A 66,574-nucleotide genomic window follows, 5' to 3' on the forward strand; every position below is an offset into this window, starting at 1 on the left:
GGTTTAGGTTCAAATGACGACAAACTTTAAAAGAAAAAAACTAAAATGCAACAAAAGTACGTGGTTCACCAGAAACACAAACAGCGGTGGAACACCCACCCGATCTGCCACGCCAACCCCGTCCACAAACGCATTTGAAATGTAAAAATGTAATCCCTGACAAGATAGCTTTCCCTCAAAAGCTAGTTCATATTGCAGTAAGGGGGTTGTCATTTTTAGAAGAAAAGGCTAGTTATGTTTTTCTGTGAATCTCAAGAATACAGTTCATTTGAATTTGGTGCTAATGAGGAAAGTTGACGGGTCAAACTATTCCAGTCATGAATAAGTCAAAAGCTATATGGGTCACTGTTTCATTTCTTCTTTTTTTTTGTTGCTATCAGGCAGTGTACACTGAGTAAAATGCAGTGTCATTTTCTGGTTTGGTGGATGATGACTAAAATATAGGTGTGAACACACCTGTCCTCATCACTGCTTGTCTGCTTGATAAGATACAGCACCTTGTCTACCCGCAGCGACAGAAAGGGAATTCCATAACTGACCACAGCAGTGAGCCCAAGGCTGCCTCAGAGTGGGAGGAAATACATTTCCCTTGTCAAAGCTTTCTCAAAGGGAAGATGCAGCTGTGAGAGTTAATTGCATTCTGAATCTGCAGGAAAGAAATTGTAAATTCCCTCCCTAGATTTAAAAATTTTTCTGAACGTTGCAGACTGGTTAAATTGTTACTTTTTTGTGTGTCATCATATTACGCGATTTGTGATAACATGTGTACAGTATGTGGTGCCTGCAAATCCTCCGACAGACAAAAGCGGTGGAGGTATTATTGTGAATTTCTTAATGCCAATAACCAAAACAGAAAAAAGAAACAAAGAGAAAAAAAGAAAGGGACTGAAGACCAAAGATAAGAAGGACGGTCTATAATGTGTGAGAAGACAGTGTCCACACAGTATCCCCAATGAGAGTTGGTTTAATATGATCAAATTAATGCTTGAAAACTCCACTGACTCCTTTAAACCTGTGTTTGCAGACACTGTCAGTATAAATCAGTCTCTTTGAGTGCTCAACAAATCACTTATTCCTTCAACTACTTGACACTGACGGCGTCTGACGGGCAATTAAGATGACTTTTCTCCGTTTCTGTCAATCAATCTATCACTATATGTTATCCCATTCATTTTATTTTGTGCAGGTCAAAAATAATCCCAGAGGAGCGCTCTCCACCTCATACTAAGACAAAAGTCAATCAAAAAGATGAATTCTTGACATGTTTGGTCGGAAATATATTAATATTCAACTAGAAGGCATTTAACATTCAACGAGCAACTTCTCAAAGTTCAAGTGCAGCCTGACACACCAATCATTTAGGCCAGACAAGTGAAATAAAAGAATAACAATTTGGGATACAATGTGTCTTCAAGAGTATTTGACATGATTGGCTCTTAGACTATAAAAGAGGCAACAACTGTCAGTGCAAGTTATTTAGTAGAAAGAGAAGGCAATAAAGACTGATCCCTTTGTAAAAAACTAAAATTCTCATCTCAAGTATCACGTATCAAATATAACATACAAAAAATTCCGACATAATTTTTTATTTGAGGTCTAGTGCACCAGGAAAACAAGCATTTTTTGCAGTTTATTTGCATTTTGCAGTCAGGGTGAAAACAACTTAAACCCAGGATGAACGGCATGGGGCATCCAGCTGGAAATCAGTCACCTCGGCTGCCTCTGCAGAGAGCTGCTGTTATGGATAATGCTTTAAAATCTGCATTTGAGTTTTCCCACCTCACAGTTCTCTTTCAATAAGGGGGCACTAAAGAGTGATACAATTAATGTATTCGACAAATAGTGTGCATTACAGTAAAAGTGAAAGAGCTACAGTATGTTAGGTGTCTTCGGTGCTCTTTAAAATCTCATGAATGCATGCCTGAAAAAAAGGCATCTCCAGTGGACTTCCAGACATTTAAAAAAGTCATTCCTGTCCAATGTACATTTAACCTATCTGAAAGCAAAAAAAATCATCAAGATCAGATACATGGCAATGACAACACTCTGCAGGTCCCTTACTGCCAATTTCTGACTTTTTCCAATTACTTCTTTGGGCCAATCGAGTGTTATTGGTTGATTTCCTCACTTTTCCTGCCCAACTATTTGCTGCCTCACTTGACTTTTCTCCGACTTCCCACCCATTCTCTTGACCTGCCTCACACTTCTATCAAGAGTCTGATCATCCAGCCAGTCATTTGTTTCTTGCTCCCTCAACCCAACATTGTTTTCACTGCTAGTTTCCTCTCTCATCTCTCTCTCTTCACTTCCACTTCAGCTTCAAAATGCTGAAGTATTCCTCTGGTTTATTATCTGCACTTTTTTATCCTCCGACTGTTCTTACTTCTTCATCTCTTAATCGCTCGCTCACAACTCTCTGTAGACTTTGCATCATGGTTCAGGGTGAGTCTCAGAGCAACCCTCTTATCTGTTTTTCGGGGTGTGACCTAAATTGTTTTGTACAGGCACGGCATGGTTGCCGGTGCCGGAGGTCCTTTTGTTGGGCAATGCTTCAGAAAGCGGCAGTTGAAAACATTCACACAGACAGAAGGGTACAACAGAGAGACAACACAGCCAGTTAATTGTCTCCCTTTGAGCTCCATCACAGGGTCAGGCAGGTTCATACACTAGATGTCAGTCACCCAAACAGCATCAAGACCTTACCAAGGGCAGTGGAATGGTTTCATGGGTTTCACAGTCAGTGCAGAAGTTGAATCATCCTCCTGCTGTCAGTAACAAAAACATAGCAGAAAGGTAAACTAAAGATGAATATTGGAGAGATATGTGTAACCTGTTGGTTAAAGTATAAAAGACCAAAAAGTGCAATGGTATAATACAGAAAGAGAGACATAAAGAGGAGACAAATGGAATTGACCAGGTCTGTTATGCACTATGAATATCCTTAGTGGCAACAATAAACTCTACCTGGGGCACTGGCTTAGATCTTACGTATTCTTTTATCGCACTCTGAGAAATAACTTTCTTCACACGCACCAAGACACAGGGTGTGAAATCTAATCCCTACCTTCTGTTAGCACAGCAGCCACCTGTGAAGATTCCTACCTCTTGCCCTCATCTCCTTCTACAGAAAAACAAATGAATCTCTGGTGGAGAGAGAAAATGAGTGGGGGAAAAAAAGACAAACAAATGAAATACAGCCAGGGGTGCCAGGTTGGCAGCTTATCAGCATCTAGCAACTTCAAAACAACACATGAGGCCAGGTCAAGATGCAAGCTACTGGAGAAAACTGATAGTAAAGCAACTGTTAAAACATAGATAAACCAGTGAGACTGTTTGCACAATTTAAAAAAACACCATAGTAGCTACACAGCAGGTCATACAAGACTAGTAGAATGTAGAAGGCCTGTATTTACTCAAGTACTGCACCACAGTACAATCTGGAGGTACTTGTACCGACTTTAGTATTTACATTTCTATACTACTCCTTCCTTTCTGACAGAAATGTTGCACTTTTGAAAATATTGTAGAAAGAACATTATATGGCTATAGATTAGTGGAACAGGATCAGGTTAAAATATCAAGGGATGAAGCTGAGAAAGTTTTTGACAAGAAGTTTGTTTGTTTAAATTCTCTGCAGTGGTGGAGGAACTTACCATTAATATATCCTTTAGCATTGTGTTTTCGGCCTTGTCAATAGTTTCAGACACAGAGAGAGAACAGAGGTTTTCGAGCCGTCAAGGACACATAGAAAGTGCGTCCATTGGATGGCATTGAACAAGTCAGCACAAACTTTTTGGATAGAGGTCAGATTTATATTTGAAATACAATATGCTCCCCATAGTCCGTTCTTTATTGTCTTCGATGTGCTAGACTGTGTGAGGATGAAGCTGCAACATTGAATATTTAGGCCTTATAGAGCCACTCTGTATTGTCAAGTACTGTATGTGTTGTTATTTGTTTGTGTGTACCAAGTGCCCACAAGAAAAAGCTGTTGTTCAGGGCTATATAGGTTGAATATCTAACACTAGATTATGTTTAACTCACATCAATTGAGAATGACAGAGCAAGGAAAGCAATGGTCGTCCTTTTTTTTTTACAAATAAAAATCACTTGAGTGACAGCATCGACAATAATGTAAACAGAGGTGTTGTGCTTCTTATTAATCACTTGTAGGATTGTAGTTTATCTCGACATGTTGCATTATTCATAAACAGACTAGCAATGCAGCCAGCGTCGCCAGGGAATTCTAGTACTAAAAAGCCAATTGGCCACTGACCACACAATGTACAGTCCTCTGTGGCACTAGGTTCCCAGCCAGCGATGAGTACATGGTGGTAGTACTCTTGCTCTTATACTGGAAACCTGCATCAGGGTTTGGTTATTAGTTTAGGCTATTTGACAGAACACATATTTAGGAATATACTCAGTGTGAGAAGAATATTAAATTAATAAATGAACGTCTAACAACTACATTTTGACAGGGGCCAAAAGATGAGGTATTGGATACATCTTATTTGATATTGCACGTCGGGCATGGTACGTGGTGCCAATTCTAAAACAAATGTGATTGCAATTGACATGAAGTGCGAACAACACGAGCACGACGTTCCAGAATGCATTTGCCAGAAATTGTTGCGAAACTCAAAAATTTAAAATCAAGCAGCAATGGAATGTTATACAAACAGTATAATAGTGTGCAACCTGTTTCTGGCCCACTGTGTCTCTGGGCACAGAGTAGCAGCTGGGGGTTGTAGATACCCTCGGCTGTGTTTTCACGAACAACCCCTATCGTCACGTGCATAACATGTTACAAACCAAAGACCTTTTTTCACGGCAGACATTTTTACGTGCCAGAACAGTCAAAATGCCGGATGTGAAAAGGTCCATTGTCAGGTCTTTTGGAAAGAAGAAGCCTACTTAGGCATCTGTTGCCCTGGTAACTCACGTTTCTGGAAGAAGATATAAAAGAGAGGTTTGAGAACTGGTGGTCTCAATGGGTTTTTTTTTCAATTGTATTGGTGTAGCTCAATATTACGAAGCACAAATGTGACTCAGAGGGTTTTAAAATCTGTACAACATGAGAAAACAGTGTGTTGTTCAGAAAATAGAGAACTGTGTATCCCTTTTTATGAAACTATATGTGAATTGTTCAATGGGCCCCAAGGACAGTAACCTGATAGTTTCCAACAAGCACAATGGTTCTCATTGCATAAACATGGTAAACGGTGGATACTCAATATATCAGCTTTGTATTTGTTTGTGGGGGAAAAAAAAAAAAAAACACATCAATGACTCCAGTAAATTAGAAGCCGCCAGGGAGCCTCTGTCAATCCACAATTATGATTAAATGTAAGCAAACATCTCTCATATTCATCAAATAGGACTATGAGGAGACACTGAATATATATATGAAAAGCGTATTGTGCAGGCTAAAAGCTACTGTGTATAATTACTATTCCGCCTTTGCTTCTGTAGTTTGGCTTAGCAGATAGCTAACAGTAGATCCAGGAAATAATGACCCAGGACTCCAGGGTGGCATTTAGGGTATTTACTTTGCATATTGGATTTTGTAAAACTGTAGAAACAGAACATGAATTTAGCTTACAATCATACCATATACATACAAAGAGAATAATATTAAGCTCTGAATAAACATACATCCATTATGCTGGAAAAGGTAAGTACTCATTAACAACAGAGTCCCTTAACTAATTAGCGTATAAGCTGATTTTAACGTTGTCAACGTGTCAATGCAGAATGCACACGTCAATACAGAAATGCTAATCGCGATTAGCATCACGCATAGCATCGCGATTAGCATCTAAACAATACAACTGTGACGATAAACACACAAAGAATATATCGGGAAAGATGTTTACATGCACATACAGAAGTACTGATAGACTTAAGTCTTTAAATGCTACCAGACAGTAAGTATGACAAATAGCTTCAATATGTCTTCTCAGTTAAATCAGAACAAACTATGGTAAGAGAGGAGGGATAAACGAAGATGCAATTACACTCTGCACCAGTTGCCGTCTCGAATGAGACACAAGACATTGTGGGGCAAAACAATTACTATTCTCTAAGTAAGATATTTTGGAAAGTTCCCATACTTTCACTGGACTGAGCTCTCTGGGTATATATCAGTTCGCTGCTCCTTGTCTGTGTGTGAAACCCAAGATGGCATTGCAAAGAAACACACCTCTTTGAACAGCAAGGTAACTTTGATGAACTTCGACGTGAACAACAGAAAAGCGCCAACAGGAAGTTCTGGATCCGCACCACCAGTATAAGTGAGCTAGGAAGAAGAAATGGCTTCACATATTGTGTTTTGTGCATGTCTGACAGTAATTTTTGGAATAAGAAGGACGGCGGGATGTTTTCGTGACGTCAGGGAACGTATGCCAGCGACACTGTTAGTTACTCGTTTTCCTCCGGCACTAGTTTCATCGACGGACTCTGCAATTCGAGACAAATGGAGGGGACATCTTTTGACCATACACTCGGAGCAGGACAGGGACAAGGGCGACACGAACAACAAGTTCAGCACATGCCACGGACTCAAGGTAGGTTGTATTCAATTTGCACGTCATGGTGGGTACGTTGTGTAGGCCGCCGCGCCACGCGCGTTATTAAAAGTAGGCCGATACTTGTTGCGACTTTTTAAAACTTGTGCCACTACAACCAGGCCTGCTAGCACGAGCTTGAGCAAACCGTAATGTCTTATTATCTGGGTGAGACTACGAGAAATACGCGCCGCAGCGAACAGCTGTGCGTCGGGAGGGCGTGACTTAAGACCATTGAGTGACAGTCACGTTCAATGCGTGAGACTTGAGAGCCCCAATACCTCCGTCGCTCTGCTCCTCTCTGCCGGCGGTCCCCCAGTTGCGGACACAGTCCCGCGACTGTCTGTTTGGGGTAAACAGGAGGTCTATGCAGCGAATAGGTTTACAGATGCGCTCCTCAGCGCCATCTATCGTCGGGGAGTTTGAAAAGGAACGAACGCGCCCCAGACTTTTTTTTTGGCGTGAGATATTATTGGTTGTGTGGCGTGTGAGCGTGTGAAAACATGAAAAAGCGTGTGTCACACGGCGAAAGCGTGAGAGTTGGTGGCTCTGATTTACATTGTAGTATATTCGGTCCAAACGTTTGGGGCTCTGTGTGTAATTTTGATAAGTCAACCAGGACCAGAACTGAACTGTTGAACACTTTTCGTTTATTTGGAGATTGAGTAACATTTATTGGAAAGGAAAGCCAGGCGTGGTCCATCATGAAGCGTATACTCTTTTCATGTTTTTTGATCTAAGGATTGCTTGTAGTCGTTTGTCATGTGAGACAGCATTGTTCTCTCCTTTTATTTGCTGTTTTTTTTCAAATTATTTTTTAATACATATGTGTTTGCTTTCCCCCCAGAATAACTTTTTTTAAATGAATAAAGTGTGTATTTTACTGCAGGTTGTCAGGGCCATGTTTTGTTTGACTTAGTATCAGCTATAACTGAATGCAATATGCAATCAAGAAAATGAAATCATTCTTGCATAACAGCCAGTACGTATCTTTCATTGTTCAAGGTTTTTCCTGCATCCATTCATTCACTGTACTTCCTTTGCTCTGTCCTTAACAGAGCCTTAATACAACTTCCTATCTCCCACACATCTGTATCTCCTTGAGGTGTGTGTGTGTGTGTTTGTGTGAGTGCTCCTGTAAGATAAACACTAGTTATGAGGGTTTACAGCCTTAGGATGTACTCTCTGAATTATTTACTGGTGTTTTGCATGCTTATTGACATAATTATATTGTTGTGTGCCATTATAAGTAGTGCAACATTTTTGTTTAAACACATTATTAAAAAAAAAACAATACAAAACCCATTGTTAAATAATGATGGTGCATTGTGTGATGAACTACAGCTTGTAGTTTTTCTTCTACTCTCCGAGACAAGCAGCTTGTCCTTGCGTATTTGTCTTGTGCTCCCACCAGAGTAAGGCAAGAAAAGCCACGTAAATAGGAGATGGGCAGAGGAGGCGGGACGTGAGATCACTGGACTGGGCAATGATGGATATCAAAGTTATTGACAGCACATAAATGGGGGAGAAAGAGTGTGAAGATAAGTGACTATAAAAGACAGTTTTGGCTTTTCTAGTCTTCTGACCACTCAAAGTGCTTTCACAATACTTGTTGCCATCATTCACCCATTCACACCCTGATGAGAGGGGTTAAGGTTCCCCCTGTCCATTAGGAGTACCTAACATCCATACACACATTTATACTCCGATGGCATAGCTACAAGAGCAATTTTGCGGTTAAGTGTCTTGCCCAAAGACACATCGACATGGGCTAGCGGAGCCGAGGATCAAACCGTTGATCCCCTGATTAAAGGCTGACCCTGCTCACCACTGAGACACAGTCACCATAAATGACCATAATGCATATGAAAAAGAAACAGACAGAAGCACATAAAAAAACACGGTCTGAACTCAGCCATGTGAAGTTTGAAAAAGAGATGGATGTGGAGATGTTGTTGTTTCTTGGAGACAAAAAGGAAATTCAGAGAATAGAAGCAGAGATGCATGTAATGCTGTTGACACAGTCCAAGATCTGGAAATAGATCTTGTTTCTCATCTACTCCAGTAACTCTCACAGCCAAGCTCTCAGCAAACCAAACACATAATTATAGTTTCTAGTGAACAAAGATGGGTAGAAATAATTAGGCAGTATCCAAGTTGGTAAAAAGTTTTCTCCATTACGCTCTGTTAGCCCCATCATTCAACGTCACACTAATGGACAGAATTAGATAAAGGGAGGGTTGTCATTAATTGGCAGCGGCGTTCCTTTTGTATTAAATGAGCTTGATGGTCATCAAGATTCCTATAAACGCTTTCTCATCAGAGAGAGAGATAAGAAAATAACCTTTAAGGCAGAATGCTAGTATTTGTGTTTGAATTTGTCCACGATATGACCGTATTAGATCAGTACAATTAAAATGTCTCTACAATCTGCGTTTACAGAGGGATTGTTAGAGGGTCTCCCAGTTGCAGTTCTATGGCTTCAGCATCTCCCCAATCACACAGCGTCGCTGCTAAATCATTAGCACCGCTGCTAAACGATTAGCACCGCTGCTAAGTGATTAGGGCCGCTGCTATATAAAAAAATCCCCAATTGTAATAAGTTTGCTATCTCTACTTAAAGCAGCCAGAGTTGGGACAAGCAAGGATTATAGATGGAACACCCCGAGACCGTGACACCATTTTTAACAGTCTGCTATTGGTTGTTTGAAAGCTTGGAAGCTCACACATGGAGCTCAGATAGGGCATGTACAGACAATATTGTTCGTACTGGTTACAGACAAACTCAGAAGTGAACGATCGGTCTTTTTAACTGAGCTAGACCAAAGGATATTTGGTTAAAACAGATCGGGATGCAGCTTTGTCCTTACTGTTGTGTGTGTTGCGTGTGCTGGAAGCAACGTAATGCAGCCCCAGTGCTTTTTACGTGGTCGGAGCACTGTGCTGGACTCAGTTTAAAGAGTTATCTGTAGCATTGTTTGTTATTGTTTAAACTGTAATGGTATTATTAAGTACTCATATCAGTACTCAAATGTGAATGCTTTCTTTTGTACTTCCGAAAAGAAAAGGTTTCTGGGCATCCCTAGTTTTTTTTATTTGAAATAATTCATTAAGTTAGATAAATAAATAAATATACCTGTTTTGCTCCAGCAGCACATCTACATTAAATCACACATATATTATTGGAGTAAGATTATTACATTTTTCAAGACATGACAAATACACCTTGAATTGTGTATCATACTGGGAAAAATTTTGATTGTGGAATGTGGATCTGGTAAAGATAAGTATTGAATTGTCTAAAAAAGGAGATGTACACATAAATATAAGATTGATAAATAGACCTCTGGGATGTTGGGAACATCCTATCAAAAGAGAATGCATATATTCATGAACTCATAAGAAACAAAAAAAAGATGAAATTATATAATTCTAGATAAAACAACATCAATTGTTCATAATCCCTACGGGGAAATTTGGCTCATTGTCTTTGCATCACTTAACATTTCAGAGGAAGGCCGAGGCAAGCATCATCAATGTGGAAAATACTTTTTCCCTTTCGTTCCTGTCTCTTTATCAAAAACACACTCAGAGGCAACTTGTTTAAATATCTTCCTTACACAGGGCTGAATTGTCTACAAATAAGCAGTGGATCTAACAAGATAATCCCTCCATGCTGATGGGTAGGTAGTGCTGTTAATTGAATATATCAGATTGTTTGTGTGTCACTGCATAGTTATTGTCTTTCTTTCTTTTGTAGTCAAGACAGGAATGTATTTCTGCTCTCTCCCCATTTTACCTCCCACACAAGTCAAGAGTCAAGTGTAAACACATGAATTCAAATTATATTAGGACACATGCCAGCACTTATCACAGATACCACACAAGTGTGAGGTCGATCACGCACACCCACAAAAAGAACAATGGAGTCTGTTGCCCCCCATGTGGGCGAGAGGAAGTCGGTAACCATAACAATCTATTCTTTCTGTGTATACTTTCTTGTGGATTGTATTTCTCTTCCAGAATCTCTCCATCCATCTACTGAAATCCTATTTTCATGACATACAATAAGACACACGCACTCACTCAGTCACTGCTCCCTGTAGCTGCCAGAGAGCCAGATGAAGGAGTGAGGAAAAAATACAACTGAGTGTAGGGGGAAATCATTTGATTCGCAAGACGTCCTGAAGGATAACCAGAGCGTGCACATGTGTATTTGTGGTTTTGCAGCTGTTAGCTTTAAACCTTTTTCTAGTGTTTTAGAGATCAGCCAGAACATCGCACGTGAAAGCAGTAAAAGTTCAACCCAGTGTCCACTGAATAATGATCTCATGCAGCTGTTCTGCATTGGTATATAACTGCATGTTTAGTGGCAACATTTAGTGCCCATCCAAAAAGTTGTTGAGATGTTAAAAGATGAACTATGTTATGGTGTACAAGTCCATTAATTTTTACTTTCAACAAACAAGTATGAATGGTTTTTGGAAACTTTTTATGTCCACAGGATGGCATTAATGAAAGGGCTGTACCATCATACCATCCATCCTTCTGGCACATTCATAAATATTATTTTAAATGGGTGGCTCATTTACATTTTAGCACTGAAGTCAGAATTTGGCTAACGTGATGGAAAATGATTAATTTACAAATATCAGATTTGCGACTGTAAGGAGAGAAATGCTAAAATTGATTCCTTTTTCATGAAACGTTAATAATACTAATACAACAGAACATTTGCAAACCACACCCGGCTTTCACATCTTGAACTGTTACAGTAATTTAACAGTATTCCTCCCCTCCTGGGTACGTGTGGGAAGGAAGAAATTCTGTGGGAAGAAATCCAATTACGAACCTCTTCCAAGAGGAAATAATGAAAATTCAAATGGGTTATGTAAATTCTGCCTGTTAAGTGGCTGGGGACAAGTGGGCAAGTATGATATTGTGCACAGATGCACACATGCACGTTACCCATTTTACTTCTCAACACTTTCATTTTCAATATTGTAATCTGAATCCATCATTTCCGCCTTGTCGCCTATTTGATAGCGCTACTAATGTTGCTTAATGAAATTTGTTGACAAAGGAACGGCACTCTGTCCTGTTCTCAATATATTGAATTAGCTGTCTGGGGAGTGAGGAGGCGAGGGAGAAAACCCAGGAGATAGATGATCTCCCCCAGTCACTGTCGGCACATGGAGAACCTCTGAGAATCTCTCAGTCTCTCCCCCTCTCTGGATTAATATGGTTTCTGTGCGCTGCTCACTGACTTAATGCAGCATGAAAATTGAAGAGTTAAAAAAGGAAGACAAAGACAGACGGTTAAAAAAATGAATGGCACTAAAGAATAGGCAGTAGATAAACAATAAAAAGACAGAGCAGAGGATGAAGTAGAGAAAGGGAGAGACGAGTGGACAAGCGATATAAGCTAATGAGAGGCAGAGTCTGGATGAAATATGAGGGCAGAATGTGAGGGATGGCAACCACAAGAGGGGGGAGAGGAGAATGAGGGTGATGCATACACTTTAAAAGAAAGCACCAAAAGAGTTGGGAAGAAATGGTTCAGAAAAACAGCCATGACGTAAAAAATATTTGACAGTAAAAAAACTGAAGTAGTATAGGGATTGGGTCTGTGAACTCTCTAGATGAGGGCACTTCCATATTAATACTACTTGGAGTATAAAGGTCAAGGTTGTGTGTGTATCTAATCAAAAATGATGGAAGAAAATCAGGATCTGTCCTCACTGTGAGCCCCGTTGTGATTTTAAGCGAGGCCAGAGGGACTCGTTAGTATGACAGTAAACTGAACCTAGACTTTGAAAATGTATCACGTGTTATCACTCACACACTACTGGTCTTATTTATTCTGTTTCTTCTCTTTCGATCATTTCCTTGAGAGAAGTGGAACAACCCTGATCCTCTTCCTGCCCCTCGCCTTCTTTTAAAGCAGTGGTTCTCAACTGGTCTGGCTCCGGGACCCACCATCACGCTTAATGACAAGCCGCGACCCAAATCGAGGATAATTCTCAACGTCTCCAATGTATTTAATGAAAACTCAAACTGGAATACGCTGCTGAAAACATGGAGGAACGAGCCTCCGAAAAAAAACACTACGCTGCATAAACGTCCCATCAAAATAAAATCACGGTATTTAAAAAAAAAGAAAAGAAAAAATTAAATTCTTTCTTTCCCCCAATTTTTTAATTTTTTTCAACCAAAGGCCCGCGACCCATTAAAAACGGGTCCACGACCCATCAGTTTAGAACCACTGTTTTAAAGCACTATGGTCCTCAGCACTTCAATCTGCCTTCCTTTTTTTGTCTTGGTTGAGGACATGACAAGATGTGTGCTCGAGATTGTTTTGGAGGCTGAGATTCATTGGTCATTTTATCATAATAAAAATGACTGAAGGGGAATGGAGGAGGAAGGGGGCGGCGTCAAGGGAGTGACAACAGGAGATAGCGAGAGTAAGCGTGAATTGAATGAAGGGTGTAAGGGAGAGGAGTATGAGAGGTTGGTTGAGGTAAAGAAAAGGTTTACCTCACAGGAAGTACAAGTAGGCAAAGTAAAGTCTACACAATAGGATGTGAACAAATGCTGATTTTTATCAGGCACAATACAGTTTCACAGACGTACAAGCATTCCAAAGGGTTAATTTACAAAAAGATTGTACTTTATGTATAAGATGTATTCCATTCAATAAGAAAGTTGAAAAGCTTTCATACGAAGACAAGGAGATGAGACGATTTGATAAGATGAATGAAATACCAACACACACACACATGCACATGTACAGTACAGTAAAGAGCTGCAGCTGGATAGCTGGACTATTGGCAGTACACATATCATCTGTAATGATTTTCACCTTTTCAGTAATGCCATCCTGGTGTGAGGTTGTCAAACCCAGCTTACACACATATGTCCCCACCCGCCCTCCGGATTTCCAAGTCTATTTAGTTCCACCACACTTTTGTAATGAACTGAAAATATTTTTACACTTCTCAACAGGGGGGCTGGCTGTACTCTCCAGGTGCATTTCCTTGGCAGTGACCACCACTAGTTCAGCTTGTGAAAGGAACGTGGCTGGTGGCTCTGGCCGTGTCCGGCTTACAGCGCCCTTTGCCCGGGCTTCGCCGCTCCTTGCCGTAATGATAGTGCTCGCTCGTCTTGAAATAACCACCCCGGTTTTGTTTATCATGCTTTGTGACCGTGACTTTGTAAAAGTACTTAAGTCCTGCATTAAAAATGTAAAAAGAAAAGTACAATTTAATTTTTTTTTTTTTTTACCAAAAGTAAATATTACAATCGGCCTATATTATTGAATTATAATTATTGAGGCACTAAATTTAGACATAATTTTATAAACCTAAGGATTAGGCTATATACTTCTTAATATTATAGGTTATTATTTGATGCATATTTTGTATTACAAATCTGAATTGGGAAAGTAGCCTGACTAGTAACTAATATTGTCAAATAAATGTAGTTAAACTTAAAATTAGAATGTTTCTCTTGAAATGTAGTGAAGCAGAAGTATACAATTACATAAAATTTAAATCTGCACTTAAGTAAAAGTATTGTTACAGATCCAGCCCCTTAAGTTTGCTCTCAAAGTACAACATCTTGATGCATTCAACTATAAAATGTATGTAAAATTGATCTGGGAGAGCATGCCCCCTAAACGCTCTCGAGGGTCTGATTTTCACCCACATAGTCTCACAAAATCCTGTGGGAAACTGTGACAACTTTAATGCTTCTCCAGCAATCGTCACAGGGGCTAAATAAACAATGTAATAGTGTTGCGTTCTCTGTTTGGTGATGTAAAAATATTTCAGCATCCATGAGCCTCAGTGGCCAGTGATGGAAGCTGTGAAATCAGAGTTTGAGCATACATTTTCTTTGTTGCATCATTGTTGCTGAATTCATACAAAACTGAACCAGAATCCAGAATTATTTTTGACCCGCTGAAGTTCAAAGAACAATTCTTAGCTTCTGCCCACCATTAGCAGTGTGTGCAACCAGCCTGCTGATTAGGCTCCATGTTTCATGCACAGTGCTCTAATGTCTGGCCCATATCGTAGTGTTTCTGCCAAATTGAATATAAATACAAATTGAATAATTTACCATTCAAGTTAAAAAAAACAAACTTTAAACAATCTTTACATCCTCTTACTCCCGGTGCTTTTGTTGACCGTCAACCTACAGTTTTGACTTATTAACTGACTTATTATAACTATGTAAACCCCATGTGTATCTCTTCCTCAAGAATCTAAATTAATAAAATATTGAAAGTTAGAGAACATTTATTATTTTACATTGAAAGAAAATCACTATCGCTACGCTTCCACAGGCAAACATGTTAGTTCAGAAACCAATTGTTTTTTGTATTTCAACAAGCTTTAAGAGGTGGAACAAATAAATGAAATGGCAGCAACAGACACAAAATTTAGAATTATTTCATACAAATGAAGTGAAGATGAGAAAGGAACGGAGCTGGGGATCCAGCTAACATCAGGCAGTGGACTTTTGATCCGTGGTCACGGTGAACTTCAGTCTCACACGCAAAGTCAGATGTGTGTGAATGAAAAAAACACTTCTCTAAAAATAACTACAGAAAGAGCCAAACTTAAAAATAAAATGCAACTAGATGATTGAAAACATATTTACAGATGCACAGACTACTTTGATTCACTCCATTATGATAACTACATCTTCAAAGTCAAATTTATGATGACTCTTGTATACATGTATCAAAAACATCTGCTGAATTATAGTTTTTCTCCCGTTATTGAATGTAACTGAATCACACAGCTGGTGTTTGTGGGCTCCAGACATCAACTAAATACCGCTCAGCCCCTCCTTTTCCAAACGTGTTGAAAGACTACGGTGGCCGCTGATAGGAATGTATCTTTAGGACTTTTCAATATCGACATATCCAACATGTCTTAATCGGAAAGGGCTTATTTAGGAATGAGCACTGCAGAGGTTGAAGGTTATGCAGCATAGGCCACACAATAGTAACACAAGAATGATATTATCGAGTATGTTCAAATGAAGTATATGGACTGAAGTGTAGACAAACCGTTCTTTGACCATGAAGCCGAATGTTACTCTACAATTGTCTGATTTATCAGTGAAGCGCATGAACTACTCTGCAGAATGAATTCTCTAGTGTGAATGGGTCCCGCTCTGTATCTGCCGTATGAAATTGCTTTAAAAATGTCGATCTTGTCTTGAGTCATATATCTGGTCCGCATCCAGCCAAGTCATTGCCTCTTCCTCTCCTCGCGGTTCTCATACTTTAAGGACTGAAGTAACATCACATAACTTTAATATTGTGTGTTTTTATTTTGAAATTTTACAGATTTTAATGCTGCGGTGAAAAGACTACTAAATAAAATAGCAATGCGCTGGAGACACAAACAAGCACTCACACCTCAAACAAACAAGTGGATCTTCCTCAAAGCATCACATCAAGGCTCCTGCAGTAATTTCATTCACCGGATAGACCGACTCTTTTTGTCGCCTACAGCCCTAATAAACCCTAATTTGTAATACACAAACGCAATATGATAGGTAGATAGATAAATATATACTCTATTCATCCCCAGGGGGGAATTTGTTTGTGGAAGCAGCAGGCAAGTTACAGAGTAAAATACTGGAATAATATTGTGCGTGTAAACGTAGTCTCTGTCTGCGACAAAACCAAGTTTGTGTTGCACACATCAATAAAAGCCCTCCAAAAGATTCAGAACAGATATTAAGATTGGAGCCAATTATATTTCATAGTCCATGTACAGCAATACACACCAGTGAAGCCCAACTCCCTGTTAGTCAACTTTGAATCACATGATTTTTCTCTTTAGCTCCTGAGCCGAAATGATAAAGTCAATTTTTATTACTTCACAGCAATTTCACCGTTCCTTCTGTTCTCCGTGCCGGTTGCCTTGACTACGCTATCACATTGGGACGGTGGGGGGCTTTAAATGAAGTAAGGTCTTCTGTTGTTGATGAATGAGAAGACGCGATGCCAAATCAACAGTCGAGTTTGTTTGCGTATTTGTTTGTGTGTTTGTGTGCACCTGTGTGTAATGAATGTGAGAATTCTTCATCGGAGGCTGTGAAAAGAGGAACAGCGTGGAAGAAGTCAATGGTGTGTGTGTGTGTGTGTGTGTGTGTGTGTGTGTGTGTGTGTGTGTGTGTGTGTCTAATCACCACATGGCACCTTGAATGGCAGCAGCAGAGGGACGGAGGTATCAAAACATGGACGCACATGAATTCCAACAATGTGTGTGACGACCGTCCATTACAGGGTTAATGAGGAGACTGACGGCCGCGGGGTGTTGTCATGGCGGAGTAGACGGACACAGATGGCAGCGAGTTGGCAGATCTGTCGAGAAAACTTCCAAGTAAACTTCTGATACAAGTACACGCACAACGGTTTTGATTAATACACAGAATTTACCTAATAGAAGGACGAGGATGTTGTAAATCCTCTCCGCTGTAATAAAGCCCTTTGGCATTGGATGGGAACGCTTCACTCGCTTTTTTAATCATTTAGGCTCGTCCCACATTTACATTTCAACATTTTAAGTACTGACAGAAGTGTAGACATGATACGTAACTCTCCATTATCATGAAGCCCAATGTTACTGTACAATTCTTTGGTTCATCAGTAAAGTGTATGAACTACACTGCAGACTGGATTCTCTACTAACGGTGACAAACACAGTGATGGCTGACTCATACCAACAGCTCCAGTGTGGCGTGAATGTGCATCAGCAGGTCTGCGTTACATCTTGTGTATGTGATTCCTCTATCCTCATTGCACTGCTTTTTTTAATAAACTACGATAATACGGTCACAGGTCACATCTCTCACTCAAGTCCAGGCGCTGACTCCCTTCCTCTTCCTCTCCGTACAGCTCTCTTACTCATAGAACTGGAGTTAACGTACATCCAGGAGATCATAGTTAGTTTTTTTTTCTCGCAAATATGTAAAATGTCATCCGTTTAAACACAAGTTGTTTTTTTGTTTTTTGCCACTTCAATGTAGAAGATTGTGATGGTTATTGTAATTTCCGTGATATCTGCTGCCTTGCTCAACACAAAACGCCAAAGTAGCACATTGTTTTTATTAATTTGTTTTATTGGGGATGAGATTAAAAACAATAACTCTTCTGATAATTGCTGAAAATCTAATTTTTTTTAAAATTCTAGATGAATTTAAAGTGATTTAACTGTTTGCAAGTAGATAATAAACCTGCCAAGGCTGGTGAACGTTAAAAATAAAATGTCATTCTTATTTCACATTTACAAGTTTAGGTTCAAGGCAAATTGTTTTTTGATTGATTTAAATATTTGTGCAAAACTACTCTTCAACCACAGTTATGATAATATGAATCTAAAATTCCTGTAGAGGCTTTTCATATTCATGTCTAGTGAAGTTCAGATTATGTTAGTAAGGTCAGTACAACACAGCTATGCAGATGTAGTTGTGTCTAGAAATGTCTGGTTCTCAAGGGAACTGTAGTCACACACTCACACTTCTCAACACACACACCTGTTTATCAGTGTATTGACATTAGAGAGAAGCAGACTGGACGTTGCACGTCTCTTTCTGTGAGAAAAGATGAGAACACGGGATTCTCCTCCTCCTGACAGGATAGAGCGAATCAGATGTTAGGACGAGGAGAGACGAACCTGTGACGATAAACTGTGTATGAAAAGGCCCCACTTCCATTTGTGGGGCAGTTGTTCTTCTGCCTACATGAAAGTTAGTTGTTCAACTGCAACGCTTGTTACTTTACCTGTGATTGAGAAAATAAATTACGGAATAGAGAGAAGTTGTCGAACTGAATTCTTCTGGAGGCTACACCAGGCTTCCAATATTGATACACGCTAACAATTAACAGTGATTCTTGATTCTTTATCCAAACAACAATCATAGACCTGAATGATGATGGATTTATCCTTTAATGATGAACAGAAGTAATGCAAGTCATTGCTGGGGGACTCTGTTAATCTGTGACAAAGTAGGAATATAAGTTAGAAAGGTTAGTGTGGGTGGGTGTGGGTTATTTGGTGTGTCATTTTTGCTTAAGTGTGTGCATTTTCCTGTGACACAGTGCGTTTTCTTAGGGTTCACTGGGTAGTTCTATGACTTTCTGACAGCTGATGTGGAAAGAGGGGCATAGGGTGTGTGCCAGTGGAGGGCTGCAGCAAATATTGTGTCGAGGGGTGACTGCATTTTGCAGCCTGCCAGGACCAGGTCAGTGGTAAACGGCGAAAGCACCGTTTTGTTTTAGCCAATTGCACGGAAATTACATTCAGAAGGGCTCCAGCGAGCTGACAGATTTAAGCCCAGGACCTTCCTGCTTTGAGATGACCACACTAACCACTGAGTCACTGTGTGCACTGAGGCAATGAATATTTCACAGTTATATAAGAGTTGGACCAGCCAACCACTTACTTCACATGGAAACTATTGTAAAAAGGCATTAATAATAATTCAATAATATTTTATAGATATATGCAATACCCCTATTTGGGCCTTTTTATAAATGGACTCAGATGGTGAGCTGACACATTATTGTCAGAGACAGCCAGCATCCTGTCAAGATTCTCCTGTTTGTACAAAATGATCTAAAATGACAACGATGGAATTAAGTTTTGCAAACTCCTCATGAGAAGGCCTGTTTCAGTTTGTAAGATGTCAATGTGAAAGATTAATCTCTCAAATTAAAATTTAATTAGTGTTTGTAGAAAAAAAGACAATCCTGGGGAACAATTTCTCTTTTTGTTTCTGGTACTGTGGGTAAAGCCATGTGCATTGTAATGCGCCTCAGGGGGCTTTTTGATTCTTTAATGTTGTTTTTTGGAAGGAACTCACACTGAACTGTGTCATCTGTGTACTGCTACACCCCGAATATCAATACATTTTCCAACAGACTGTGAATCCTGTGTTTGTTTGTTGAGCTACATTGATGATATCATTAGAAGTAAACTTGAAAGACTAATGGTAACGTCACACCGTTTGTTTTTCTCTCTGAAGTTTATCTTTCACTGTCAGCTGAAAACGTTCTCATGTTCCTATTTTGGTTTCTTCTAAGTAACCTCAGGGTGGATGAAGGTTTCAGGCTTGGATGTCAAAAGGTACAGATTGTAAAGTGAAAGGATTTCAGGCTTGGTTCAAAGATTGGATTAGTTTTGCTCATTTTCATAGCAAACATTTTAACATGTCCAACGAGCTCAACTGTTTAATCAACTGTTTGAGTTGTGACCTGTATTTTGTTACCAAAAGGGAGTCCTCTCTACAACATACAACTTTCTTTTTCAGCTGGGGATTTGTGTTACATAATAGTCATCATTGCCCTACACAATTTCATGGAGGCAGGTCTTATCCCCGACTAGCCTATCAGAGACGAACACCATGGAGGAAAGAAACACAAATGCAAGAATATTGGTGAGCTGCAGATTGGCGAGTCAGAGTTGGACAATAAGGAGGGCTAATGCCAGGATTTGAATATGGCAACCACCCGAGTCCTCACGGTATTAAGTGCGACATTCTTCTTGTGTTTGCATGGGTTTTAATCTGGATGTGCTAAACTCGTCCTACATGTAACCATCACGAAAAGCTGAAATGTCGCACAGGTTTGATGTGTTAGTTCTTTTGCTGTGAAACAAGCAGACTAACCATCAGACTAAAGAAACCTTTCTATTTTTTATTTTTATTTGCCACACCCAAATAATTTAAATGCACCATATTTATATTCAGTATTTTTTCCAACACTGAAAAGGTTGCTTAAGATTTGCTTGACAGTTAATAACTAGGATGGAAGCAGATCATTCTAATTAATGATCAAAGGAATAGTGACCGACGAGGAGAAAGGGCAACACAGTCAGAAAGAAGCAGATTAATTTTGGTTCTTCCTGTGGCTCAGACCACCCGTGGTGTTCTGATTTGTCAGTCTGAACGACTTTAATCTTTCTGTCAGCATATAAAGGTTTACATAGACTGTTTCCAAACCGTTGTCTTGTGTCGCTGACTCCGATGCATCTGCTTCAGAGGTTGTACTTATCAAAAACCACAAATGTTGACCTATTCACCTTTTGTAATCCTTGTTCTGCAATTACTGCAGAGGTCTGCGCTTACAAACCCATTAGTTTGACATGGGTGATGGAACTCAATTACATACTCCCTTAGGGGCCTTCCTTCATTCTCTCCCACGTCGTCTGTTTTGTATACCCTCTCTTTTGGTTTCCATCTGCTCCTCTTCATTCTTCATTTCCTTGTCTCCCTCTTACCTCTCTTTTTCTGTCCAGTGACTCCAAGGTCTGGGCTCATTTAACCTTTATGGGAATGACTCCATTAAATGTGAGGCTTTAACTGCAGAGTTGAATTGAAGCTAACAGAATTCAGACTGCGGTTAGCCCATTACCATTTCAACTTGTACAATGTCGTTAACATGTGTTGAAATTGAGATTTGTTAGGAGGCGGAACTCTGGGACTTGGAGACTGGAAGCCTTTGGTGGAATATGATATGAAAGAAAGATGAACTGGGAGAACAAGACTCCTGAAAGTTTCGTGCGTGATTCGCTAGAGAGAAGTCAGCACACGCACACGCACACACACAGTAGGAACTGTCGAAACTTTTAGTCCACTCGCAGTTGAACAGCAGTGTTGCAGTCGCTGGTTTGCAGCGAGCACTTCAATAAGGCAACAGACACTTTTTAAATTATAGGCCACTTATCAAGTTACTCATGAAGCTTAGAATCTCAACAAATGGATAGTAAACGTGCACATGCCCGTCCAAAATATAACTTCACAAGGTTCACTATCTTTGAATTATGTATTAGAGCAGTACTGAATAGTTCAAACATTTTTTTAGGTTTTCAGTCGTGGACCACCACAGCTGACTGATTTTAAATACAGTTGATAAACTGTCCACCACCCAATACATCCATCCGACCCAGCTTTCCTCTCACCTGCAACACTTTCCAACTCATTCTGGGGGACCATGAGGCGTTCTCAGGCCAGCCGAGAGATATAATCCCTCCAGCGTGTCGTGAGTCTTCCCAGGGTCCTCCTACTAGTTGGACGTGCCTGAAAAACCTCTAATGAGAGGCGTCCAGGAGGCATTCTGATTAGATGCCCGAACCACTTTAGCTGACTCCTTTCAACACGAAGGAGTAGCGGCTCAACCCCAAGCTCCCTCCTGATGTCCGTGCTCCTTACCCTTTCTCTAAGGCTGAGCTCGGTCACCCTAAGGAAGAAACTCATTTCGGCCGTTTGTACCCGAGACCTCATTCTTTCGTTCACGACCCAGAGTTCGTGACCGTAGGTGAGGGTTGGAACATAGGCCGAACAGTAAATGGAGAGCTTCGCCTTGCAGCTCAGATTCCTCTTCAGCAAGACGGACCGGTACATAAATCATCTTAGAATTTTCAGTGGATCATTTCTTTACTTGTCTTTAGTACCTTTTTGAAATTCAAGTGACAAAATCCACAATCCCAATCCATAATATACACTTTTCTGCCATTCACAGTATTGAATGAGTAAAATGTCATACTTATTTGACTTTACAAATCATGTTTTAATTGATTTGATTTTAATCTTTTTGTAAAAGCTACCTTTCAACCACAGTTAATAGTGATTTTTGATTCCATATCAAATTATATCCTTATAATTTAAAAATTCCTTCCTTAAGTTAGCCTTGCGTTAGCCTTTAACTTCCGTCATTATCTAAGGAGGTTTTTGCTTAAAGCAGGAGGCTAAGCTTTATAGTTTAGTATCTAGATTTGTTTCATCATACTTTATAGTACACTGTCATGACTTATGTAGTATAAAAGAGGGTAAATGACTGAGACAGTCTTAAGATTAGTTAACACCACTGCCTCAGGGAGGATTTTATTTTTCTTAACGGGATACATTGGCTCTTTCCTCTTGTTTCACTTTGTCTCAGTAATATCCAATCTGTGCAAGATGGATAAGATGTAAGAGACGGTGGGGATGAAAGATCAGATAACATAGGAACACATGTTGATGAGGGAAGATCACAGAGTATGGACTATAAACAAGAGAATGGAAAAGCATGGGGAATCATGATTGAATTTCCAAGTGGGAAGGCTAAGTCAAATTTTTACATGGGGGTTCAAGAAATTTAACAATACAGCAAGGAATCTCTGTCTGTGTGTGCTTCGCATATCTCAAGGACCACTCATCCGTTTCACACTTGGCAGCCAGTACTACTTGCGTTACATGGGTGAGTTTGGAAATAATGAATAATAATGGTGCAGTGCAGTGGTGCCATTTCGCGTTCTGTGTGAAAGACCCTTAAGTGGGAAAGTCGGTATTGGCAGTAGAAGAGGTACTCAAAAATGTTTCTAAAGTAAATCTATTAATATTGCTCACTAAAAGTCCTAAATATGAAATGTCTCTAAACTACACTATCTCATGCCTCATTCAAAGAAATTAAGGGCAAAGCTTAAGCTGGCAACCACATTGAAAATAACTTGCCCTTTTCACTTGTTAAAACAAGCACTGCCTTTACACTACCCCCCTCCCACCCCTCCCGCCGCTAGCTAATCACCTTGCCTCTGAATAAGCTGCAATCCAGACTCTGAAAGTTGGAACAGCTGGAACTGGAAAGCTGGCGTCCTTCTGGTTAGTCCGGACTTGGTGCTGATGTTGTAGCTGCTGGAAACCAAGGTGCATTATGGGAAACACTGTTGTGTCATAATCGTATCTCTGTTTCACCTTATTTCTAGTCTTTTGAAGTAGTAGCGACACAGATCTTCGCTTCCCTGGAGTCAATAAGCAAAGAGCGGTTTGCAACAACTCTGCTGCAGAAACACCGGGAGTCAAGCAAGCATCTTAACCTGCACACACATGCACTCATGTAAGACAAACAAATGGTTTGATTTGTTTGTATGCATATTTGTAACCACTGATAGGATGCTCACAATTTTGGTTTTCTGCGGTTAACATGAAGCTCTATTCAGCCAAGCAGAGGTGTGAGCAGTGCATGCATCAGTATCATATACACATGCTACCAGTGCAAACATAAAACTGATATGACTTTAATGGGAGACAGCTGCCCTCAAGGGAAATTATATTGTCAGAAGAAAATCTGTGTTGAAAGGAACTGTGAAAAGAAGAAGGGTGTTGTTCAATGTGATATTGCCGATACCAGAAGTAGCAACACAGGACAGAAAAGGAAAGATTAAGATGAAGACAGTTGGAGAAAAGACTGTGACAGAAGTTACTGTAAGTGGCAACAGAGTGGAAATGGAAGGTGATAGTTTTTATGAGAAAAGACAAGGTGTGTTGTCAGCCAGGAGATATAATAAGATGAGGAGGATATGAAGACTGAAAGACAGAGTGAGTTGCTGGCTAATGTAGTTGGCATTTCACTCAAAGCATTACTCAAATATAGGTGATAAAGGTTCCTTATCAGTATAATAATTTTGTGAAAACTACGTACTTTCAGTTTCAGTTTAGTTTTCATTTTCATTTTTTTCATGTTTAACTGACCATATAAATAGTTTAGCAAATTGAACACTTCTAATTAACTTCTATTTTTACATCTTATAGCCTAGTGCCCCTATTTCTATCGCATTTTAAGAAAGGTATTCTGCAAAGCTCACCGGGCTGAAGTTAAAATTATTTAATGTACTTTTCAGATGTTTTTTTAGCTATAATCTTGGTTAAGAACAGTATCCTATAAAAATCCATCAATACAATTTTGAATTGAAGGTCTAACTACTTCACATTCATCATCACACTTACATCTGCGAAGCCCACACAATCAGCCACATGTATTTTAATAATAGATCAAGTGAAAGATATTTAATGTGAAAGGAGATCAACACGTTGCATACAAGTACACATAAATAGAGTCAACCATGCTGACTGATGGGAACCATCATTTTATGGCAGCACCTGAAACATTTAGGGGTTTGTATACATATTTCACATGAGGGGATACAAAAATAACCATGATAGATTAGAGGCGTACAGAAAAACAACCAAGTGAGCCTTAAGCAAACAAGAAAAAAAAGAAACGGTACGTTTAAACGGCTGAGTGATTTGCTGTGTCAGCTGCTCGAGTACAAAGAATCCCAAATCAAATGAAAGCCTTCACTCTCCTGTAGTTGTCGTGTTCCCACAGCCCAAAATGTGGACAGCAAATTTGTTGGCTTCAACTTGGTTGTTTGTCTCAGCTTTTCTTTCCAGTTCTGGTCTCAAAGTTTTTTGAGCTGACAGACTTTTCTGTTTCCATCTCATCAGCACTGCACAGCTTGTGGATGTATAGAGCCCACATTATGAGCTGGTAATGGCCCACCTGTTTCTCTACTGCGGCTTTGTGGGTGTGTGAGTATCTACAGCTATTAATAACTTAGAAGCTACGAGTAGTGGAAACCTGTAGTGGGGAGAAAAATGCATCTTTTCTCCCAGTGCTGAATCTACTTTTTTTTTCTCCTCTCCTTATGCTCTCCTTCAGTTAAATAACAGGATTATCCACTTTCAAATGGTTGATTAGTGTGAAATGGTAATTAAAGCACTATTGAAATCCACGTGCGCTTGTCTTTAGCAGACCCGCACTTGCAACTCTTCCATAACAAAATGCATACTACTTTTGCGAGCGCTTGCACATCAATCCGCGCAGAATATCTCTGCTCACGTGAGAAAAAATGTTACCTGTGAGGGGAAAACCATGGTTTGAGGAGTGTCCTCTGACACACAACATAATTTTTTAACAGTAAGTGGGCAGACCCATTTACCAATGTATCACTAGATTTAACTTAACTGAAAATGATCTTTGACCAATTCTAAAATGACTATTTACGTTGTGTCTGATTATTCAACGTTTTCTTACTTGTTGATTCTACAATATCGGTGTTAGTTTGTAATGTGTAACTGCACATTTTCAGCATATTTAGAAAAAAAGAAAACATTGAAAGGAAGAAAAGCCTACAGGCTTCTCTTTATCATTCCATTGACCTGTCTAATTTAACACATATATACACACACACACACACACACACACACACACACACGTCCCACTTGCTAAGGAAGAACGCACACTCATTAATACAAAAGGGGACAGAGAAAGATTAGGCTTCGGTTAGGTCTGCAAATTGGACAACAGAAAATCAATTCAAGCACAATCAGGAGCTAATATACATTTTTCGTGTGCTTGTGTGCGTGTGTGTGTGTGTGTGTGTGTGTGTGTGTGTTTATTTTTAAGAAAATAACATGAAGAAAAGAAAGGGGGAAGCTAATGTATATGAGAAGGAAGAAAGTCAGTGAGGAACAAATACATTCAAGAGACACATCCACCCCTCCCCTGTAGACACACACACTGGGATCCATAGAGTGATCAATTACTTAATCTGTACTGACTGACAGCCTTGATTGGAACCTTGATGTAATCAATGAGAGAGAGGGAGAGAGAGAGAGGGAGGGAGGGAAGGAGGGAGGGAGGGAGGGATGTTGGAAGACAGTAACTGAATAGGTATTTTTGCATATCCAGACCTTTCTCCACAAAAGACTGGGATGAGAGACGTCACAGCAACCTGCTTTTAAAGCGTGTCCAGTTTGCTTTGGCCTGACTCTGGAGATGGTCCCTCTCTGAACAAAAAGCAAATCAATGCGGCACGGTGTGACTCGATGTGGCCAAAAGTGGCCGTGTGTCTGTGAGAATCAGAGAAACACAGAGATCAGAGCCGAGGAAAGAAACTAGTAGATAAACGCAGCAAAGCCTCTCACACTAAGATGAAATAAAACAGGTGCACATGAATAAGGTAAATTCAATATTTTATTTATTTTCTTTTAGGGAGATGCAGGGGTTACCAAATAAGCACATTTGCTCAGGGGCATTAGCGAGAGAGCAATTTTTATACATTTCTATCTCGAGAGCTGACATTTCAAGATGCCAAGCAAACATCCAAGTCCAAGTCAGTTCTCTCCCACTGACGTTGAACTTTGCAGAGCAAGCAGTCTGCATTTTGGTTCAATTCCTGCAAGTGGGTCAGATAATGTTCTTGCTGCAATTGAATCACACTTTTATTCGCTCAGAAACTCTCTGAGATCACCTTGAGCAAGCGGTCTTTGTTTGGTCAGTCAGTGCGGCTCAACTGCTTGAGCCGCACTGACTGCCCAAACAAAATGTTTGCTTGTGAAAGCGCACATAGACAGTGTTTGACCTAGTCTTAGCAGCTGATTCCTTCTGATCCAACCTTCTCAATGATCACCACCGCCTCACCTGGAGAAAATTGCCAGTGTTTCAATTTAAATGAAAGAAAGAGAGGATGACACATGCTTGGCTTTTGGTGCTTAGCTCTATATGCTGCGTCTCATTTCTTTACTTCGCTTTCACCTTTAACCCTCCCCACTTCTGATTGTGTTCATGAGTACCATAGTGGTCTGCAGATAGTGTCTGATAAATTAGTGGTGATTCAGCGAGAATAGGCCAGCTATAGATGGGTTGCTGGAAAAAATAGCTGACGTGTTCACAGCATCCTGCTGGAATTAGTCTCATAAAACCACAGACTCTTATTTCTCTCACAGGTGATCCAGATAGATAGACTGTCCCGCACACGGCAAACACACACACATAAAATGAATCTAGTCAAAAGGAGAAAGAAAGAAGGGACCGATCTTAGTTTGACCTAACAATAAGCACAAATTCTCTTTACCACGATCCACACTACCTCTTAAGGGCGAATTATACTCTTGTAACTACAACTGCGGCTGGCCATGCAGTTGGATCAATGGACTCGTTTTGGTTTATAGCTCCTGTGCATTTTTCATACGCCAGAACAGTAGGTGGCGCAACGGCCGTAGAGTCGACCTGCACACCGACGTTCACCGATATCTCCCTCCAGGAATTCACTGCCATCTGCGTGTCCTTATACTCCGCCAGACGGGTTTTATAAATGCTCATATTTGCGGACCTCTTCAGCCAACGTTCTTCAACTGGATCCATTGTTCGTGTTTCTGCTATGACTTTTAAAAACAGTGGTATTATGCTTTGAAACCGGAAATGAGAGACTCAGAAAGGATGTGGTTAGCAGACGAATCACAGCCTTGCGGGCTGCGAACGGCTCGCGTAGCTTTGACGGATAGTCAGAAATTTTGGGTCACGCATGCAAAATGGCTGATTTGACTATGCACGAGGGTCCATGCGTGTCTAGCGTCTCTGCGTAAAACCCAAGTGTAAATCAGCCTTTATCTTTCTCTTGCCTCAACTTTAACTTCAAAGGGACTTCAATGACCCTTCTAAGGTTTCTGTCAAGGAATACATCTACTCTGATTGGCTGAGGAAAGCCTAGTTTCACCTTTCAGAGGCAAGATGTTGATCTGCTTAATTTTTTGTAATGCTTTGCCGAACACCCTGCTTTAGGATTTAATGACTTTATGATGTGTGGCCTTTTAGGAGGAACAACTTCTGTACCAGCAGGAGACATTTCCAGCAAACAAGCTCTGATATACCTGCTGTGCGCTACCTGCCCTCATCTAATGGTAGACAGGAAGAATTAGCATGAGGTAGACTGAAACTGCATTATTAGTGGCCACAACACCAAATGTGAAAAGCGTAAACTTGCTCTGTCTTCTGGATATAAAATGAGGGAAATAATACATATCCTGAACATATAACTCTCCAGATAGTAACTAGAAGTGCACACTAGAAGTGTGACATCTTCAGCCGTTAGTTCTGTATGATTTGGCCTTGTTGCTTCCTTTTTTAATGGAAGCAGTTTCAGTAAAAACTTAGCATTTCTATGTTCTTGGATACTGGAGCCTGAAATCTTATAACAGCAGTGCATTTGTGAGGAGGGCTCAGGGGAGCTTTGCAGTCCTGTTAAATCCGCACTCGAAGCTTCTTGTACAATCTTTAGATTTAGATGTCAGAAACCCTCTACAGTGATTTAGTCTGTGTCACAGAAGAGCTTGATACAACTTCCAGAAGCCCTGCTGTAAATGCAGATTTGTGTTGGCTGCAGCTCTGTGAGCATCACGCCTCTCTGAGGGTTTAACGCTGGAGGTTTAGAGAGGCACTGTGAATAATCAATAACATCAACAGTATCCACTTAAACAGATAGCCTGTCAGTCAAAAGATGGACGCTTCCAGATTTGACATGCCGAGTGGGTTATTTGCCATCCCCTCAACCAGAGACTAATATAACTGCACCCATAATTTGTGATATTCTGATCTTCTGTAACAAAAACAGGTTTCATAGTCCCATGAAACTTTTCCTAAAATGAACAAAAAAATAAGTGGTGCCAAAGCAATACAGTAGATTTTTCTCAAGCTTCAGGTTGCTGACTTTTTCTCATCCATCTTGAAAGCCTCAGAACGAGGAGGATCTTTTTTCTTCTTCTTTTACTCCATTTCTGATATGACAGGAGGACAGCCATTCTGTTGTTGTGACAAGCATCACCGACAAAAAGCTAATGAGACGTGAAGAAGGAGCAGGATTCTTTGACACAAATGTTTGTAATGCAAACAATATCAATCACGGTCGTGTGTGTGTGTGTGTGTGTGTGTGTGTGTGCGTGTGTGTGTGCGTGTGTGTGTGTGCGTGTGCGTGTGAGTGTGTGTGTGTGTGTGCACGCGCGCTACACAGATGCTCCTGTTAGCTTGTATCAATATTAGAAGCCTGGTGTAGCCTCCAGAAGAATTCAGTTCGACAACTTCTCTCTTTTCCGTAATCTATTTTCTCAATCACAGGTAAAGTAACAAGCGTTGCAGTTGAACAACTAACTTTCATGTAGGCAACAACTGCCCCACAAACGGAAGTGGGGCCTTTTCATACACAGTTTATCGTCACAGGTTCGTCTCCCCTCGTCCTAACATCTGATTCGCTCTATCCTGTCAGGAGGAGGAGAATCCCGTGTTCTCATCTTTTCTCACAGAAAGAGACGTGCAACGTCCAGTCTGCTTCTCTCTAATGTCAATACACTGATAAACAGGTGTGTGTGTTGAGAAGTGCGAGCGTGTGACTACAGTTCGTTGAAAACCAGATATCTCTAGACACAACTACATCTGCATAGCTGTGTTGTACTGACCTTACTAACATAATCTGAGCTTCACTAGACATGAATATGAAAAGCCTCTACAGGAATTTTAGATTTATATTATCACTCCTATTCAGGAGAATGTCTCCCAGGGATAAATTACAGATTGACTCCTCCGACACAGAGCTGGGCCAGAAAGAGATTGGCACAGTGGAACCGAATCTACAATAACACAATGTAACTTTCCCTGGCTGGTCAGACAGTATTTTTGTTAATGCAAATTGTGCGAATTGGGGTTGCTTTTCAAAAATGTCCTCAGCTACAGTGACTGGAACTGCCTGTGTGTGTCCAACACTTTTTGTTCCTTCCTGATACAGATTCCGATACCTTAAGTAGATACCAAGTGGTGCCGATCCAAAAAGTATTGAGTCATCTCACTTCTTAAAATAAAGTACTTTTTTTTCATTCATTCATTCTTTCTCATTTCTGTCAAGATTTGCTGATGTGCATTAATGATCAGGCAGGACGTATGTCTCGTCTTGGGTAGCAAGTGACACGTGTTGTTGTTCCTATGTAGCGTAACAGAGCTGATAAATTACACAATACTGTAATATTATAGCATTGACTCACATACCCACTGTTACCCAATCCAGCATTTTAGGCCGCATCGGGGGCCTTTCTGATCCTGGTATCAGAAGAACTCTAGTAAACACATAGCGTGTATAGTAGTTTAATAGGAACTGTCATGCCTTTTGAACTCCACACTAGCTTTAAAGGGTTATAACTATGGTTATGCTTTTTGGTGACTAGCCAAGTAAATATAAAACTGTGATGAAATGAAACTGAGACTGAGCCTCAGAGAAAAAGAGAGGTACAGTTACAAATCACAGCTGCCACATTTTCAGCTGGAGAGCATAGTGTTCACAAAGGCAAAGGCAGCAAAGAAACACACACACACACACACACACACACACACACACACACACACACACACACACACACACACACACACACACACACACACACACACACAGACAGAGAAACTTTCAATTTTTAAATTGAAAGCTTTTTGAAAGTTTTTGTAAACTGATGAAAATAGCTGATGTGTTTTCTTTGTAGTTCAGACACTTTGTCAACACACAAGTAGAGTTTGCTACCAAACTAACAAAATTTAAATGACCACACTGCAGTCTTGCTTTTGTGGTGTGTTTAATCGATGTGAGTAAATTCAGATAAAAGCCATCGCAAATCAGCATTGACAGAGTTTAAGGATCCAATAAGTCCGTATCTTACTTCAGGTACTTAAATGGGATTCCTCCATCTACAGTTTCCACTATGTGTCTCTCTCTGTTAACCATGGGAAGGAACTGTAAGAGGGCAACAGAAAGTGATCCTGAGGCAATGGGAAAGAATTGGAGTGATGAAACATGGCTCTAAATTGTGAAAAAAGAGAGACCACATACACACGTGACTGGAAAGCGGTTTCTCTGTAGGGAAATGGTCCTAACTTCTCCTGACAGGATGAGGAGCTCTGCAATCAGGGAGGTTACAACTGAGTTGCTGCTCCTCTTTGAGGGGAGCTGGTTGATGTGACTCGGGCATCTGATAATCATTCCCCTGAGAGCATCTGGTTACGACCGGGCAAGGGCTGACCTGGTACATAATGGAAAGGCTAGATTTCCCAAAGTGCCTTGGTGCACCAGGGATTTTGATAACAGCTAGAAAAAGTAATGAAACACACCGACTTTACTGTAACCTACAGTAGTTGACTATTGTTCATCGCACATGGAGTACAGTCATATGAAGAAGGCTTTTTATTTATAACATCCTCACACAATTGCAGCAAATTAATTAAAAATAAAATAACAAATGTGTGATTTTTTTAAATTTTTTTTTTTTAAATGAACAGTTGTACATGCAAATATGTAATATTGTTCTATTTTCTACAGTATAAGCACATCCATGCATGCACTATACAGTATATGGGGGCATTAACTTAAATATGAGCTATTGATATTGTTTATAATCACTTTAAAAACATGTACATGCACATCCGCGTCTCTGCAGTGATCTAAATGCAAATATACCGCACAGCTGCATTCAGTGAAGGACACTGGCTTAATGAGCCTCTAGCAGCAGTCAAGAAGGCGTCTCTCAAAGAAAATCCATGTCTACAAGCAACTTGCTGGGATGGCCCGCTGGCAAAGTGATGGGGGAGTCGAGAAAAATCAAAGATCCACATCAATTTGAGTTTCAATGTGCTCCAAGTATTGATCAGCTGTAACCCAGCTCACCTTGATGCTCATGGTCTTTGGCAAAGTTGCAGGGGGAACACAGGTTGCTTCCCTCAAGAGGACTGATCCATTTCAGTACCAATACAGACACACACGTCTGAATTCACATTACTCATCCCGAGAGTATGCCGAACCATGGTACTGTTCTGGGTGAAACTTGGGCTGTGTGAAAGAGCCTGTACTAGCATTTAGCTGCCCATCAATCGACACTTATTGTCAGTAGCTATCATTGTTCATGCTTTAAAATATCATTACATATTAAGTTATATTATGCAAATCATCTTGCAACTTATTGGTTGTAGAGATGAGGCAGTATTGGTGTATGTTTTTTATTTTCACATGTGGAGGAGGCAAGCAGCTGGATATGTATTTAGGAATTGTTTGTTGGAGACTGGCACCTAACAAAAGAGGAGAGAAGTGAGGCTCCTTCCTCATGCTTTAGATGTTTTCAGCCACCTCTAGCAAGGTGATGAAATGCACTGTGAGAGAATGTGTCAGGCTAACGTAGCATGGGAACACTGGTGTATTGACGGCTGTGAGTTCCCTGTGGACACACTGGAGAGTGAAAGAACAACAGTTTCATCTTAGCTCCAAATCTGCTTTGGGGACATGTCGCCAAAATTAAAAATCAAACGACCCAATCCTGCTATTTTGCATCACCAACAGTAACGTAATCACTTGCATTCGACAACAGTCCTCAATTTTGTGTAAATGGCTTATACATGTACCCTCAAATATGAGTTATATTCCTAGTGTAGCAAGTGTATTTCTGACTCACAGGAAACGTTTACATTGTTTGAATTAAAAAATGTTATTCAGCTTGCAGCAACAGATATCAGCGTGCCACAGTAAGCTAACCAAACAAACACAGGATATGAAAGAAAGTAATTGGATTTTACAACTTACATCTGAAACACATGGGTATCTCTCCAGCTGATGAATGGAAAGCATCCAGTTTGGTGAAAATATGAGTTGTTAAAGATGTTGGTCAGCACCTTCTAAGTCTAAGGGCATGCTCTTCTGCTGCTAAGTTGTGAGATCACAAGTGAAGGTCAGACGAACCGTGAGCTTGAGTTTTAGGCTGTGACCCAAAGAAAAGGATCACATATACAAGCAGTTGGAAGGAATTTCCTTCGCGGAGTACCTTCTGTACTTTACCACAGGGGAGGTTTGCGGATTTTCAGACAGCCAAAAGCATCTCAGAGTAAAATGGGTGCTTTCTCAAACAATTAGTTAAAAAAAATAATCTATGGAGGTATTTGGGGATATCTGACTGAGAGGAGGCCCTGTTTGACCCTGCACATGATGATTATATATCCCATTTAACTCCCCATGAAGAGCTTGATGATGTGGCTGGGGAGAAGAACATCTGGGCTACCTTGCTTGGCCTCCTGCCACTGCAGCTTAGACATGTAAAACAATACGGATTGGTGGAAAGAGGACACCTGATGGACTTTGTGTGTTTATGGAATTTACCAGGCAACATGGCAAATCCCCATTGCTTGCCTTGATACGCTTGGCATCTTCTCGCAACTTTTCTTTCCATCACTACCTCGTCAGTGATTCTTGACAGAATCTCTGTATGGAAACGGAGACAAAAAAGTCTGCTGTTCAATGAAACACCCCCACTTTGATCCCAAAGAGGTGGACAAGTTGTCAGTCTCTAAAGCTCATTGTTTGTTTCCTCTCAAAGGCTTTCTACTTCTCGCCTTACCCCTCTTCTTCTCCCTAGTCTCCTAGTCCGTCCTTGTCTCTGAAGTGCTGACAAGGAGTTCTGCTGTTTACTGCCTAAGTGCTGAAAGGAAGGGGCCTCAGTTGCGAGGAATATCTCCGCATCTACATCTCTATCTGTGTATAATAATGTTCTCTTCATAAGCATCACATGCCTAGTTGCCTGTCTGTGTGGCACCCCTCAGCTCCTCAGCTCCGTCAGCTTTCTGTATGTATGAAAGAGACAGAGCCTGTCTCAGCTGAGTCCCTCGACGAGGATTAGATATTGTCATCTTTTATCAGCACTCATTTCTTTGCCAAGCTCTGACAGTCTCTCAGGGGCTGCCACTTGCTATAACTGTGTGTGTGTGTGTGTGTGTGTGTGTGTGTGTGTGTGTGTGGCGGGGGGAGGGGGGGGGGGGTATTTTGCATATAACACTCACTCCTACATTTTCATTGACTATATCCAAGCGCAGATTTTGACACATCTCAAAGATAACTTTTCCCTTAAGGGATTTCACACTTGAAAGCTTAAGGATTTAACAGCATGTATTTATTTTATACTGCTGGCAGCCAAGTCCATCCCAGGGTTACATTGAGAGTAACAAACTATGATGGATGTAAAGCAGTGTGTTAATAACCACCGTTACCGTCTGTGCATATTTTTCATATGGCCAACAATGATTGTGCTGACTAACCCACGGAAGGGAGATATGAGGAACTAACATTGTTGCTGTCAGTTACCTTTATGTTATAGCCTGACTGGATTGATGCTGAGCAGCAGAGATGAGAGGTCTGCAGCAGAGATGATCTAATTCACTTAGACACCACCAAGAGCGTGAACAGTCAGAGAGGGCATGAAGCATGAGTGTAAACCTTTTCCTATCTCACAATTTTATCGGATTTAGTTTGTTATGGTTTCGATTCAAAATTGATTCTCTATTTGAAAAGATTCCCAATTCAAAACAGATTCTTGATTCAGAACTTGATTCAGTAAAATTTCAGATTTTAATTCTTGCCCACAGTGTTATACAAATAGTGTTATAAAAATACCAGTTTTAAAGCCATTTGGGGAATTGGCAAGTTTCTGAGAAATACAAAGGCAGCGAGCCTACCAATTCTATTTTCCAAGCAAGCAAGATATATATATATATATATATATATATATATATATATATATATATATATATATATATATATATATATAAAGCTTATATATATATATATATATATATATATATATATATATATATATATATATATATTTATATATCTTGCTTGCTTGGAAAATAGAATTGGTAGGCTCGCTGCCTTTGTATTTCTCAGAAACTTGCCAATTCCCCAAATGGCTTTAAAACTGGTATTTTGCATAATTTGTCAACAAATCACACAAATTATATCCATGACATGTTCTAACTGGCTGTGCTTGGTAATGTCACATCAGCCTTTTAAGCTTGGGAGCGCCACAATGGACAAGAAGCGGCTGACTTGTGAAGATAAAATGAGGCACTATCTTCACGATACCACGTCATTTTACCACTAAAACCTAAAAAAGGTCGCAGCTTGCTTGACTACTACTCACCTGTCTTCTAAGTGGTCACGTCTCCGGTCTGGTATGTGGTTTGTTTATACAACATAACACTTGCTGTTGTTGTCACTCTCTCTGTGTTTATTATTTATTATTAGGCCTTGTTCAGTTTGACGTAATGCTACATTTTATTTACAATTAATGAAAGTGATGTTGTGTGACTCTCGCCATGCTGTGCGTGTGAGGCAGACAACCACAGCCTTTTCCCCATAAATAGGATTTTTCTCATAATTTAGAAATGCATTTGTTGACAACCTCAATGTGTAAGATTTCTGTCCATCAGTCGCAATATCGAAGTTATTTTGTTGAAAAAAGCCATTTAGAAAATTGATTTCCAGAAGTTGTAATTTTATTCAGGACTTAAGATCAGAATCTTGTTTCTTAGAATTTGTCTCCTCATCCCAAGCATAAAGAGAAGGAAACACATAGAGGTGTATTAATAATCTGTATTTTGCTTATGTTGTTTCTGTCAATAACGTTGTTGTTGTTGTCATTGCCATCTGCATGTTTGTAAGACGTGTATCGTGGAGGTGACCCCCACATTTTGCCATGCTGCTCATGAATCACATTCAGCTCCTCCCCCTGGGCCGGGCAGCCAACCCATCATGAGGAAAGCTTCTCTTGTTCACCCTCACTCATTAAGCAAGCAGCTTTTTGCCAATAGTTTAGTGTAATAAGACAACGGTCTGATTTTCTTTCCTACTGTGATCCTCTTGCATTTTCTGTACGCCCTTCTCTCTTTCTTTCTACTATCTTTAGTGCTGAGTCTCCTGGCTCTTCATGCTCTCGTTTCATGCTCCATTAATTGCTGATGAAGTGTTGCATATAGAGTCATATAGAGCAGCCCGGCTCACAAATTCTGCCTCTTTTTGTGTGTGTGTGTGTGTGTGTGTGTGTGTGTGTGTGTGTGTGTGTGTGTGTGTGTGCGCGCGTGTTATAAGGGAGCAGAGATTGAGGGGTCACCGGAGGGTCACTAACAACCCAAAAACCCTCCTCAATACTCTCAATTTTTATGTTTGGATTGGATCCATTATTTATTCTATAAGACTTAAATACACACAAAGATGCTCATTCAGCAGAGAGTCATCGCAGCACATAAAAGTCAAGAGTGACTTTTCCATTTATTGGTAAAAGGTCAGCTCAAAATTAATCTGTCACCATTTTAACATCAAACAGGTAGATTTTAATCTTGTGAGCATAAGATGCAACGTGTTTATTTCTGTGTATTGTAATGCGAAGCTTGTCCTATTGGCAATTTTGGCCCATTTTAGAAATTTACAGTAATTTAGTCTTTGTGTATTTGACCAATTTCTTACTAAACATTTTCACAATTGCAGTGGATAAGTAGCTTCTCAGACTAAATGTCTTGTGTAATTATTAATATAGGTTGAAATATGATTAGCTTTTATCTTTGCAGGCTAGAATTTGAAAACTTCCTAAAAAGACTATGAGGTCTGCTGAAAATTGATAAAAAAAATAACAATGTTAAATTGCCCCATGAAAGAGTTCAACTAACTTATTCATACTGACATTTTATTAAATGTTTTGTACGAGTAGTCCTGACTGAATGTCTTTCATACTGTATTTCATCTTCATCTTGACTGCTGTAAGTTATTAAAGGAGAAGTATTGGATATTCTGAGCATTAATATAGCAGCGAGTATTTGCTTTGTAAATGACAGATGGGAGAAATGTCTATCTGAGAATAAAGTCCCTCTCCGTGTGTGTGTGTGTGTGTGTGTGTCGTTCTCAGAGCTCCTTGCTTTGTCCCCGAACATGCTTTTAGTCTTCGTGCACGTGAGCTTTCCCAACTGGTTAGTTTGCGGCCACCGCTCTGCACTGCTCTCATCTGGCGGTAACAGCTGATCACGTCGTCCCTAATGACAGCATCGTTGCGGAAGCGTAACACCCACCCTCCAGTTTCCCCTCAGGTGAACACTTTTAGCTCGGTCAGCACTTTTCCCATAGTTTGTACTGTTGGGGTGGTTAGCTACGAGCCGTCGGCTCAGGTGTCGCCATGTTTAGAGTTGTTGAGAGGCAATAGGAATGCCCCCCTATCTTGTATTGTGTGCACTCTGGAGTGTGAAGTAGTTTGGATGAGCAGTTCACTTGAGCAGCACAATGGTCGGAAAAGCAACTTGCCGAATGGGCACTGAACTAATGCTAATAATGATAGGCAACCAGTTATGTCTTCTCTGACTTTACTTTATAGGATCCTTGCTCCTCATTTCGACACGACTAATATAAATTATATAATCTGATATATTCAGTTGTGTAATCAAACATCGATTTGAAGTGCTGCACCTGTCCAAGAGCAAATCAAAGGAAATCGCTCTGCAGCCGTTTCTAGAGCAACACAGCTGTGGAGGTGGGTGTGATGAACAATACATTGTGACATTGCCACATGCTGTGTGTATGTGGGTGCACTTACTTGTGTATAGAGTTTTAGATTCTTGCATAAAGACCTGTGTGTGCATGCGTGTGTGCTCCTCTGTTTTCCCTGTCAGCTTCTCCTTGCTCCCTCTGTTGCTCTCCTTATGCCAGAGCCAACTTTGTCTTGTTCTGATCTATGTTTTATAGCTTGTGAATCCAGTGCTTAGTTTTATGATTGGAGATGAACCGAGGCAGCACAGATTATTGCTACATAGATCACTTAGAGGACCAAAGACATTGACCGTACACCAGTGGTGGGCCGTCAGGGTCAGCTCGGCCTTCTCTGCTGGCCTAAACAGAATCACAAAGGTATAGCTATTTTATAATATAAGTACAAGTTATATCTATTTTATAATTTGTGTGTGTGTGTGTGTGTGTGTGTGTGTGTGTGTGTGTGTGTGTGTGTGTGTGTGTGGTAGGTGGGGGGGAGGGGGAGATCACAGCTGTTAAACTATACAGCTGGCATACTGACCACAACCACAGATCGCCACTGCCGTACACACATAATGTAATTATGGTTCTTTGTTTAAAAAGGAATAAAAAAATGGTTACAATATATTGACAGTGTCAGTGTGTAACTTAACTACATTCTCAGCATGTTTAATTCAGTTTAGAAACCTTTCACTATCTATAATAATTTCACATCTTTTCCTGTTCTGGTATATATATCTAGTGAAGACGGCATACTTGTTCTTGCAGGGGTTGGAATCAGAATCCAGACTGAAAATGAACATTTCAACAACATATACACATCCAAAAGGGCATTTTTTTAAAAACCAAAGTAAGAAGAAGACTTTATCACAAATATACTCTTTTTTTTCCATACAAATACATGCCTAGGTCATATTCATATTAACTGTTATTATTGACAATAAAGGTCTGCTGGTGTATATATTCTGAAATAAAAATAAAAAAAGAATTTACTGATCTTGTTTATCTTTTAAGTTTGCATATTTAAATGGTCCTTATCTGTCTTTATCCCTGAGGGAAAGCATTCCAGTTTTCTGTTATCTGTGGTTCTGTGTTTTTGTGTGTGTTTGTGTATTGTATCTGAGAGAGAGGCGCCGAATTTCAATAATTCAGAGCATTTCTGTGTTTTGTGTTGCTCCTGAGTGGTTGTCATGAACAGAGGGTGAAGAAGAGAAAGAAGGCAGAATACTTTACTCGTTGCAAATTATGTAACGTTAGTGTAACTAAGAAGAATCAACAGGCCTTTACAGTTCTGTTGATTCTTACAATTGTTTTATAAATTAGTAGTCTATTTATTAATAATTTGTTTTAGCAAGTTTGAACTATATTCTATTATATAATAATTATGCTTGTTTGTTGGGTCAAAATCACTCTCTATATATTGACTATGCTTAGTGTGTGAGAGATTTACTGTATCTCACCGGCGTTTACCAGCCAGGTCACGTAAGCACCATGGACAGCTCCACATCGTCATTTGCCTCCTGACTGGAGAAACCTTTCAATGTTTCTCCACATACATTGCATCTACTTCAGTCCCTGCCGAGTTTTAACTTGGTACATTTTAAAACAAACAGAGCAGGCTCAATTTGAGAAAGTTACTATGCAATAAAATAAATACATGACTTGACTCACAGTGAAATAATACTTATTTCAACAATGCAACTTCTCTCATCTCCCATTGATATCGTATTCATATAATTTGGTGTGTTTCCTCTTCTGTACTTGTTGGTGTTGATAGTTGCTAAACGTAACAGGATTTCTCTATAGTATAACTATCTCTTCTACTTTGTGCCCTTTACCTTTTTTGTAGGCCAGAAAGGTCGGCCTGTAAATAGCCTTGTGTGGGCATGTGTGCATTGCTGACTCGGCAAACCGTGTTCATGTCAGAGGTAAATCGCCCCAGCCCACTTCTGAGAAGGAAGCAGCACATAGAAGATAAAATATTCAAAGCTGCTGTGTACACACGCACACACACACACACACACACACACACACACACACACACACACACACACACACACACACACACACACACACACACACACACACACTAGTGCAGTGACTAGCCATCCCCTGGTTGTGCCTGACTTGTGAATCTTTTCATCAAGGAAAGTCCAAGAGAGAAGTCGAGGGTTTTGATTGGACTTGTGTATCTTTCATCACAAACCTCTCTACCAGCAACTCAAATGAGCCTCTAATTAAAGCTGTAAATCAAAATGTGATTCCTTCTCCAAGGATACAGAACAAAACTTCAACTGTCAACATGTCAACCCCCATGGAAGAACCCAGGTCCCTGAAGGCCAATCAGTATCTAACATGTCACCTTGTTGTTTGACCTGTAATTCGAGTGTGCTTGCCTGAGTGTTTGTATCTGTCAGAGCTGTCAGACAGCCTTATTGGGATATGTTTCACTTCCAATCGTGGATTTTCATGAAATCAATCACCTTGAAATTTTACCCAAGGTGACCAGAGGGGTGAAGACATTTTTCTTTTTTTATATCAGCATCTATTTTCTGTTTATGGTCTTTTTGGTTGATTTGATGGCTGGATCATTTTCCTGTCTCACAATTAAAGCTTTTGCTCTGCTAGGCCCATTTTTAGGCTACAGCTTTTTTTTAATGCCTTTTTAAACCAGGGGTGGGCAGACTACGGTCCACCCCTTGCGGTCCACTACGGTCCACTGCAAACTCCTTGGTGCTGCACATACTTCTGTGTAAAGATGTTGAGATTGTTCGGTATCATAAAATATTTCCAGGAGGGATGGTAGCAACCGTCTAAGTGAGCTGATTAGATGAGGAGCTGCAGGCAATAGACACTTCATGAGGACACCCTCCTCATTATACATTTTAATGGGAGGACAAGAGTCTTGCTCGTGGCTTTGTGAGGCTCTACTTGAACTTATCTGCCAATGCCAAATCCCAAACCAATATATCTATTTCCCTAGATAATACAGCTGCACAGTGCACACTCCAATTATGTTAAAGGTATTAAAACCTTTAAGCTTGGCAATTGAATAGCTCTACATTGTATTTTACCTGAAATTGTTCCACACCATGTTAAGCGACATCCGCTAAACATCATACGGTGCTTACTCAGCATATTTTAAATGTAATATGTATTGCATGTGTGTCGTGCGTTTCTCCCACACGTACAGTACATGAGCAGAAAGAAAGTTAGGTTTTCTGTCTATTGATTTCTTTTTTACTCTGTAGTCACACATCCACACATTAACAGGCTGAAACATGGCTACTATTGATGTTCAAGCTGAAGTTTGGCTGATTTTTAACTCCTTTATTCACCCCTTTCAAGTGTGCACTAGACTTTGTTAAGTTTAGCCTCACCACTATAATTTTAATATTTCAATCACAGGCAGTGCAGCATACTAAACTATACACGCTGATGTCAACGAGTTTACAGAAGCCAAACCTCTGCCACACAATAATGGACGGTTCTATCAGGCGTATTTGTCTCGCATACGTGCAAGTTGACACTGCAGATTATGATAAGTTTTCTTTTTTAATTCATGAAAAATAATCTTCCGCTTTCTAAGAGAGACACACTCACAAGATACTTGCAAGATGTAGTGTGTTACATCCTTCTGGCACTGTGAATATAAACATACATAGTACATTATATTTGATATACAGATAATGATCGGAAGTTAGAAGAGTAATCAGTAAGAGATGACTTTGCCCCTCGATAAGCTCTTTTCATTCCCTGCGAGTCTGATAGTTTGAGGTTCTCTCGCTTGCTTGAGTCAAAGTAAAAGAGAGAAAAAAGGAGAAACTCTTGGCAGTGAAATCATTAAGTTCAGATAGTGAATTAATGGTGGAAGTTATTCCTAATGCGCAGATAAAGTACTTTGCTTCAAGAGTGCCAATAATGACTGGCAGATAAATTAAAACCAAACAGATGAATGGCTGCAGACTAGAGGGACTTCATTAGACCAGTGTTAAACAAAATATGCATGACTACACTTTAAAGGGGATTAATGTTTCTCTTCATGGGCTATCATGTAAATAGTGATCATACATTTCAAGTAAACAGAATAAAGAAACATTTACAGTCATACTGATACTATCCAGTGAGGGTGTGCACACTTCAACATTGATTTATGTTGCCATAACTTCATGCAGTGTTAATACAAATAAATGACTGAAATGAAATGAAATAAAAGTCTGGGATTTGTCTTGCTGACTCTTACTCTTTCTTCAAAGCTTCAAAGTCTGCATGCTAATGTAATGTGTGCCTTGATGAAGAGCAGTAAACATTCTTCACCTATACTCTTCCTGTCTTTATTGTTCTGTCATTCTATTGTCATATGCATTTCAAACAAACTTTTGAAATGTCTCCAAAAAGTAAATGGGACTAGGCACATTTCTATCAACTGGGCTGACGGTAAACAGATATGACATGAAATTATGAAGTCAGTTCTGTCACTCATTGTGTGTGTGTGTGTGTGTGTGTGTGTGTGTGTGTGTGTGTGTGTGTGTGTGTGTGTGTGTGTGTGTGTGTGTGTGCCCCCCCCTCTGGGCTGGCAGGCAGTGCAGCACTCTGATAAGCAGGGTAGAGACTATTAGCTGTCTGGCCTGCAGCCTGAATGTCGTTGGCGATTTTCTGTCTCTGGTCAGAAATCACATCCACACTTCTCAGAGAGCCAGTGGGACATGAGCTGAGTTGTGTCGCGTGATTTTTGTCATTTGTGTTATTCATTAACCTCCGCAGCCACAACCCCTCCACCCCCCCGCTGCGTGTTTGTGTTTGCCTCCAGCATGCTGCAATCTGTACAGAACTTCTGTTCTTCAGAGAAGAATGCAGCATTCATTGTTTTATCTACATTTTAACAAGAGCACCCCTGAGATGATGGCTTTTCTGTAGCTTTTCCAGCTTTAGTGTCTCTTCTCTGTTTCCAGCATAACCAGCCAATCAGATGACTATTTAATCTGGAATCATTCAGAGTGTATCATCAGGGATAAAGATTGAAAAGTGAAGCAGATGGACCTCCTATAACTGAGGCATTCAAAATTATTTTCTTCTGTCGTCAACTGTCTGACAGGTGGCTCATATCACATTATCCGCCAAAGACAACCCGAACCAGCGCTGATGCTTACTGAATAGCAATTTTGCCCTCTATTGAATTCATTTGAGAAGAACGTGTCATTCACTGTAGTTTGTCTTTCATTATCTATAAATGCAGCTAGTATCTTACTAAACTGTTCTGAAAAAAAGGAACAATGGAAAGAATGGGCGAATCAAATGACTCTACTATCTGCATTCTGATTACCACTTGTGTCAGCTCTATAATTACTGTGATCATAGCTGCTGTGATGATGATGGTTGTGTTTTTGATTACTCTGCTTATTGACCGAACCCCAATTTCTGATTCATTCTGTCAGCCAGCTCCCTCCGCACTTGACTCATTCTGTCCACAATTTTACAACAGAGGAGAGAAGGATGAGCTTAACCAGAGCAGATCTGTGTGTGTGCGTGTGTGTGTGTGTGTGTGTGTGTGTGTTTTGTGTGTTGTAGTAGTAGAATGCCAAATATGTTTACCATCTTTGTTTTACGTCTTATCACGCAAACATTTTTGACAGTAATTAGTGCTAAACATGAAGAACAACCGAGGCAGATGTGATTGTCATTTTGTTTGTAGATATTTGGCCGTAAACCAAGCAAGTTTAGTGTGGTGAACACATGTGTCTGAACCAACTTGTATTGCAACGTAGCCAATAGTTTTCAAGACATTTCCCTCTAAACCAATTGCGAATAACCAGAGGACACAGAAAAGAGGGTCTCTCAATTTACTAGGAATCAAAGTGTCAAAGTTTATCTTCAAAAAAGGTAAAATCCTGACTTCCCATCCTAATGTACCTATATTTGTATTACCACTTCCTCCATTAACATGACACACTGTCTTTTCCTGTCGGCTCTGTCACCAATGTGGGATGGGTGTGAGTTACATAGGGCTTGTTTATATCTCATGGCAGGTCAAACCCTTTTAAAAATTATGACTAAACAACTTACAAACTGTAAATGAATGGTAACTCCATAACTACAGTTAGAGTGAACTGATATTCTATAAACCTGTATGGCAGGAGCAATGAAGCTACACTTACGCTAAAGCTAGAGTAAGCCTGCAAAATCTGCACATTGATTTGCATTTGCCTATGATTCATACATAACTATACTGTGAACTGCCAGTGTAAAGCTTATTGCATCCATAGTATCATTAAAAGTGAAGACTAAATGTGCTTTTCACAATAAGAGGGAGAGGGCTTCAGCAATCTCTCCCAGGCAATATTTATTCAGCATTTAACCCACCACTCCTTAATCGGGCCTTCTTTATTTATTGTCGATCGTGGTAAAACTACATATCACTGTTACTCTTGCTGCCTGCCAAGTCACAGCAGCATAGATATTGCATTATAAAACACATTTTCCTGTTTGGAAAGCTTTGTATTATCATTAAAGTGCAGTGAGACCACATTTATTTTTGGTGAGATTAATATTTGTTTGTGGATCTGTGTGTTTGCATTGTCTTCATTCCTCCGCTCTTCTGTTTATCTTTTTATTCATTGCCAGTAATTTGTACAGATGATACTGTGTACACATGAAAATATGTGAGGACATGAGTCTATTTTTTTTTTTTAGCATCAGTGTAAACTACTCTAGTTATCGACCTATTTGTTACTTTCCCCAGCTCACTTTTATATTGGATACTTAGTTATACATTTCAAGGTTGTAATGACATCAGCAGCCTGTGTTTTTTTTAAATAAATTTTTATCACACAACAGTGACTCAATCGTGTAAAAATAAGATATTGCGAAGATATTGCCCATAGATATTAAATAAATAAATAATTATGTTTAGCATATATTATTCTGCTAATTATTCTATTGATATTTATTTAATTAAGCGATTGGATAATTATCAATATAAATCATTTAGTTAACAATCTACTGGTAACTCTTAGAGGCTTTTACATGCGCTACAGCAGTAGCCCTGGTTTGTAGTCAAATCTGTCTTCATGTTTCTTTAGTTTTGTGTGCTGAATGACAAATAATTTAAATAAAAGTGTCGTGTATTAGAGCACATTTATTTCTTGTTAATGGATGAGCTGTTAATGGATGAGGTGCTCGTGGATTTCCTGGTTCTTTAAATAGGAAAAGTCTCAGTTTCTTTGTATTGCTCAGCCCACTGGCTGTGGCCTGACTGGCTGGTTTCTGTTGGTGTGCTTTGTTATTCACGTATGCTCATGTTCAACCATCAACAGAAGCCCGAAGTGTGGAAATGTTATCCACCTTGTCTGTCGTCCAGAGAGAATCATTGTCTGTACAGATGAGGAGTATGTAAGACCTGCAAGTCATGTACCATTAATGTTTATTAAAGGTACATTAATGTAATACAAATTGGTTTTCCACAACCAAATGATACATGAGAAATACAAAGCAGGCATGAAGACTTGAGTGATTTTGCTGACAGAGTGAAATGTGTTGATCAAGCCCCTCCTCTCTGCGTTCTGTGATGCAGGCTCACTTTGATGATGAGTGTAGTGATAAAAAGCCTCTCTGGAGCCTTGTTGAAAGGCAACACTGACGGAAGCTGGTATTAAGATTCAGATATGAGTTAAAGAAAGAAAATACATTTTCATTTCCAGTGTCATCAACACAGTCAGTTGGGCTGCACTGTATAATCGTTTTGCAACTGGGGGATCGGAAAGTGATGTTGAACTGATTTCTCCTAAAGAATCCTCCCTGCATGACCACAGAAGTACTCGCCGATCAGACTGAAGATAATCCAATGGTGGTGGGGGGCGTCGTATTGTCAGGAGGGCTCATTAGATTCTTGAAGTGTTGGTTGACAGAACAGGAGTGCTGTAGTATTGTTATTTCATGTTCTTTAGGTTGACTGAAGAGGGCTTTTGGGAAAAGCAACATCACTCCTTTGGTATGCAACGGCACAATGGGAAAACAAACAAACAGCTATACTTATTCTGAATAGGAGTGGCCAATTATTGCATTTCATACACTGACCCTCAGTGACACTTCAATTGCTGTGCTGCTTGTTGGCTTAACTGTAAAAAGTGACTTAGAAGCTAGAAGAAGCTGAGATGTCAGACAGTTGTCTTTCAAAGTATGCAGCTGGAGCGAACAATTGTCACCTTCCTTTATTCATCATTCTTTCTTTTTCTGTCTGTCTGTGGTAAACAAACTGCATGTCGTGTTTCCCAGCTGGAGAATGACTCTAAACAACATTTCAAGTGATGGAACTTGACACCTGAAGTTAGTTGTCCTGATTTATTCATTTTTGGTGACAAAGATATCGTACATGTTGAAAGGTCCAGCAAACGAGATGAGACGGTGTTTGAACGGCCGGTTGTATTGTTTGAAAGGAAACAAATTGCTGGCTAATTAAAGGTTAAGTCAAGCGGCATCTCTTCATTGAAGTTTCATCAAAGCTGGACCACTACTGGTCCAGCTTTGATGAAACTTCAATGAAGAGATGATGCAACTTCTTAGCAGCTAGCCCAAAGCCCTGCATCATTCATGGAGGTAAACACAGTTCACATAGTTTGTTTGTTGTTGTTTTCTTGCTTTCTGTGTGTGACTTTCTACCCCCTGGGTTCACTCAAGCAGCGAAAGAGAGCAGAACCCTTGATTTGTTTGTTGTTGTCCTTGGTTTGAAAGAAAAAAATAAAAGTATGTGCATGCACATACTCACAGCAGCCCATTTTCCATGTAAAGGTACATTAACTAGTGTTTGTACTTTAATTGAATTTCTGTAGACTTCAAACACAAATATTTGTTCAGATACTGAGTTTAAAAAACCTCACGGTGGGATAAAGCATATATATTGCATTTAGTTTCACACTTAAACATAAATGCTATCTGTGAACACCATATATGATACTGTGAAAAAGTAAATATTACATAGATCCACTGGTCGAGGTGGAAATGAAGCCATTTGACCCTCGCTAAGAGAGAGAGGATCAGAGTAGAAGTCAAATCATTTTTCTCGACAGCTTGAATGGAGCAGGATAACTGATTGGTGCATACTCATGGAGGAGTAAAAGGATGGCTGAAGAAGGGAAGTGAGGTGGAGAGAGCATCCTACAAAGTAGCCAAATGAGGAAATGATGGAGTGATTAACTAGAGTAGTGCACTCAGAGTGAAGACGGGACATTTATCTCTCTCTCTTTTCTCCAGAGCTCATTCCTCGTAGGAGCAGAGCGATAACAAGATTCAGTCTGGCTTAACACTTGGCCCCGTCACCACAGCATCAACATATGAAATAGAGAGAAAAGAGACTATTATGTTATCAAAATATTACATTTGCTCCAAATCCCCTCTCCCCATTTATTACTTTCTCCTGTTTTTTTCTCCCTTTTATCTCCCTTCATTAGTACCTCCTTCCAGCTCATCAATGCAAATATATGGATTCAATTACTGCTAATGTACCTTCTTTATCAGCATGAATTACTTCTAATTCCACCGACTGATACAGAAAGTCAGACAACGCAGAGAGCAACATTGTCGGTTGATGTTTGCCTTTTTCTCATTGTCTAGAGGGAAGAGGGTCTGCTATCTCTTAATGAACTATTGATTAGAATATGCACGTGTCGATGAGGCAGAACAAGTGCAGTTGTTTTGGGGGGATAATTTGTGTGAATATTTGAATATCGATTGACATCATGATGATCATTGATTATTTTAGGTCTGCCGTACCAGATGCAAAGTCATGTGGCTTTGCTTGTTGCTTCATCTCCTTTGCACCACATGTAATATTTAGTATCCACCTGTCTGTTCAAATAAATGAGACTCTGCCTGTCAATCCCAAAGCCGTAGACATGAATACTCAATGTAATCCAGATGAGCTACATCTCTTATTACCTTCTGTCCATCTCGATCCCTCTCCTCTCTTCCTTCTAACGTCTCCTCATTGACCAATGTTTTACCTCTTTCCAGGCTCAGCAGACGAGTGAAGGGGAACACAAATGTATGGGAAACTAAATTGAAGGAAACTGAAAAGGAATTTAAAGAAGGATCCTCAGGAAAGTTCAAGTCTGCCTGTGAATTAATTAGTTCTTGTCTTTGTCTTTGTTTCTGATGAACTTTGAATGACTCAGCCAGACTCATACGGATTCATCATTTAAAGGGAATAACCAGCCAAAGCAGGCTCACATCCATCACAGTAATCCTTATTATCTTAAATTAAATCTTAGATCAAACCAAATCTAAAATTTTGAAAATATATTTTCCAAAGATGCTCATTGGCACCATGATTCAGCCTGTGATGTACAAACCCAAAGTAACACTCTAACTTTGACTCAGTCTGTCAGCATGTTATTATCGATGAAACCAGTCCCGTTTGTGTTTCATCATGACATTGCAGATATGAGTGAGTTCACTGTGTTTTATCTTTTGAAGTCTGGCGGAGGCTCTGTGAGCTTGATGTGGTCGTTACTTGACGAATGGATTTTCTACTGGAAGCTGTCCTGTGCTTTGATGGTCAGCAGAGAAACCTGCACACACACACACACACAAACAGTTATGCATGTTAAGGACAACCTCATTAGTATGACAAATATTCTATCAACATAGCTACAGCTTGTTAGCAAACCGATTAATTCCTGCAGCCACCTGGTCTTGCAGGATTTCCGACCATTACTGCTGGCTGCTCAGAGGCATCTCACTCTGATATGTTACTGCAAAGATTCAGATCACTGTTAATATATTGACAATCTGTCCGCCTTATCAAACAGAAACATTTATGTTTTTTTTAAACCAAAGACATGCTACGCAACTATTCATTAAGACATATTACAAGACTTTAACTGAAAAGGAGTCCGATTAAATGTTGAAATGTTCAAAGAAAGAGCTGTTTTCTTGTTTCTATCAAAGTTGTTGTTCTTCCCCATAGCAACAGAAGCTGATGCTTCAGTGCAGTGATTGTGTTATTGGTTACAAATCAAACTGAAATGTGTGCTTTTCGTGTGTGTTGTGAACATGAAAGCTGACTGACTGCCCAGTTATTCTCATTTTCATTCAAAGACTATAACGTAATTACTCCCTCCCTCCTGATATATCCCACATCTGTTTTGGGTCTCTCTCAAAGTTCCTGCACATACAATGAAACATGTGGAAGGGTGATAGTTTTTGTGTGTCTGTGAGTCACAGCAGTGTATCCCTGAATCAGCGGTTAAAGGAATTTTTGGCCTTTTCTATTCTGTTCTGTATTCAGAGGAAGAAGATCGGCACCTTAATCGGATCTGATGTACTGATGTATGTCAATGACCTTTCTGTCTTTTCCACCAACCGTTCTCCGTCTCTCGTCGCTGTCCTCAAACTATTTAACATAAGTGCAGTTGAGGGATTGATTGTTACTATTGTTATACTTTGATAGGTTTATTGGAATTCACTGCAGGATCCTGCCAAACCTGATATGATTCTCATAATGGGGATTTTGTCACAAGGCATTGCTGCAGAGCGGTGGCTGGATGTTTGGCAGCCGGCCTATGGAAATGGATGAGGGCCACATCTTATACATGTATTTTAATTCTGAATTTGGAATTAAATGTCAGAATTATGATTATTAATCAGTTATTTTCAGAAGTCTGACTTCAAACTCAGAATTCAATTTAAAAAAAACAACAACACATTTTTACAAAAGTGTATATACAAAAAAACTTGTCATCCTGTGGAAGTAAGTGACTTTCCATGAATGACACGCAGACAAATAGTATGTGTGGATCAGCGCTTACCTGTGAAACCTCGAAAGTCTTTTCTTTTTGATTGACATTATAAAAAGATATTTCAGATAAAACAAAACTACTATTGGACAAGACATAAACATTTGTATTATAACTCATTGTTAAAGGCTCTCTCATCAGCACTCCACACACACACACACACACACGCACACGCACACGCACACACATACACACACACACACACCTGGTAATAACTAACCAAATGCCTATGATTATCCTGGGGCGCATTAATGAATTAATTCACTTTCTTAGAGATAATAGCTTTTATCGCCTCGAGACATTCTAGTGGTTAGTAAGGAACACTTTTTGGGAGAATTTGCCCCATTCATTCAGTCACTGAATTACTTTTCCAGTCTATTTATTAAAGGACCAGTATGTAGGATTTAGTGGCATCGAACAGTGAAGTTGCAGAATGATTGCATCCAACTGAATAACCCTCCATTCGGTCCTCCCTTCCCAAGTATGTCAGAGAAGACGCTGGCCTTCGGGTAAAGTACAAAGCCAAAAGGCCCTTTGTTGAGCCAGTATTTGGTTTGTTCTGGGCTACGGAGGTGCAACAGCAGACTACATGAAGAGAATCCGCTGATATGAACAACTCGCTCTAAGGTAACAAAACAATGCAGTTCCAGGTGATTATACTCTAATAAAAACAGTATTAATATAATCCTATTTTCCATTTCAACTAATAGATCCTTCAAAATCCTACATCCACTGGGTCCTTCAAAGCATAAATACAAAAGATCACTTTCCTAGACTGCTGCACTACATAAGGCCTCCAGGCTGTCCTTTTGTAGCTGATGCTAGATTAAACCAGTCAGATGGACAATCTGAAGTCCTCACCAGTTGTCTGCAGTCGGAAAGTTGAGCAACTCCCCAAAGTTTGAACTCATCCAAAAGATATCTAAATTAATTTGCTCTGGCTTGTTTGAATTGTATTGTTCTTCCAGTCCCATTTCAATCAGAATTTTCATCCAATCAATTATTAATATTGTGATGATGTTGTACGTCCCACTCTCATGCAGGTTAATTAAGTCTAACTCAGTCGGAGGGGAGTATAATGAGATTGGGTAATGCTCAGAGTTACAGAGAGAGGTGAAGATGCCACTTTGGTCTGCCAATTTATTTTCCAGAGTGCAAGATTGTGTGAGTTTCCAGAAAACAAAAGAGTTTGGGCTGTATCCCTCGCTCCATTTTGTCAAAGGTTTCTGCTTGGTTGAGCTTGAATTCCAGGTCACTATCTTTCACCTTACTTCATTGTCTGTGGCTCCCAGTCCGTCATTTTGTTGAGCTGTCGGATTCTTTATTTTCCCACATGTTTGTTCTCCTGAACAGTGAGGGACAAACAAAATGGGGACCTAATTTATTGACTCCATTGTGTCCATTTTGATTAATATAATCAAGCCCCGTCTTACAAAATGTCGTGCAGTACAATACATGAAATGTCTAAAGAAGGAAATGGACGGTAACAGACACAGAAGAAAGAGTGTAACTATTTGTAATCTTAAAATATGAAAGTAATTTTGGCTGTTGTGTGTCTGAGAGTATGCAACTATGCACATATATACTATTTTTAGCGTATCATCATTGACCACAGTTGGCATCCTGGATCGTTCAATACATCCTGAGATGTCTCTTAAACAAAGTGTGTCCTTTTTAAATCCTGCATTCTCCTCAGCTTATTTTCTCTCAGGATTACCACTTCTAACATCTTATATCATTTGCATTCCTTGCCTTGCGTTACTGGTACGATTCAGCGATTTTAAAGAACAAAACTCATCTTTGTCGGACTAATAATGAATGAAAACGTCCCTGATCTGAAAAATAAGCAGTTGTTATTCGTAGTGTCGAGAGGTAAATAGCATGCATCTGCAACCCTGTCTCATACAAATTAGTTTCACAAGTGTGTTGTTTTTTTCAGTTACATTTTGATGGAACATGTTATATCTGCCTGGATTATGTTCACTGGCAACATTTCATTTTCTTGTTGAAGGAAGTAAAACCATGAAAACTGGCAAAGCCTCACCCCTGACGGGGCCTTGGTGAGGAGGAACACAGATCAATTGGAAGCAAGCCAGTAAAATAGCGAAACTGTCCGATTCTTTACTTAATAACCATGTAATCAATATACTTATGTCAATTAGATAGTAATTTACACGAGAGATAGAATATATATATATATATATATGTGTGTGTGTGTATATATATATATATATATATATATATATATATATATATATATATATATGTGTGTGTATGTGTATATATGTGTGTGTATGTGTATATATGTGTGTGTATGTGTATATATATGTGTGTATATATATGTGTATGTGTATATATATGTGTGTATATATATATGTGTGTGTGTATATATATATATATATATATATATATATATATATATATATATATATATATATATACTGGACCTGGACAGATGAGATTTCTAATAGCGTGTTTAGCGGAAAATCGTGGTCCTTGTTTTATACAGAAAACATCTGCTGGGACCAAAACCCCAAACCCCACAGAGTTTGTCCCTCCTGATCACCTGCTATATATATATATATATATATATATATATATATATATATATATATATATATATATAATATATATATATATATATATATATACACACACACACACACACACACACACACACACACACACACACCTCCATATTGCTCTGTCTTCATAATTTGTATTTCAGTGAGTTTTCAAGAGACTTAATGAGGTGCAAAAGTTTATTTGCAGTTTGCTGAACATAATGAGCTATAAGGTGTATTATCCTCCTAAGCACACCGTCTATCTCACTAATGTATTTCTATTATTATCATGTCCTTCTTGCCAAACACTGTTTTTTATTCTGGACTCTAATGCGTGAGGAGGTCCAGGGCAGGCAGTTTTAAGCCGTAACACCTATGTTTTAAATTTGTTCTCTCCTGTTTGTTTTTTGGAATAATCCGTCTCCGCCTTGCTTGTGTAGTCGGTTTAATTACTTTTCTTCTTCACCCGTGTTTTGTTAATGTGAAAGGCGTTGGTGGTTTGGTACAGTACTCTTCTAAGCGAGGCTAATTTAATAAACAGACAGTACCTTTTGTTACACAAGCTTATCTGTTTATTTGGCTTTGTTGCAGAGAGGACACTGCAGTAAGCCCGTGGCCACACTCATCTGTTATTTTTTTCTCATTATAGTCCTTTGTTCTTATTCATTTTGTGTTCTCGACCTGACTCTCTTTTTCTCTTTGGATTCATTCCTGCAACATGTTTCTCATTGCAGCCTAACATGCTTTCTATTTCCTCATTACTGGTTTTCCTTTTCTCTCTCTTTACACATGCAGTGTTATAGAGTCTGTAATCTGACACTCTGAGTTAATCAGACAAACGTACGTGTTGTTAGTCTTATATGAATAATTGATGGTGTGGTTAAACATGCTATAATGATATACTTTACACCAAGACACATTCAAAGCTGGTTGGAATAATTTGTTTCATGTGTTCATATTTTTTTTAAAGATGTTTAGGTATTATTCTCCCATTTTCTCCCTAATTGTTCTACTTTCTACTTTAGTTACTTCCATTTTCTTCCATTAGCTTTATTATCCTGCAGTAAATATTAGCAATTCCTTCTCTTCTCCATCGCTCCATTGTGAATTTTAAAGCTGCTCAGAATTAAAGCTGGGTGGGGAATTCATTTTTACATAATTGGGCAAGACATCCTATATAACCTTTCACCATTTATTGAATTCCACTGATTTGAGAGAAAACTTGACTCCTTCTCTTGGTTGTGTTTTAAGGCTTCAGGAAATCTAGCCTGTGTGGCCAATCACAGGTCATTTCAGAGAGGGAGTTTCTATTGGCTGTTCTACAACATGCACGGCCCTTCAGACCTGTAACGCCTGATTCTCCAGCAGAAAATTCTCCAAACAATAAAGCTTGTTCTGCTTTGGGGATAGCTGCCTACGCTGCAAAGCATAGACATAGTTTTCTCCGATCTAGCCGACTAGAAAATCCTGTTAGCCGGGCCTCCAAAATCACAGCTACAGTAACCATTTTCTTCAACCTTTACAAATGATTTAATGCTGTCCTTCCCCAAACCCTTATGTGCTGAGTGCCTGTTGAAATATAATCTCAAAACTCTGTTGCTATGTAAGCTATCAAGGCTCTTCTTACTTTTTGGCTCGGGTCAAACCTGAACACCTTTTTCTCTGCTTCCACTAACAATTTTGTTTTCTGTCCGGCTTTACCTGTTCTCTCTGGCTTCACAATGATAGAATGGCCTTCCTAATCGAGTCCACACAGCTGAATTACTTGCTGCTACGTACACACAACTTGCCATTTCAAGAACCAGTCGTGTATGTCATCCTCTCGACTTGCACTTAGGTTATATCCTCTCTTTTACATCCCCCCTGGTCACTTTACAGCAGCTCTCTCCGTCTTTTGTTCTAAATCTAAATGTTATTTCTTTAGATGTTGATGAAGAAGGTGAAGCTCATTTATGTATTCATTTATTAAAACCCTCTAACTAAATGTACATGGAAATAGGTTGTGAGAGAGAGAGGGAGAGCGAGAGAGACCCTGTAGGGAGAGATAAGGTGACAGGCAGCTCTGAGGTCAGTCTGGCCGTATCTCGCAGACAGCCTTGCTTGCCCTGTGGCTGGTTTAACCAGACATCTGCTGAACTCCCATCAGATCCTGCAGGGCATCTGCCACCACTCCATTTAGCTGACCCTGGAATAGCAAGCAAGGATTTACGTTATGTATGATGGGATAAGAGGTGTTGCTTCCGTGCCAGTGGCAGATTCTAGATCAGGTCTTAAAGGTTAAGAGATAATATTGTCTCAGTCACCAGGGACGTGTTCTTTTAAACACTGATTGCCGATCAGGGCTTGGGGACGATATGAGCAACAGCAACCTGTATCAAACAGATCTGAGTCTGAAAGGATTATAGAGGTTATGCTTCTGGAGCTACACTGAGACACATTAAGTTTCACAGTATCGCGTGGAATAAGAGATGCCAAAGTCAAAACACCAAAAGCACTTTAAAAACATTCTAACAATGAAAGGTGATGAAGAAAATCTATATACCTCCAGTCTGTAATTAAGATTCAAGAGGTTTTTACTGTCATATGCAGAGATAACAGACAGTTATTCTATCAAATGAAAAGTTTATTTTACTGTGTCCTCTTAACACACAGAATTACAATAAATAAAAGGGAAAAATAAATAAAAAATAAGGCACAAAATATAATGTACTATATTAAATGGTGCGAGATTCACAGCAAGAAAATATCAAATTTAATTTCAGTTTCAATTGTTTTTTTGTTTTTTTTAATCTTGCTTCCTGGGTTTTCTCCACTCATTGTTTGAAAAAAAAAATCCAATTGCTATTTAAAGTTCTCCAAATCAGGTATTTATTTCCTTTCTTCTTATTCGTACATTTTCAGGAATTTACTGCTCTGACTGTCCTTTGGGTTTTGGCACAAATATGTCTCAGTTAGTTGTAGGTGTTGCATGTAAGCTTTGTGTCAGAAATGTGAATCAATGGAGCCCTTACTTGTGTGTTACTAAACTGCAGGTAAAAACTGCACATATTATCTAGATGCAGTAGATAAATAACTGTGTATTTGCCTCCACATGTTTGCAGGTGTACTTGGTGTCTCTTGGATCCTGACATCTCTGCTCTGCAGGCAATACGACGCGCAAAGAGTCTGAAGTGAAGATCACAGCAGCCTTCAGGCAAAACGTCGAGAAGTTAAGTGACACTGAGAGGAAAGAGGCACAAAATCCGTGTGTGTGTGTGTGTGTGTGTGTGTGTGTGTGTGTGTGTGTGTGTGTATATATATGTGTATGTATATATACATGTGTGTGTATATATATATATATATATATATATATATATATATATATATATATATATATATATATATATATATATATATATATATATATATATATGCCTATAAAAGCCCTTTAAAGTGACAGATTACTTTAGTAGAGTATAACTTTGAGATAAGAAAAAGACTTCTTGAGGAGAAAAAGGATGTTGGAGAATGACCGACATGGAGGGAAGCATGAGAACACGTAGAAATAGAGTGATTCTCTGAAACAAAATGATGTATTGTCCTGGCTGGCTTAGCAACAAACCACAACCCTTTAAGATCTCTGCAACACTATTTTGTTCCCCACTTTTCTCCATTGTCCTTTTCCCACCATCTTTCTTTTATGCTGCTACCAAATCCTCGGGGGTGGAGCATAAAGAGCAAGAGAGATCCATCAGTGCTTGCTAAAAAGCCTTGCCGGCTCATAAATAAAGGGGGTGGCTGAATTAGGAAGTTAAATCACCTTGGGTTGGTAATGTCACAGCCCACAGACGGATATGAAATACTCCCTGTACCCCTCGGTGTTGGGCTGCTCTGTTCCCTCCGGCTACAGCACCACGTCCACATATGGTGCATGTGTGTGTGAAGGGGTTGATGAAAGACTCCATTCTTTGTATTTTGTGCATAAGTGCTTTGAAATGTATTTGTCACAATAATCAGACGGCTTTGTGCCCTTTCTACTTCATTTAGATTTTTGTGTTGTCATGGTAACAATTGTTCCTTTCACCTTAATTCTATTTTTTTATGTTGGAAACTAGCTGAGAAAAATAAAGTTCACCAAAAGGTAACTTGAACTTAAACTTTCATCCAATCCATCTGCCATTCCTCTTTTCATGGCGCTATCAGCAGCTATATGTTTTGCTTAGTTATTATAAAAAATGGCAAATGTTCGAATGTACATGTGCCTGAGCACATTAAGTACGCCTTCCCTATGTCCCCATGAAAAGTTAATTTTTGACCTCAGAAACACTTTCAGCAGATCAAACATCAGCTCCTTAACTCTTCATGGATGAGTACTGAAAGTGTTCAGAAAAAAATAATCTACAACTCGAACAAACTCAAATCTGCAATGTGATCCAAAGTGTGTGTTGTGTTTGGTTTGAGGTCAGATCATAATGGCTCATTTTTATTGGCAGATGAAGAGACGTGATAGAAAGTTGACCGTGTGAACACTCTCAGCTTGATTTTAACCTGCTCCTCTAAATTGTTTGGTGAAAGAAAAACTGTCATTAGACATGAGACGATAAATCGTCATGAAATATAAACACATGATCTTCTTAAGCTCGATCAAGAAACACTGCGACTTTTCTCTCACGTAGTCTCATCCAATGGGATAGTCTGTTTTTCATCCATCCTTGGTTTTCATGTAATTGATTTTGTTCTTTTAATTTAGTTTAAAACGTTGCTCCAAACACAATGCATAACCATCCGATCACGATAACCATTCTGGTGTAAAAACTTGGACGAAGCACATTCCATATTGATTAAATGAGGCCTCAGTTCTATCTTCATTACTGGATGCTTCAGTGTTTAATGGCAGGTTTACAAACACAATTACTGACACATGCACTTGAAACCAGCTGAAGCAGTTTCTTTCTCTTCCGACTACAGTATGAAGTGATACTTCAGCGTTGGTACACAGTGTTTAGCGTAATTAGCACATGTGCCGGGAGTGTGGAGAGACATCAGTTGAGAGCAGAGAGATAACCAAGCCTACAGCCCATCATCCCGACCAGATAGTCCCATGGCGAATGCACACAGGAGGATCAAAGCTAGCCCCGTCAGTAACATGCAGCTATTTCCACGGTTAGCTTCAATCCTAACCTCATGGTCTGTTAGTGCATGCTAACATGAAAGCTGTAGCTGGGGAGGAAGCACTGCTGTTATTAACACATAATGTGTGGGCAGTAGATTAAAGATCTTCCTCCACAGAGCAGCATGATGGTATTTCCAGTGGCATGTGATTATTAAGACTAACATGACCTCTATTAACAGGCTTTATCACAGTGGGCAGACATTTGTGCAGGCTGAATTTCTTGCTCCATATTTTCTTGGACTTACGGCAATATCCAACCTGAAATGTCTCAGGAGACCCAACTGATGAAACCTTGCACTTTCTGCATCTGCATGAAATATTACAGCAAGAAGGAATTTCTTAAGGAATGTGTTTTTGCAAAACAGTTTTTGTGTTTTCTACAGAGTGCAATGAAAGAAGTATTTATTAAACTAATATATTTTAGTTCTGGCTGCTGTGCGTGGAACCAAAAAAAACAAGTTTTCCTCCTTTGCATCCACCAATATTAAATTTGATCAAATGGTTGAGTGGTTCTCGACATTTGTTTCCCTGCTATGCATCTGCTTCTCCCTGGTTATTATTCAGCAGATAGATGAGATACAAATGAGATGAATGTTGGCCACCTCTGGCATTACCTGCAGGCAGAGGGTGTGTGTGTGTGTGTGTGTGTGTGTGTGTGTGTGTGTGTGCGTGTGTGCGTGTGTGTGTGTGTGTGTGTGTGTGTGTGTTTGTGTGTTTGTGTGCGTGCGTCACATGCCAGTGGGGAACCAGTGGAATTAAGTATCCTGCCGGCTGCTCGAGTGCGTGTTGAATGTGTGAATATGAGTCTGAACACACAGACCTTCAGTATTGGACTGTTGTCTGCGCTGCAGAGACAGTGAGTACACAGACAGACAGGTCCCTGTGCAAACTGCATTGAAGAACTAAATAATAGCCAGTTCTGTGTTGTTTTGTTAACTGTAGCTTCTATCTAAATACTGTAACACTGTGTGAAATGTAAAAGGGAAGAGTTAGTCAGTCACTTATATTGAAGCAGGAAGCAGAACCGCTAAAGCGTTAAGCAGTTCCTCTGCCAGTCTGCATTAAAAGACACAAGAGGAGAAAGCTTTAAACATCTTCTCAGAATCAGGTAGGCTTCTCAGTGATGGCGGGTCTCCACATTTTTCCTGGATGGAAACCCACGGGGGAGGGAGTGTGATACACTGGGGAAGGAGGGAGGAAAAGGTCGCTCATCCAATATTCAAACCATACTTTGTCTTTACCGGATAACGAAGTCTCTTTACCAAAGCCATAAACTCTAGGGGGCAACCGCACTGTAGTACTTTCCCTTTCATGAAATAAAGTGTGACATTACAGTGACAGAAAAGTGGTTCTATGTAGTGTTTTTAGCCTTTTTAACATCTTTATTGGCATAGTGTTGTGTCTTGAGTTGGTTATACTACTTATAATAATACTTCTTTGTGTCAGCACTATTACAATATCAATGTAAGACAGTCAGAATCAAAAGTTTTACTTTAGGTTCCCTTGGTTATGATTCTACTTTTGATAAAAGTTATTTATTTACTGCTTTTTCACCGTGGAGTTTATAACACACATTTAGCTGCTGAATTGAGCGTCAGAATGATGCTGACGCAGAGAAAGTCCATGCCCAGCATTCAATTACTATTATTAAACCACACATGTTATACTATAAACACAGTTAAGTTAAATTATTTATTAATTGATCTTTTTCAAATTGAAATGCAGAATGTCCATTGCTGCACTCAGCTGAGATCTAGAGGTATTTATTGACTCTAACTTGTGCAATAATGTGCACTTGGAAGTGATGTGTAGGAGGAGAAACCAGGGCATTTGAAGAATTGATTTTAAGGAAATATGACACTCTTGATCACTACTGTATGGTCATCATATTGTCTCCAAATGAATAGTATACTCTCCTTTATGTTTAATTGCTAATTTCCATAAATGCTTCTGTGCTTGACAAACATTTTGTTCTTTTCATTTAACAAAAGTACACCGATAACATTGTGTCACTTAATCCCTTTAAAGTAAAACTTCCCAAACACCTACATTTAATCCACAGTGTATGATGTTTAAGTGCTCTTGAAAGCGTGAAAAATCGTGTTCATGAGTGCTGATCTCTGAAGAGGGGCTTATGTGGTGCGCTTGAAGCAATATTACAACAACAGCTTATTCTGAACAGTATATCGAGTTTCTCCCACTGTTCAGGATACTTTTGGTGGTAAAAAGGATGCGGTGTACAATATTTACAGATTTAATTAAGGTTTTGTTTATAATACATAATCACAATACATACTACAATAATGTTGACTGCACCGCTGGAAGGAAACCACAATGTTAATGTCCCGTGTTGCTTCTTGTGACCAGCTTTATACCCTCTGCATGTGCAGGAGTTGGATGCTTTTATTCTGGAGAACCAATGATATTATTATATGTAAAGGTTTCGCCATATATATGTAGCCAAAATGTGTATCTGAAGAATGCATTTGTCAGTGCATATAAAGTAGCTTGCTTGACTTTTGGCAGTCCAAAAAGTCCTTGAAGAGCTGAACGCTGTCGGGGAGTGTTGACCAAACTTCATTAAACAGTGTTACAGAGCTCCATTATTTATTTTCAGCTCTATTGACTGTAATTGGTGACAGTCAGCAGAGGCGGCCTGTGGGCAGAGTGGACTTCATCAACACCACAGCACAATACTCACTTGGACTCCAACAGGTACATTTCAGAGACTATACTTAACTGGACTGGCCAGCCTCTGGCACCTGTCTGCTGTCCCTGCGGCAACATGTCGGTCTGCAGCTTATTAACATTGCATTACTTCAGAGTGCACTGCAGAGCGACATGCATATTGAGGCTGGACACAGAAAGACTGCAACACAAAGAGAGGTCGATGTTTACAGCGCTGAAGAGAGGAGACTAGACTTTCCTTGAATGTCTCCTGAATTTAGGCTGCATGCAATGTTCCGGTTGCACCATATCTCGATCACATCTTTTGTTCAAATGTTCAGTTGTTGTTTCGAATTTTCTTTGCCCACTTTCCCCACTACTTTACCTGCTGTAATTACTTTGCTCAGTATGCTGTCTGTGTGTCTGTATTTCCTGAATAGTTATTGGTCAGAGGAGAAATTAAGCCTTCCTTCTTCTTAAAAATCCAGAGAAGAAGTAAAAAGTAAATGTTCTGCTATTTGTATTGTATATGTACTTTGTATGTCTATTGGGATTGGCTCCTTCCCCCTGTGACCCTGAACAGGATAAGCGGTTAAAGATAATGGACGAATGTTTCTACAGACAAATTTAATAACCAATTACTTGTATTTCACTGATAACACAGACATTTATTTACATTCACTAGTCTGTTTTATGCTCGACACTGGCTAACTATTAATAAAAAGATATATTTTGCAACCAATTTGCTTCTTGTGAATGCATATATGAGTATTCTGGTCTTTTAAAATCATGTCTCTTAAGCTCACAGCATTGTCTCACTGTAACACTTTCGGTGCATTTCAACTAAAGGATAAAACACAAAATATCAGACGGATTGTCAGGCAGCAGCTCTTGAGTTGTACCAGAGGTTAGGGCATGTTTTGTTTCCTACGAAGGGGAAAGTGAGTCTCTGCAGAGAGAAGAAGACTGAAGGACAGAGGTCATCAAACATGCCTTTGGTAAGAAAAGTCAAAAAGAAGAAAGTATAGAAGGACAATTTCCCTGCACAGATACAAACCAAATGCGTTACTTCACTGCGAATAGCCTCGTCAAGTACTTGAACTGCTACCATGTGTTATTTCAGTACGATGAGTCAACTTCCAATTAGTGGGATCCTGACATTGTGCAAATGTGCTGGCCCTGCAAGGTCCTCTGGCTAAATATCAGACGTCCCTTTGTTAAACAAACCTCTGAAATAACTAAATCACACTTCTTTTTAAATGTTGTTGAGCCAGAATGTATTGAGGGATTTGTACAGCTTGTCAATTGTTTGTGTGTTTATTTGTGTGAAATCTGTCCTGACTTTAAGACAGTCAGTCTGTCCACAATGGAGCCAAGTCTGTTCTCTCTCTGAGCAGCTTATTATATATAAATCCTCTGAGTTACATCCACAATACACAGCGATATTTCATGCACATTCATTCTGTCATTTTCCTATCATCCCAACACAGGCTTTGTCTGTTTTTTAATCCATCTATCATCCCTCTTTTCTATTTCCTCCTCTCTGTTATCCCACACTCCAGTGCCACTCAATGGCTGAACTGAGTCACACCCGACGGGAAACAAAAAAAGCAAAACCAGAAGTGTCTTTTTCCTTTCCAATCTGAAATTGTCTTTTTTGTATATGTTGCCCTCTATCCTTCAGCTCCCTCAAGCAGATGAGAGGAATACCTTTTAATACAAAGAAAGTCCTTTCATTTAGATAGATTTATAAAGTGTGCCTTATTTAATATTACCCTGCCTGTCCTTTAAAAAATAGACAACGCTGCACTAACAACAATTGTGGACTTGGGTTTTGACACAGAAATAATTTGTGTTCAAGGACACATATAAACTCTACATCATTCAAAAGCTGTAAATATCCAGCATTATATGAGCGTACTGAGTCCCAGTGCATGATATTGAGGTGCACAGGTGCAGCTCCTCCGGCAACCTTGTGCACAAGCGTCATATTTTTAAAATGAACAGGAAGAGTCATAAAATGCCAGTAGAGCAAACAAGGCAACATGGGAGAACGCGGTACTCTGAGGACAGACGTGGCTGCAGCATACTGGATTTGTTGAGGTGGGAGCTGAGTCAGTGAGGAGTTATGACAAAACATTATGATGGAGGGTGGCTCAATCTCATCCATACAAAGTCATGTGATCCTACTTATAATAGGGATACCAATGCATACTATCTATGATTGGATTAATATCTAGATACATGGCCAATTTCATTATTTTTTTTATAAGAAAAAGACAGAAATTCACTAAAACAGAAGAACTTAATGAAACAACAAAATAGAGTTATGTGGGCCGAGTGTGAGAGCGACAACGGATTAAAGCACTTTGTGGAAGGAAAGAGTCGAACAAAAAAAACATGGAAACAGAATCTGAACTAGTCAGAGTGTATTATTATAAACGTTCACCAGTTGTGCTTCAAACTCATCCCATCAGTTCTCTCATGGACGTCAGCATGTCGTTTCGTTTTCATTGGCAATATATATTAGCTGACTGGAAGTAGTTTTTTCTAATAATTGCCCACAAGAAGATTTTCATTGCATGTATTTGCCATGAGGTTCATTCACTCCATCCTGTACTTGAATAAAAAAAGAGGAAAAAAGGCAATGGGCAAAATAATGTAAAGTCAAACTAAAGGAAATAGAGGTACTTAAATATATTTTGCAAAGAGAAAAGAACAGCAATAAAGTTTCAGAAACAGGGAGTATGCCTTTCAGTTGTACAAGCCATTTTCCTTTTTAGTCCTTAAAATCTGTGAAACTGTTGCTTTACTTAGAAATAAAAATGACTGCCTCCCACACGCCGCGACCTGCCGCTTCAGTTATTACCAAGCCTGTAATCACCAGTAACAACCTGTCTCTTCCAGACCTCTCTGTATAATCTGACCTCAACAGACCTGACACAGACGCTGACAAACAGACTCTGCAAAGAAACAGAAACGAGAGAGGATGAGGGGTGAGATGGTGAAGGTGTGTCTCCCTCCCCCTTTTCCTCTTAGCAACATTAAATCAATGATGCAATTAAGTGGGACTAAGTGTTCATTTCCAGATTGTACTGATGCCCCTACAGTGTATGGAGCCTCAAGCGTCACTGATAGAACAGAGTAGGCCTTTATAAATGATCTTTTAATAATAATGCACTGTATCAGTTGCCTTTGATTACTCCATCTTGAGCTTCCATTTCCACAGACAGGTTTTTTGTTACACACTTCAGTTGACGAGGTATGTTTCAGGCATTAATGCTCTGGTTTATTATTTGAATGAATTCCCTATTAGCTCTGACATTTATTCACAAATTACAAGTGTTACAACTCTATCTTCTTAGGAGTATCACTCATTGAGGCTTTGGGCCATGCAGTTGTTTAATCTTATTTAATTTGACAGAGCTGTAATTAATACAACAATGATGGAGAGCCCTGTAGTGGTATCACACACACAATACTGCAGTTTTAAGCTCCAGTCATAATCAAGAACTTTGGATTTAACGCAGCAGCTTTGGTATTTGTTCAAAACTTCCAGTAATAGGAACATACTTGATCTGGCCTCTTTAAAGCTGGTGATATTTTATCATGTTGTATACTGTCATCAAAATGATCAGAACTATGACCTGTCTATCTTCTCTTCATCTGCATGCAATTCTCTCTTCTTATATGCAGCTGAGATAAAACAACTCCAGACGAAAGCCCTCGGACACCATTCATTTCCCTCTATTCTCTGTCAGGTGGTCCGTCTTTTGGACTGACTTTGGTTGGGAGAGCATCGCCTTTGCTGCTCCCATCTGTGACACAGAGACACACTGTTATATCCAGGCTGTCATAGTCATCCTGTGCAAGGAAATCCAACACATTATATAGCACACAGTCTGTTGGCTTTTCAAGGCGCAAGATGAACGTGAAGGCAGAAGACAAGAAGAAAGGTCGTGCCTCCTCCAACTGTTTTCTTTGGTCGGTGCGGTGTGTTACGAGTATTGTTCGGTTGGTGAAGACTCAAGGAGGCAAGTGAAGTGCTGCCTGCCGGGGATGGAAGCATGGAAGGTTGTAGAATCTCCACCTGTTCACCTCTGGAGTTGATGTGATGACTCGTTCCAGCGCTGGTCGATCAGCCGGCAGCAGGAAAGCACTTAGTCAAAAAGGCTGCTGTTAGATTTCCAAATGGAATTAAACCCACTATTGAAAATACCTCAGTGTGACTTTCAGCTGACTCCAACAGAGAGAAAATGTCCTCTTTGTATGAAGTTGCGTTTTTTTTCTTACAACTTGTTGCAGCTTGGCACTTTTAAAGAAATATACATATTTGTTCTGTTTAATCATTACAGAATGATTGCGTCCCCATCTTTTCTACTTTCCCTCTTTTCCGGTTTCTCTTTCCCTCCCTCTCTTGGGTTTCACCTGGTAAACCTGAATGTAGGTGTAAGAGTAAAAGTAATCCTACAAATCATCTGTTGCACTTTCCAATGTTCAACATAGTAAATATAGACATCACTCAAACATCACAACAGAACTAGAAAATAAGGACGCTTTAAGTGGACAGTTTATTTGTCTTTTACATGAGGGAAACATAGTTTTTGGTAAGAGGGATGGTAATAATACCTCATCCACTTCATGCAATTGAACAAACTATTGGGTCATTCAAACTATCCCTGCCATGTTTGTTAAATGAGCCATGGCATAAGCCCTTTTCTCAGAAACACGTGTATAAATAATACAATGACTGATGGCTGAATTCCATTTAGCTCCAAGGTTTCTGTTACCTGGTTCAGTGCATGCTGGCTCACTGTCACATGTCCCTGTTTACTGGGACTTGTGAATAGAACCATTGTTGATTGTCTGCTGTGAAAACGGTCGATCTTGCCATATTGTGGACGTGTAAAATGTGAATTATCTCCTTGTTTTTGACGTGGCTGTTTTATTCAGGCTAGTTATAATAGGTAATGATGTTGGATATTCTGTTGGCTGTTTAAATTATCCCACATTCATGTCATATGGGAGAAATAGAAAAGATCCCTCGGTTTAGCATATCCATTAGATTTGGGTTAACCTTGAACAACAGACTTTACTAGGCAGCATTTTTGTTTGCATTTAATTGAATTATTATTACTTTATTTAGTTTATACTTTTGAAGCGCTAGTTGTTCGGATAATAAAATGCCAGGATTTGTTTGTTTGGACTTTTCAGTTACAACAGTCAAACTAGAAAATAGAAAGCAGTTTGGTGACATTCATTCTCTGTCTCTATCTATTCATGTTTTATGAAGGGTTTACCCGAAACCAGGCGACACAACAATGATAACATCAGGTCCCTACAGAGTTAGTAGTGTACAGCTGTCAAAGAAAAGGAACAGTAATAGATATATTTTAGTTTGTAAGGCACTGCTATGGGATCACTACTCGGTATTGGCCGATACGCAACTTCAGGTTTCGGAGTCGGTATTGGGAATGCCATTGTTTATGAAACATCTAAACAGCAAGTTCCATTAAAACATTTAAAATATTTTAATTTAAATTTAGTAAAACCTCACAATTTGAGTTGGTCACTTCTGTATGACACAAGCACAGCATTTGTGCTAAAGTCTGTTGTAATCCCCTGTGTGCATCTGCCAGCTGCACACCCAAGGTGATTCGTCCTTCTCACTTCAGAGTATTTTCCTCTGAACCTCACAGTCTAGTCTGTTTTTTACTTCCTCCATCCCCCTTTTATTCCCAATTCACATTTCGCGCATCACAATGAAGGTCACATCTGTTTAACTCTCTTTTATGTAAACTTCAGTTCATCTCTCCTTTGTGTAATATAACCCAAACTTACTTGTCCTTCTCCTCCTCCCTTTTATTTAATTTTCCTTTGTCTCAGCTCTTTCCTTATATTCTCTGACATCTCTCCTTCCTTTCTGTCTCTTTGGATCTATTATCTATATATTGACTGCTGTCCTCCTCTGCTTGGCTGACTTGAGTGCACTAATATCAGTGAACAGGATTTTTTTCTCTTTATACAACATAGATACACTTGTCTTCTCTCGCACACACACACACACACACACACACACACACACACACACACACACACACACACACACACACACACACACACACACACACACTTTCATATTAATATGACAATGCTCTCATCAGTGTAGCACATCACTCCTCTGCTCTCTTAAATCATCTCTCCTCTCTTCTGCTCATCCTTCAGTTGAGTGGAGCAGCTCCAGATTGAACCCTTCAGCAACTGTCATCTCTCGCTCTGCCTTTAATTTTGTGTCTATTCAGCATTAAAACTATATTTAACCACCTGAGATCCACAGCTACCCAAGAAAACTCCAAACTCATTTGGGCTACTGGTAAAATGAAGAAGTTATGGTTCACGCTCATTTAGGCCCTCTGGCTGCTGCATATTCACATGTTTCTCTGTCTGTTTCCTGCTGTTCATCCTTAACTAGTAGTAAATAAAAATCTTTCACACTGACGCACTCCATCAGTTCCTACTCATTTTCCACCGTGACATCAATTGTTGTAGGTGCAGGGTTTCATTAAATCCATATTAACCCCCAGAGAGAGAAAGAGAGAGAGAGACGTGCCAGAGACTTGAAGAGGTCATCCATCTCCTGAGTTTTCTCTCATTCTTGCTCCTTCCCCAGACTGATAATTTGATATGTTCAGAACAAGACAGAGCTGTTCCTTTACATAATTTTATTAAGCAGCATTAGCAGCCTTATCAGAGAGGTGACAGGAAGGAAATGGATTTGAATTAGAACCTGATAAGGGACAGCATCCGCGGAAGAAAAGTGACATGGTGTCACACTAACAACACTCAGCCACCCAAA

General features: G+C 39.6%; 1 long non-coding RNA gene across 1 annotated transcript; it reads left to right on the forward strand.

The window, feature by feature from the left end:
* Positions 1–6,084: 6,084 nt before the first annotated feature.
* LOC137795179 (uncharacterized) lies at positions 6,085–55,266 on the forward strand. The gene is made up of 2 exons (XR_011078381.1): positions 6,085–6,569; positions 55,001–55,266. It is a non-coding gene; the product is annotated as an uncharacterized lncRNA (long non-coding RNA).
* Positions 55,267–66,574: the final 11,308 nt, after the last annotated feature.

Source organism: Clinocottus analis, unplaced genomic scaffold (assembly GCF_023055335.1).
Source record: "Clinocottus analis isolate CAN_PGR_092001 unplaced genomic scaffold, fCliAna1.0.p SCAF_10, whole genome shotgun sequence".
Classification (NCBI taxonomy): Eukaryota; Metazoa; Chordata; class Actinopteri; order Perciformes; family Cottidae; genus Clinocottus; species Clinocottus analis.